This window comes from Chionomys nivalis, chromosome 6 (assembly GCF_950005125.1).
Source record: "Chionomys nivalis chromosome 6, mChiNiv1.1, whole genome shotgun sequence".
Taxonomy (NCBI): domain Eukaryota; kingdom Metazoa; phylum Chordata; class Mammalia; order Rodentia; family Cricetidae; genus Chionomys; species Chionomys nivalis.
In genome coordinates, this window is record NC_080091.1 from 37,249,050 (window position 1) to 37,305,262 (window position 56,213).

The 56,213-nt window shown below is 47.4% G+C and overlaps 3 protein-coding genes across 6 annotated transcripts; 1 reads left to right on the top strand and 2 right to left on the bottom strand.

Moving 5' to 3' along the window:
- Nucleotides 1-6,129: 6,129 nt before the first annotated feature.
- Nucleotides 6,130-32,317, bottom strand: Sf3a1 (splicing factor 3a subunit 1). The gene is made up of 16 exons (XM_057771193.1): nt 32,138-32,317; nt 28,977-29,098; nt 20,825-21,032; nt 19,625-19,882; nt 16,526-16,600; nt 14,875-15,025; nt 13,741-13,934; nt 12,750-12,867; nt 12,136-12,321; nt 11,325-11,446; nt 10,976-11,221; nt 10,252-10,459; nt 9,666-9,820; nt 8,245-8,346; nt 8,060-8,131; nt 6,130-7,419 (listed from the first exon to the last, which is right to left on the bottom strand). Exons 1-16 carry the CDS (start codon nt 32,198-32,200, stop codon nt 7,318-7,320), a joined length of 2,382 nt encoding a protein of 793 aa, XP_057627176.1. The 5' UTR covers nt 32,201-32,317; the 3' UTR covers nt 6,130-7,317.
- Ccdc157 (coiled-coil domain containing 157) lies at nt 32,199-49,869 on the top strand. Of its 2 annotated transcripts, none has more exons than XM_057771191.1 (12): nt 32,199-32,535; nt 37,743-37,896; nt 38,843-39,107; nt 41,297-41,468; nt 42,455-43,100; nt 43,739-43,816; nt 44,134-44,324; nt 45,038-45,214; nt 45,343-45,511; nt 46,634-46,773; nt 47,382-47,470; nt 47,554-49,869. In XM_057771191.1, the coding sequence occupies exons 1-12, from the start codon at nt 32,290-32,292 to the stop codon at nt 47,792-47,794; spliced, it is 2,568 nt and encodes an 855-aa protein (XP_057627174.1). In that variant the 5' UTR covers nt 32,199-32,289; the 3' UTR covers nt 47,795-49,869. The 2 variants fall into 2 exon arrangements, with proteins under 2 accessions (XP_057627174.1, XP_057627175.1); XM_057771192.1 differs by having other exon boundaries at nt 45,047-45,214.
- A 22-nt stretch (nt 49,870-49,891) lies between these two features.
- Rnf215 (ring finger protein 215) lies at nt 49,892-56,012 on the bottom strand. Of its 3 annotated transcripts, none has more exons than XM_057771196.1 (9): nt 55,641-56,012; nt 55,250-55,393; nt 54,492-54,563; nt 54,327-54,412; nt 53,782-53,938; nt 51,284-51,400; nt 51,064-51,207; nt 50,746-50,848; nt 49,892-50,658 (listed from the first exon to the last, which is right to left on the bottom strand). In XM_057771196.1, the coding sequence occupies exons 1-9, from the start codon at nt 55,929-55,931 to the stop codon at nt 50,636-50,638; spliced, it is 1,137 nt and encodes a 378-aa protein (XP_057627179.1). In that variant the 5' UTR covers nt 55,932-56,012; the 3' UTR covers nt 49,892-50,635. The 3 variants fall into 3 exon arrangements, with proteins under 3 accessions (XP_057627179.1, XP_057627178.1, XP_057627180.1); XM_057771195.1 differs by having other exon boundaries at nt 51,284-51,403; XM_057771197.1 differs by lacking the exon at nt 51,284-51,400.
- Between the last annotated feature and the right edge of the window lie 201 nt (nt 56,013-56,213).

The window sequence follows — 56,213 nt, forward strand, 5'->3', positions numbered from 1 at the left end:
ACAAACTCACCTGGACGAGCTCTTCTGGCTTTTCCGGGTTGGCCCGGCGCTGGCGTGTCACCTGCGGCGGCTCTCGGGACAAAGGCCCAGTGCTTCCCCGGAGGTCCCGCCCGCCTCTACCTCCTTGGGCCCGGGTCCGCGGGTGGGGCTGCTTCACCCGTTCATTTACAATGATCAGGTTTAGGTATCTGAATCACCTTGTTGCTGTTTAGGGGCGTTTAAATTAGCTCGTGGGAGACGCTCGCTATAAGTATAATACAGAGCAGGGCGTTGGTGGTACACGCCTTTAATCCCAGCGCTCAGGAGGCAGAAGCAGGTGGATCTCTGAGTTCGAGGCCAACCTGGTCTACAAAAGTTAATTTCAGGACAGGCTCCAAAGCTACAGAGAAACCCTGTCTCGAAAAAAGAAAAGAAAAAAATAATACCGAGCCGGGCATGGTGGCGCACACCTTTAATCCCAGTACTCGGGAAGAGGCAGAGGCAGGCAGATCTCTCTGAGTTCGAGGCTAGCCTGGTCTACAAAGTGAGTTCCATCCAGAACAGAGAACCCGTCTCGGGGGGGGGGGGGGGGGCAAGAAAAAGAAACAACAAAAACAAACCTGACCTAAACTCTACTTTCCCTTGTAATCTTTTTCCTTCCCAACACTTTTGGTGAAGGTTGATTTGTATTGTTTTGAGGCAGGGTCTTTAGACCCTATGTTGTAGCCCAGAGCCCTCCCCAGTCTCCCAAGCGCTGGGATTACAGGTGTGGGCCACCATGCCTGGCTCCCCTAGTGATTTTATTGAGATACAACTAACATACCCCAAATCTGTTTAATTTCTAGGTTTGAATTCCATCACCCTATCCACTCATCCACACATGCACCAATAAATATAAATTAATACATGCCTATAATCTTAGCACTCAGTAAACTAAAACATGATGAGTTTCTGAGCCGACTTGGCTACCAAGGCCTTAATGCAAATAAATAGCACAATACCATGGTTCTTTAGCATCCTTAGAGTTATGTAAACACTGCAATCCAATTTTCCAACATTTTTATTGTCCAAAGAAACCACTAGTCAATAATGGTCACTCTCAGTCTTCCTCACCATCTCTGGCAACCACTACTCTACTTTGTGCCTACAGATTTGCTTTCTAGACATCACAGTTATCAGTGGTTAGCAATCATTTTGTGTGTCCAGTTTTCTAAGAGAGGGTTTTGTCTGATACAGGCTAGCCTTAAGCTTTCTTTTTGTTGCTTCTAAGATACATCTATATTTGAGTGCTTCTTAGTGCTTTATTCTTTTCATGGCTGAAATTATACTCATTGTATGGACATACCATATTTATACAGTATTCATCAGTGAAAGTCATTTGATGCATTTTTTCTTTTTCTATTAGGAATAATGTTGTTTGATCAGGGAACATATTTCATGTTTCCTAGGACGTCCTAGGAGTGGAATTTCTGGGTTTTAATGGTAACTCTGGCTAAACTTTAAAAAAAATAATCTCAGTACTCAAGAGGCAGAATTCTGCAAGTTTGATCCCAGTCTGGTCAACAGTGTGGGTTCCAGGGCTGCCAGGGCTACATGGAGAAACCCTGTCTTGGGAAAACCAAAAACAATAAGTAGTGTGTATGCATGTGCTCATGCATGGCATATGTACAAAAGTCAGAGACAATTATGAAGAGTCATTTTCCTTCTTCTACCTCATGGATTCTGGGTATCAAACGTAGGTCATCAGGCATGGGCCTTTACCTGCTGAACCATCATGACAGCCTGTTTAACCTTTTTGAATAACTGATAAGTTGCTTTCCAAATTGGTTATGCCATCTCTTGTAATCTTTTGGTAATTTTATTATGCATGTCCTACTCTACAGGTAGGTAAATTGAGGCTCTATGAAGTAGTCAGTTGTGTAGGGTCCCAGACTAGTTTGACAGTCTCAGACATGACCTGTTCTCACAATATGCTTGTATTTGAAGAATTGGGCCAATTAAACTTCTATGGACTTAACCCCAGCATCCAACTTCCAGCCATAGAGATCATCAACTCTTAGATTGGTTCCTCATCCATCTAGTATTCTATGGTTTACCACAGTGGCATTTGACACTCTAACAACTAAGGAGGGAGAGTCTGAGCTACCAGGGTCTGAAACAAGCTCCAAGAAAGGGGTTTAGCCTAGAGTGAGTGACTCACCAGCCATTTTCTTGATGCCACATGGCCAGAAATTCTTAGAGACCTGTAGTCTGCATTCCATTTGCTTTCGGTTTTCCACAAAAAGAGCAACAGCAGACATGGGAGCAGGCACAGGCCATTTTGCTCTTAAACCCTGTCTGGGAAGGCATTCCTCCTTTCCAATGGCTGAACACAGCTCCCAGGAGGCAGAGTGGGTCTATTCCAGGGAAGGAGGAACCAGATATATCCACTTTGACCTAACAATGCTGGTCCTAGGATTCTTTCCAAAACATGCTACCATTCTGTCCTGTAATGTACCCGACAAGCAGCCAGGGAGAGATGTTCATTCATTTGGGACACACAGCTTAAGAGTCCAGTCCATTATCATGGTAAGGTAGCTCTACTTGTTTGAGACAAGTCTCACCATGTAACCCTTGGGATACAAGGTATGTGCCACCAGCTCCTGTCTTTCTCCGTTTTATTTAGTACTGGACATCAGCCCATGGAATGGTGCCCTTCACGTTCACAATTGGTCTTCCTCCCTCTTCAGTTCAACCTTTCTGGAAACCTCACAGACATGACCACAGGTGTCTCCTAACTCCAAATCCAGTCAAGTTGACAGTGACACAGATACCCAGAGATCTCAGAGCAAGGGTACCTGTCTTTTAGAAACATGACAGACTGTAGTTGATGACTTAATTCTGAGGCTTTTTCTTCTTTTGAGCCAGGGTCTATGTTACCTAGGCTGGCCTCCAACTCCAGGGCTCAAGCAATTGCCCTGCCTATCCAAGTTCAAGTAGTTGGGACCAGGTAGGCACTACCATGCCTGGCTTCTTTTAGACCATTTCTTCATTAGTAAAATGGAATACTGGAAAGAAGCAAAAACAAATGCTTAATTATTTTGAGATTTTAGTGTGACATGTTCTTAAGCACTTGCTTAAGGAGAATTCCCAGTAACAATGGGCAGAGGTGACAGAATTCATCAATTTCATGAGTCCATTATAGCCTACAGCTGTAGCACTGAAGTTAAGAGCTTAATCCAAAACATGTGGATTGCTTCATGCCTGTCCTAAATTACCACGTGTCCTTGTGTAAATTTAAGAACACCATTTTTCCTCTTCTGAAAAAATTGGAATGTTACTAATTACTTGGTGAGCCAGTGTGCTTTGATTCTGAAGTCTTCAGAACAAAGCAGGCTCATTGTTAGCTTGTGTGTGTCTCGGTGCATATGCACACAAATTCATGTGGGTGCAAGTGAAAAGCCAGATGTTCTTGTAAAATGTCTTCCTCAGTTATACCCCACCTTATTTTCTGAAATAGTCTCTCAACAAACTCACCAGTTCACTTAGATTGGCTGGCCAGTCAGCTCCAGGAACTGTCCTGTTTCTGCCTTCCTAGTGTAGACATAACATGGTGGAGATTGTTTTATGTGGTGTAGGGACCTTAACTAACTCAGGTTCTCAAGCTTATTTGGTAAGTGCTCTCCCAACTGAACTATCGCTCTACCTCCCAATGTTAATTTCTTTAACGCCAGAGCATTGTCAAAATTTTTGCTTTCGTTTTTTGGAGATAGGATTTCTCCTGAAACAGTCCTGGCTGTCCTGGAACTCGCTTTGTAGACCAGGGTGACCTCAAACTCACACGGATCCACATGCCTTTACCTCCCAAGTACTGGGATTAAAGGCATGTACCACCTCCACCCGGTTAAGTTTTTTTTTTTTTTTTAATGTCTTTAAAATTTATGTCTGTGTATACAGGTGCCCCTCAGGTCAGCTGGAGTAATCGGCAGTTGTGACCAACGTGGGAATAATGATGGGAGCTAATCTAGGATCCTCTGAAAGAGCAGCATCTTCGAGCACTGTATGACTGTAGTGAATGGGGCTGGCTGTTCCATGGCTGTTGTACCCATGAACTCACAGCACAAGGCCTGCTGGAAACTGGGGCCTACCAATATTCCATCATGGATGGGGAAGGACGGTTATAAGGTCCCACCCTCCCTGAGGATCTAGAGGCAGTTAACAGTTGTTTGGGTAGAGAGGAATAGTCTTTAGTGGTATAGCCACTGTTATGTTGTTGCCCTTGATCAAATACACAACATTAAATGCAGTGACATACACACATACACACACAAACATGAGAGGAAACTTGTTGGGAAGAGTGTTTGCTGGGAGGAGGAGGGAATGATGATAATGGAGGGCATATGACCAAAACATACATATATATATTAGCTTTCTTTTTGGTTTTCGAGATAGGATTTCTCTGTGTAAAAGTGCTGGCTATTCTGGAGACAGGTTCGTTGGCCTCAAACTCATAGATCCGCCTGCCTCTGCCTCCTGAGTGCTGAGATTAAAGGAGTGTGTCACCACACCTATTTTACATTTTTTAAAATGAAATTAAAAAGCAAAACTTTTAAAACTCAAAAAAAATTAAGTAAGCACTTTTTAAACTTGCAATGTTGTAGGATGTCCAGTGCCAGCAAACAACATTCGTCTACGGCCAGCCAAGGTCACAAGGCTCTGTAGTCAATGAGCCTCCAATGAATGTGAGCCCGGACAGGCTTTCATTCAGGAGTTCTGGGAACTGTGAACTCCATGGCGTATGGATCAAAGGGCCCATTCACTTGCATTCTGCCCGGCCCCATTCCTGGCCCCTTGTCATAGCCTCAGCTACAGAGAGGCACTGTGGGGTCTGCCAGTCTGCAGAGGCATATGTCTTGACACCATGCCATGTCCCTAATACCAAAAGGGAGCTCTTGGGGATGGAATTCTCTAAGGTTTCCTGGTGCCCTCCCCTCCTGGAAATCCCTCCAGAGGATTTCTAGTGCTGCCCAATTAGTGTCTAGCAGCAAGTCTGCTTTCAGGTCCCTAAATCAGAAAAGCCTACCAGCAAGTCAAATTTTGTACTAGTCCTGAGGGACAACCTTGGGGCAACCAGGAGAAAGGCAAATGTCACACAGGGTACAGAATGGCATGGCATCAACAAGGTTGAATGTGAGGAATTTGTGCTGGAGCCAAGTTTCTGGCCTTGCCAAGGAGCTGCCTAAGCTTAGGTTGAGAGAGGAAAGGTAGAGCTATGGTGAGAATACTGCTTCCATGATCATGAAAGCACTTTCCTCTCTGACACCTGAATCACAGCAAATGAAAAGGTACTAAGAACTCTTAGTTCTGAGCATGTATAATCCTCAAAATGAAATCAGCTTTGTTTACATCATCAACAGGCTCTCATCTTCCTCCCTCTGAATACTTACAGCAGCGCCTATGCCTCTGCACAATTCCAAAATTAATAACCTATACCAGCACCTCACTCAGTGACCAAGATGAGGCAAATGTTTCGCCCATACTCTTCATCTAAAACGTGATTATGGGCATGTGACTTGCCTTTGGTACCTCAAACAAGAAAATCACATAAGGACTACCACACAAGTGCTTGAACAGAATGCAGTGTCAGGTCTGACAGCTTCCGTCTTTAATCCCAGCACTTGAGAGGAAGCGGCAGGCTGATTTCTGTACATTCAAAATCAACCCGGTCTATATAGCAAGTTCCAGGACAGTTGTCTCAAAACAAAACAAAAACAAACAAACAAAAAACCCAACAACAACAAAAACAATAAAGCAGCAAACTAAATAAAAGGCCCTTAGATATGCCCACAGACTTGGCATAATTAACAACACACATCCTAAAGAACAACCTGTGTTCACACTAGATGAAACACTACCTAAAAATCACTGTGCCAATCAGTGGATGGGTGATTCCAGGTCTGAAGGAAACTATTATACCAGGTACTGTGGTCCTTGTACTGCGGGATTCTGCATGCTGGAGGGTCCCAATGCTTTACAAATATAAAAGTGTCTATGTAAAAGTGAGCCATTGTACACACGTGGAGACAACTACAGGCATCAGGCCTTGCCTTCCATCTGGCTTTAGAGAGGGTCTCTCTTGTTCACTGGCCTGCTTCAGATGGGTCTGGCTCAGTCTTCCACCTCCCAGTGCACAGAGGTTACAGCGGCTTACATGGATTCTTGAGCCATAAGCACTTTACTCACCTGATGTGGGATTTCCCTCTGAATGCTGTGATTACCACTGATAAATAAAGGAACTGCTTTGGGCTATAGCAGAGCTATAGGAAAACAGAGCTAGGTGGGGAAAACAGAACTAAGTTGAATGCTGAGAGAGAGGAGGAGGAGTCAGGGAGAAGCCACGTAACCCCACCAGAGACAGATGCCAGAATTTTAACCAGTAAGCCTCAGCCACGTGGCAATACACAGATTAATAAAAATGGATTAAATTAATATGTAAGAGTCATCCATCCAATAAGAAGCTAGAGCTAACGGGCCAAGCAGTGATTTAATTAATACAGTTTCTGTGTGATTATTTCGGTTCTGGGTGGCTGGGACGAACAAGTAGAGAGCGGCCGGGAACCAACAAGCAGCCTCCCTCTAACACTCACCAAGCCACTTCCCCAGGCCATAGTTTTTTAGAAGAAAGACTAATGACGGCAGCAAAAATTTACACCCAAACACCACGACTGCTGAGACCCTAAGAGCTCCACAGCACTAGGTAGTGGACACAATTGGTTAAGAGACAGATCTTATTAAACTGATTCCACGAGGGTCCAAGAGGTGTTTTGTTTTTAATTTTAAAAATACTTTTTGTTTAACACAATATCTCACACAGCCCAGGCTGACCTCAAGCTCTACAGGTGAGGGTAACTTTGAACATCTAATTATCCTGTCGGCACCTCCCAAGTCCCAGGATTACAGGCATGCAAGTCATGCCTGGCTTCAAGAGGTTTATTAGAAAGACCAAAGCATGATACAAAATGATCAATGACAGTAACCATATTCTATCAGCCAACCATCACTTGGCATTATGGAACTGTCCAGTAGGAAAGCCCTGGGTTTTCCATTCCTAATGGCTTCCTGAAGAACCTCCAATCCAGAACCTAACATGAAGTCATTCCACAGACCGGCTTAGAAAGCTCTGCTATTCTTACCCATGTCAGGTTAGATAGTGGGCAACAACTCTAAGAACAAGGTGAATTTCCAAACTGACTTAAGAGGGAAACAAATGCACAGGCTGTGCTTGAGGTTCCAGAGAAGCTCCTGGAAGAAGGTAAAAGAAGAGGTCCAAGGCAGGAACTCAACTGCAGAAATCTCTCGTTACTTCTTCCTGCCACCTCTCTCCTTGAGGGCTAAGTGGATGACAGCACCACTGGCCATGTTGTAGTAAGCCAGGGAGTTGGAATCCTTGATGAAAATGCCCTGGAAAACAGACAAACGTCTTAGCTGTGGCACCTGTCTTTGACCACATCAATGCAGCCTCACACAGCTGAGCTTAGCTGTTAATACTTAGACTTCAACAATATGGAGACTTAAGGGAAGGCCAGTTCTGGATTATAGAACTTCGGTTTCTTCTAGAACACTTTTTCCTTCCTTCCTTTTCTTCCAGCTGATATTGACAAACATAAGGGACCTTTATCAACATCTGGTTCATTTTCAACTCCCCAAGATGTCAGCCATGACCAAGTCCAACGAACAGCCAACTTCTCAGGTCATATGACCTTTAGTGATTACCTAATTCAACACCCTCATTTTACAGAGGAGGAGATGAAGTCCCAGAAGACATGGAATACCCCCTCTGCAGAGAGAACCAGGCTAAGATCACATCACTGGCCTGGTCCCCATCTAGTTCTAACAGGTTTTTAGACCCCGTATTAGGCTGTGCTGTCAGGTCCAGCACTGTCAGGTTCACCTGGCCCAGCAGTCCAGCTGTATCATTTCTGGGATGGGCTCAGATGGCCACATCCAGGTCTCTCCCCATCTACTTTGTAACAGGAGACTGTTTCTAGGATGAGACAGATGCTGGAACCTAAGGGGCAAGACCGGGGTTACCCTGGCTTACTTCATATTGTAGTTTTTGTTTCCCTGCAGGCATGCCTGTGGCTTCATGAATCTTCACTTTGATGACAGAAACCTGTGGGACCAAAGAAAAGCCACACTCATTCTGTTGCTAAAACCAGCTGGAAACATCTGACCTAATCCACTGGCTCTCAAGCACGTATACCAATTAGGGGTGGCAATACACACCTGGTCTGTGAGTGGGAGAGTGAAGACCAATCCCTGTCCATTCAGCTTCCATTCTGTCTTATCCTGCATGTTGGGTACCTGCACTTTGATGGACACCGGACCCTGAAAAACAGAGTGCTCATTATGCCTCGAGAGCTCCAAGCCAACCAGGAACTATGCTCTGCTAACAGTGGCCCATCCAAATAGTGATTCCTGTCCCTCTAGCCCCATTTACTACTGCTGCTACTTGTGACACATTACACAAGGCTTCATTTCTTTATTTTTGGATTTTAGACAGGGAGGGTTTCATATCTAGCCCAGGCTGTCCTCAATCCTCCTGTTCTGAGTTTTTTTGGTTTTTCGAGACAGGGTTTCTCTGTAGCTACGGAGCCTGTCCTGGAACTAGCTCTTGTAGACCAGGCTGGCCTCGAATTCACAAAGATCCGCCTGTCTCTGCCTCCCGAGTGCTGGGATTAAAGGCGTGCACCACCACCGCCCGGCCTGTTCTGAGATTTTAAGGGTATACTACCATGCTCAGTTTCCTTTCCCTTCCTTAAATAGACCCATCTTGTTTTCTAGTTAATTTGGAACTAAGGTGAAAATATTCTGCAACCCCAAGGACCAGTAGGATAAAGAATGTGGTCTGAAGTACTGGGCTCACAACTCAGCTCCAGAGTGGACAAGATGCCTGAGCTCAATGCAGCTCAGAATGCTAGAGAGAGGACAGTCTGAATCTTTAGTAGGTGCTCAAGAAATAGACCTTAGTCTTGGAAAAACAATTATGTCAATGGGAGCCAGGACTCTGTTTCCTCACTGACGCCTAACAACTTTCCTAGGGACTGGCAGGCCAAGGTAGGATCCTTGGTCCAGAATGTCAAGCAGAATCCTACCATAACAGGCAGCTTTCCCAGGGCTGGGGGTAGAACTACATTTTTTTTAATTATTTATTTTTATTTTATGTGCATTGGTATTTTGCCTGCATGTATGTCTGTATGTGAGTGTCAGATCTTGGAATTATAGACAGTTATAAGCTCCTATTGTGGGTGTTGGGAATTGAACCAGGTCCCCTAGAGGAAGAGCAGTCAGTAATCTCAACCACTGAGTCATCTCTCCAGCCCATGGGTAGAACTGAATTTAAGAGCCATGCCTAGGACTTCCTCCAGCTAGTTTAGTGCTCCTTCACTAAACTTCACTCAGGTGATATTGTCTTGGCATCTCCACACTGGCCTCTACAAGACTCCACACTATCAGAACCACCACCACCACTAGAACTTTCTGTTCCCCCAGCTGTTGACCTCACGTTAAACACATACACAGAAGCTTCCTCTGGCTGACCTACATCCCAGAAGCTAAGAGAAAGGGAGTGGAACATAGCTGAAGCCTGGGCAACCCACGATGCTGCCACATACTCCAGAGAAGAGGCAGCATTCTAGATCACAGACCTTGTTCCTGCGCAGGAACTCTTCCTCAGGCATGAGGCTGTCCTCAGTCTTTAGTTTCTTGGATGGAGGCTCATCTTCCATAGGAGGTGGGGGGTGTACAGGAGGCATTGGGGCTGGGGCTGGGACTGGAGCCACAGGTGGGGCAGGCACAAAGGCTGCAAAGACATGGTACAGTGCCCAGTGAACATAGAAGGGGTGCAGAGGCCCAGGAGGCAGGACCGGGGAGATTTTTAAAGGCTTTACTCCTTAGAGGTATGAAATGCCCTGTCTTGGTAAATCTGGCACTCAGCAGGTTCTCTGGCAGGCAGCCTTGGGAGGCTGCCCAAATTAGGCAGCAAAGGACTAGAGGCAGGGCAAGATCAGCCAGAAATAGTCAACTGTCAGGCTTCTGAGTCTGTCAAGGACCTGCCCACCAGATACAAACACACTAGCTATGCCATCTTGTCTCCCTCAATAACTATGGCTCCTAGATCCCAGTTTGGATTTCCTCTGGATGGATACCCAGTAGGAATAGTTAGTTGCCATTAACACCAGCCATGGTTCTGTGAACTGATCTAACAGATAGGAAAGCAACACTCAGACTGACCTGTTGGCACAATCATGGGAGGTGGGCGGGGTGCCATGATGGGAGGTGCAGCAGGAGGCATAGGTACCACATTGATCCTGGGTGCATGGATGATGGGTGGCATGGGGGCAATCACTGAGCCTGGAGGCAGCCGGACCACAGATGCCATGGGTGGCCGGGGCATGACAGGTACTGCAGATACAACAGTGGTACGAACTGGAGGCGGCATCTGAGGGTGGGAGGAGACCCATACGTCAGTCACAAAAAACCAAGGCTCAGGTTCAAGAGCACAACAACTGGCCACACAAGACGGGGATTAGACAACTTGGACTCTGCTTATCACTGAGACTGAAGTCTCACATCAGACCCATGTTAACAGCTCACTGCTGAGAGTTCCAGGATATTCTGTCCACCTGGGGCTTGGGGGTTCCGATTCAACCAGCTCCTCATAGCAAACAGTACCACTAAAGAGGTTGACCTTGACTTAATCTCCTGGATACAGGCCACCAGTTCTCAAAGACCCATGAAGCCCACAGCCCTTCTTTGCCTCAAATCTGCTTCGCCACTCAGCTCACTCCCTATTGCAATGTTCCTTTGCAGTGGAAGACAAAGCTACAAGTTTCTACTTTCAAGTGAACAAACTAGCATTCAGGCCATACTCTAAAACAATTGCCCTTCCTAGACATCATCCCACCCTAAGGACCAAAGTTTAAAACACTTGATCACAGGGTGGCTTCTGACTCACTGCAGGTGGCCGGGGCACTGATGTGATCGGGGGTGCTGAGCTGGGGATGTTGGTGGCTGAAGATGGAGGTGGTGGTTGCTGGGGAATTTCATTGGGCTTGCTAGGGCCAATTTTCTCCTTAGTGTCGTCTTCTGGCACCAGGCCCTTAGCCTTATGGATGGCCTCAATCTGCTCCTGGAGGGTGATGTTGGCCTGGGCAGCCTGCTGGGTCCGGGCCATGCTACCTGAATGGCCATCCCAAGTCACCTGCATGGGAAAGCAAAGATACAGTTTGTCAGGACTCTTGGAACTGAGCCCACATGTGGGAGACAGAGGGCAGGGAAGGTACTAAGACTCTTTGGAATTGTACCTTTTCCTCTGGCTTCTGGATCTCCTCTTCACCAATCTTCTTACCAATAGCTGTTTCTTCTACCCCAAAGATGTCAGTACGGCGCTCAGCCAGCTGCTTTAAGCTGCTCTCAATATCCAGACCTGTACACAATAGAATGGAGAGAAAGAGAAGCTAAAACTGGCGCCCTTTGGCAAGTCAGCAGTTTTCTGGGAATGTAGTGGGGAGGTTGGATCCACAGCACTGGCTGGCTGTCAGCTCCAATAAGACACTCTCATCCTTTTGGACGAGAGTCTTGGGAGGGTTGCCAGAGGAGTAATCCTAAAGACCCGGTGTTTGTCCAGTCCTTACTAACAGGATTAAAGACCCAGTCCCTAACCCTCGGCAGCCCCCTTCTTATCCTGTTGTCTTTTTAAAGGTTCTATGTAGTGCTGGCCGTCCTAGAATTCTCCATGTAGACCACGTTGACCTCAAACTCACAAAGATCCACCTGCCTCTGTCTACAGAATGCTGAGTTTAAAGATGTGCACCTCCACATGAAGCCCTATCCTGCTGCTTTGGCAATAAGACTTGTGAATGTCACTCAAGAAGAAGAGAATTTCAATTACAAGTCTGTCCAAGATAGCAAAAGACTAAGTATCCCTCCCAGCTATTGCCAGTATTTTGTTACAGGGTATCAGCAGGCAGTACCAGCCTTTGGAGAATTCAGTATGCTGGAAAATAAAGATTTCTTTTGCATTAACATTGGTTGTACCTATCTCCCAAACTCTCACTGACCTCTAGCTTTCTGTGTTTACATAAGCAAGCTATGGGATGGGACCCTCCACCTCACCTGGTGCATAAACCTCATCATCACTCTGTTTCTCTCGGATGGAGCGATCTCGCTGCTCCAGCCAACGGGGATCAAGAAGCCCAATACGCATGTGTTCTTGCATTTTGCTGGCAGGAATCTTCTCCCCAGTGATGGGGGATACAAGATACTCATCAGGAGCAGGAGCTGGAGGAAGAGGCTTGGAAGCTAAGAGAAAACAGAGGTGTCTAAGTAAGAATTCTGAACAGTAGCTCAAGTTAAGAATGTGGTGTGTTCAAACATCATTCACTGAAAACATTCATCTAGTTCCACCTTCACATCAGAAACCCAAAACTGGAGAGGACTACTTGTGTTTCCCATCACGAGGCTTGTAACATGGGGTCACCACAAGTCCTTCTAGAAAAAGCCCATCTGGCTAAATTGCAGCTATGCCTATGTTGAAATAATTTGTTAAGTCTCTATACATTAATATGGTGAATAAATCATATAATATTCTGTGAATAAGGAACATGCCAGAATGTAACAAATTGTTTTTAACTTCGGGGGAAAAAAAAAAAGAAATAGCCCATCTGAAGAACACACAAGACCATACAGGACTTTCTTCAGCAGCACAAGGTCTGGGAGGCAGGCCCTACCTTTGGGATCATAGTCCTTTCGCACAATGACTTGGTCTGGAGTTGGGGGCAGAGGTGGAGGCATGGGTGTCTCTGGGGGTGGAGGCACTTTCTGTCCTTCTTCTTCATCATCTGAACCCTGAAAAGCAAGGCAGTGGCACAACCTAGGAGATGAAAGGCCGCTTTCCCAAAGCTCAAGACTCTGGCAACTCTCAGGGTGCCAATGAGCCCTGGCCCCTGCCAGCCAGCATCCATGTGCTAAGCCTTCTCAGGCAGCTGAGGTCAACTGGCAGCAAGCCAAGTGGTTTCCTCACAACATGAATGGAAGCATCAGGGACCATGGTGCTAACACTCCTCCCAAGCATTTCCAGTGGCTGGCACCAGGCGATCCCAAGAGGCCAAAGGCACTTAACACACAGAAGAGGAATACAGGGGCCAAGTTAGTACTCAATGGTAGCTGCTTCCAGAGCAATGCTGGGAGGGAGAAAAAAAGTCAATTCCCACAGACACTGGGGCCCTTTCTTCTCAAGCAGTACACAGATTCTTTCAGAGTGGGAAAAGCAGCTTGGCTCAGGACTGTGCCTACTTGGAGGGCCATGCTGGAAGAGGATAGAAATCTCTGAAAGGACATGTAGGCTACATTTAGACAAGTTAGGGAACTAGTGATCTTTTAGACCTAAGTGCTAGAAAGGCATAAAAGCATAGGGTAATATGGCTCCCTAACAGTGTTGGTGGAGGGTGTAGGTTGGGAGCAGGAATGCTGAGCCAAAGGGAAAGCAACAGACTATACAAGGCCGACACAGCTTTCAGATCTTTCCTATGAACTGATCTTTGTTGCTGGAGCTGGAAAGATGTGTTGGGCTGCCTCGGTTTATACAGCAGCAGTCAGTCTGGCCTTCTCCGGAGTTCACCATCTTTTGAGCCTCAAAGAATGGAACCTTGGACTAGGAGAGCATCACCCAACCTCTTGAACTCCAGGAGAAAGGTACGCTAAAACCACCGGGGAATTTACCTCATCCATGTCCTGTACTTGAGTATCCTGGTCCAGCTGGGAAGGAGGCTCTTCAGCCTTTTCCTGCTTCTCATCCTCCTCATCAGACTCAACTTCCATCTCCACCTCCTCGCTTTCCCCAAATTTCTCATAGCGCTCTTGAATGAGGATTCGGGCTCCCAGTTCCTCTGGTGTTGTTGGGGGAGGGAAGTTTCCTAAAAGGGATAAGCCAGGGTCAATGGCATTCTGAGTTGGGCATGGTGGCAAACACCTTTGATCCCAACACTTGGCTGAGGCAAGCAGACTTTCTGTGAGTTTATAGTCAGCCTGATTTACAAAGTGAGTTCTAGAACAACCAGGACTACATTGAGACTCTGCGTGATGACATTTTTGGTTGTCAACTTGACTACATCTAAAATTAACTAAAATCCTATGAAGGATTTTTCCGATTGATCATTTTAGGTGGGAAGACACAACCTAAATCTGGGCTGCACCTGGTGATAACCTGTATAAAAGGACATGAAAGAAAGAAGATTTTGCTTTTTGCCTGCTTGTCCTCATTCTTATAGAAGGTTTGCCTATCCTGCTGCTGAGGCATTCTTTCCCTAGTCAGGATTCCAGTGAGACTGAAGACCAGCTGAGACATCCAGCATCCTGGACTTTCTATCGGAGACAGCCATTGTTGGACTAGCTAGACCACAGGCTGTAAGTCACTCTAAAAATCTAGATAGATAGATAGATAGATAGATAGATAGATAGATAGATAGATAGATAGATAGACAGACAGACAGACAGACAGACAGACAGACAAAACGATTCATTATATCGGTTCCTCTGGAAAACTCTGATTAATATGTCATCTCCTAAGAAAAACAAAACAAAACAAACAAACAAAAAAACAAGAAAAGGCATTCCTTGTCCTGTGAATGCCCCAAAGGCTAGGGAATTGTCTGATTTTATTATCTGCAGAGGACATCAGAGTCTAACATAGTAACCAGCTGTTGAATTGCATTTAACTTGGGCAAATGAACAATGTTTCCCCTTCTGGAACACAGGAAAACAACACACTAATAAAGTCTGTGCCTGGTTCTGTTGCTCCCCGGGAGCACCAGACTTCCTGGCTTCCACACGAAGGCACTCTCCTCCTAGACCTACCTTGCTCATTGGGTTGGAAATCCACTGTCTCCACCACTACAAAATCATGCCAGTCAATCTGAGCATAGGCCACTCGTTCCTTCTCTTTCTCTTCTTCTTCCTTCTTCCTCTCACGTTCCTGGAATTTGGCCCATTCCACTCGGTAACACACCTACAGGATTAGGAAATAGCAAGATGCCTCTTATGAGGCTTCAGGGCTTCACCTTCAGACCAAAAGGCAACTATATTCACAAGGAGAAAACTTCCAGTGTTCCACCAGAGCTGGCAAAGGCCTCTGCACTCACAGCAGCAAACTCTTGCAGCAAAAGTGCATGAAAACCTGGTTAAGTGGTACTTTAAGCCTTGTCAAGAGCTAGTGGCTGCATACGCCCTAGGGGGATCCTATTACCTTTTCTTTATTCTTTTGCAAGATGGTCATGTTGTTAAGTGTTCATGATTAGTTCTCAGCAGAGAAACCTCTTATTAAACTTTGTGGTAGTTAATGCAGGCACTGGTCAAAGTGAAAGTGGTATACAGCCCTAAAGAGGACATTCATATTACTCCTTCCAAGGCTCAGTGGACATTTGTAGAAGAGGAAGTAGAAAGAAGAGCCAGAAGATGGGGAAATGTACAGCAAAAAGACATCTTCTGGACATAACAAAGCCATTGGACTCATGAACTCACGGTAGCTGTGGTTACCTGCAAAATACTGGACCTATCACTGGTCCAGTACAAATGGAGGAAGGCATTCCTCCCTGAAGAACTACTGGCAATTAAGGGTGCCTTAAGTAAGGCTATCATTTTCTGCAGTGGTGCAGTTGCTGGTGAACTGGCCATGTTCCAGTAAATAATCTCTTATCCCATGTCCATGTAAGCAACTCCAATGAACGCATCAGGGTCACACAAAAAGATGACATGAAAGGAGGGGACCTTATTGAAAAAGGGTTTCAGTGGAAGAGGCAGGTTGGATGAAGACATCTAAAAATTATAGAAATGTATATGAAACTATCAAAGATTTTTTTGGGGGGAGGAAGCTTTGTTTTTTGAGACTCTGTAGCCCCTGAGTGGCCTTGAACTTGTTCTGGGATTAGAGGTGCGACACTATATCTGTCGAAACATTTTTAAAAATTAAAGAGGAAAGAAACCCTGTTATCTTCAAAAGCAGTGACAATCTAAGTGTCTGAGAAGCAGTCACCTCACAGTTAAAACCAAACAGCACCATCCAATATGCCTGCTCAACTGTGAGAACCTGGTGACTTCAGAAGGCACCTACCATCTCTCACCCGGTGATCCGCTTGGGAGGAAGTTTCTGCCTAAAGTAGGGAAGAGAAACTTGCTAAACTTCTAACTGGACTTCGTAGTCATCACAAGGCTTTTCTTTTCAGCACTCTACAACTAGGTTCAAGCTGACTATCCCTTACCTGGGATGCTTTGGGAACTGAAGTGTGTCTAATTTTGGAATATTTGTATTCACATGTTGAATGAGATGTACCAGGGATAGAACCTATGCCTAACCTGAAGGTCATTACATTCCATACGCACCTCATACACATGGCCTGAAGGTTAGAGAAGGTCAACCTGTACTGCCTCAAAGACAGTTTCTAAACAAAAACAAAACCCACACAAAGAACCTGATACGATGGTACCTGGTAGTGGGAAATCCTGTGTTTACCTGGTCCAAAACTTCTCGGGGATTTTCAGCTTCTTTCTTGAGCTTTGCAAATAAGCCTTTGGGTGGAATCAAGATCTGAAAGAGAATTACAGCAACTGTCAGTAAATCACAATATAAACAAAGAAGCAGCCTTCCCAGGCCCATCACAGAACGTAAGAGATGGATTCTTAGCCTCAATCCCAACTCTACTTGTCAAGAGTGTGCAAATTATTCAACAGCTAGAACTTATATTTCCTTCTCCAAATGTTGACACCACTACTTTAGAGAAGGCCATTTCCATGATTCCCAGTAAAGCATGCAAGCCACTGGCAGGTTATCCAGAACATGCTACATTATGGCTGCTGACACAACACTGATGCGCTATCATTTTGAAAATATCATTTAGTCCTCTCTACTGTCCTGTTCATGACTGCAACCACTTCCTCCCTACTTCCCAGAATTTCCAACCCCTGCCCTCTGATCTAGAATATCTATCTCCATCTGAAACACATAGGACACTTCACTTGCATTCTCCTCCCAACTAAAAAACTCCATGAAGACAGATTTCTGTCTTCTCACTACTCATTACCCAATGTCTAACGTGCATTTACCAAGGACACCGACTGCCTTTATTCTAACAACCATTCCAATTGTCCCAGCAGTATCTACTTCCACTCATAAAGCAGCACAATTTTACCTTGCTCCCCTTATACCTTTATCCCTAGAATCTACCTGCTATAACAGCTTTCCATGAGTAGACACCAGTGCCTTCAATTTTGAGTCAATACCAATATCCAAATTTAGAGGAGAGAAAAAAGTAACAAAATAGAGACTAAGGATTTCTAACTATGGAAGCAGCTCAAATTGAACCCAGGCCTTACTTAGAACTGATATTATGGGGCTAAAGAGATGGCATGCAACTAAGAGCAGCGTCTGTTCTTTAGAGGACTTGGTTCAATTCTCAGCACCCATATGGTAGCTCACAACCATCTATAACTCTAGTTCCAGGAAATCTGATGGCACCAGGCACATGATATACATGCAGGCAAAACACTCACACATGCAAAGTAAAAATAAATAAAACAAATATAAAAATCCACAAAAACCTGATACTGTGTACTTACAGTAACCTTTGGCTTTGAATTTCAGTTATTGTTCTACTAGCTTCTAGAGTCTAAAGATACCCCCCTCCCCCAAGACAGGGTTTCTCTATGTAACAGCCATAGCTGTCCTGGAACTAACTCTTGTAGACCAGGCTGGCTCTGAACTCACAAAGATCCACCTGCCTCTGCCTCCTGAGTACTGGGATTAAAGGCGTGAACCATCACCATCTGGCTACATTTTTCTATTTTTAATTTTATATAGAGCTAGTCCTTAAGAATTCTTTTAACTTAGCTCTTTAACACCATTTCTAAATATTAAGAACAGATGTATAGACCATCCTACTAAAAAGGAAAACAAGAAAAATGTGCCATTGGTAATCATATACCAGTGAATGTCCTTTGTAACCCATTAAAAATTTATTTCTAGGGGTGGAGAGATGGCTCAGCAATTAAGAGCACTGGCTGTTCTTCCAGAGGTCCTGAATTCAATTCCCAGAAACCATATGGGGGCTCACAACCATCCATAATGAGATCTGGTGCCCTCTTCTGCCCTGCAGGTATACATGCAGACAGAACACTATATACATAATAAATAAATAAATCTTAAAATAAAAAAAAAGAAAGAAAAGAAAGAAATTGATTTCTAAAGCAGAAAGTCTAAAGTCTCTTAAAGAGCTCAGGCTGGCCTAGAACTCCTGGTAATCCTCATGCCCCAGTCTTCCTAGAGCTAGCATTAGAAGTGTTAGTTACTATACCCAGCTAACTGATTAATTAATTTTAAATACCAGATTTCCATGTCAGATTCTGTTCTAAACACAATTTCAAAGTGGGAGAGTGATAGTGCATGCCTTTAATGTCAGCACATGGGAGGAGGAAGAGGCAGGCAGATCTCTGTGAGTTCAAGACTAGTCTGGTCTACAAAGAAAGTTCCAGGACAGCCAGGACTGTTACAGAGAAACTCTGTCTCAGAAAACAAAACAAAACACACGCGCGCGCACACACACACACACACACACACACACACACACAAACGGTTTCAGTTTGTAACACAGGCTACACATCACCAGGGCCAAATGGGAATATGTTGTACATTTTTTCAATGTTAGTAAACTCATACTGAACTTTCCTAGTAAAAATTACTTCACTGGGTAAAAATAACAAAGGTTTGAATCTCAACAACACTGCTTACTAGCCTGAGACTGTAGACATTCTGATGACTTTGCATTTCATTCCTTTTTTGATCTTTATCCAGCACTTAATCCAGAGCAAAATTAATTAATTAATAGAATCCATGCTAGAACAGTACTCAACCACTGAGGTGTAACTGTAGCCCCATAAAATCATCTTTCTTAATCCATTTCTGCTTGTGAAAACTGGGGAAACACCACTAAGGTTTTCGACAATTAAGTAATAGGAAGCGACTATATAAAGAAAGAGCTTGCTTCTCAGGTCATACAGTAGACAAGTGAAAATGTAATACACCTAAAAGCAGCTAGTGCTACCTAGTCCTGTCACAGAGCAGATGGCCACCTAATAATGCTTCATAAACATGTCTCCTTAATAACAAGATTTAAAGAGATAATGACTGAAGCTGCTGTCAGGGGAGGGAGGTGTGCCTTTAACCCCAGGAATCTCTGAGCTTGAGGCCAGATTGACCTACATAGTGAGTTCAAGGTTAACTAGGTTAGAGTTACACAGTGAGATTCTGTCTTTAAAAGAACAAACAAAAAGCATAATAGAAATCAAGATTTAGAGTCTATGAGATGGTTCAGCAGGTAAAAGCACATGCTATGCAAACCCAATGTACTGAGTTTGATCCTCAGTGGAAGGAGAGAGCTGAACGCTGTTCTCTGACCCAAAGTGTGCTCCATGGAAAGACACAAAAGCACCTACAGTCTTACACATACACACACTTTATATTAAGCTGGGATTCACATTTGCCCAGAGACCCACAAAGCAACGTCCTTGTTGACAGAAAGTGAATGCTGTACTCTCAGTCTGGAGACACTACCCTCACCTTTGTATACTGCTCCACCAGCTTTGTGAAGTAGTTGAAGAGGCTGTGCTGTGGACGGAGAAAGTCAAACTGATAGTTGCGCTGCTCTTTCTGCATCAGCTGAGTCAGAAACTGGCGCCCATTCCTGGCCACAAACTGAGCTGTCAGCTTCACTACATCCAGGTCGAAGGCTGAGATGGAGGGGGGATCAGCGATGAATTCAAACTCAGGAGGGGGTTCCTTCGGTACTATGGTCTCTTGGATCACCTGGGCTTGGACCTAAGACAGCGTTGAATAAGAACAGAACAGAAGTAAACTAACTCTGCAGAATGGCCAAAGACTCCAATGTTTTATTAACTGAGCATCACTGGGACTTGCTATGAGAAGACTGGCACCCAAGGGCATTGGAATCTCACCCAACTACTGCTTCAAGTATCTACATCTCTGCTCCCATCCTGAAATTAAAGGCCTAAAGAGGTGGCAAAAATACAAAGGAAATAGGCTGTAAAAATCTAACTTAAGAGGCTATACAATAAGACCCATGTGTTCTGTAGTAAATCTCACTGCATAAAGTACATCAATGACCTCCAAGAGAACCACGAAGCAGACAGAATAGATACTGTGGCTGTTTTTCACAATGAGAAATTTAGGCCCTACAAGCAGCAATCAAAATGCAAGGTCTTCAAACATGACTTCAATTTTTCTCATGGCTAAACAAAAGGCTGCTTTTCCCACAAAAGTCTGGGAGTTGTGTAAAATGAAGAGACCAGGGCAGTTCTACACAGTAAACAAACCACATTGGCACTTTCTATCTTTACTGACTAGTGCTGGCTTCAACACTCCTGGGCCCCAGCACAAACTGGGTACTGGAACCGCCCAAACAAAAGGGAAGGAATGGTACAAGGCTAAATCACCTCATCCAGGCCAAAACGTTATTCTCACACTACAACTAACTCACACCTTGAATTGATAAAACATATTTGGACAAGTCTCAGCTTCATCATCTGTTAAACTGTTGTTCCACTGGGCTCTTCATGATCTGGGCCCAGAGCACAGAGAGCTTGACCAACAAGTGCTCAAAAAGTGCTATGTACTTACTATCGGTGATTCTGAAAGACAAGGGTAACTTTATTCTGTCCCTGGTGATTGTGGACAGCAGAGCTAATTAGCCCACCAAGCTTGCTTCCTCCCTAACCCACAAAGAGGGGCTGCGCTACAAACCTTCTGGGGCAGCTGTTGTTGGGTGGCTTGCTGCTGCTGCTGCATAACCTTGGGGATGGCAGCTGAGGGTTCCTGAGCCTTCCCCTCCTTAAACTCGCTGACCTTGTGGCGGTAGTAGGCATGGTAAGGGTCATTGGGATTTAAGAAGTTGAACTTGGGGTTGTTGATCTCATTTTGTCGGATCCTGGCTTCAAATTCAGGCCCATTTCTGCGGGGAAAAGTTAACACATCAAATGATGAATACCACCTTTGTGATGACTCAGATCCAAACCTCCATCCATATCAATATCTGTGCCACCACCCACTCACAAAACCAGTCTATCCCTCATTTAGTAACTAGGAATCAGCAGTCAGTGCTATCTGCCAGAGTGGGCCTGGCCACTCCCACCAGTCATCCCTTTAGCTCCTCTGCCACAACCAGCTGAAAAATTGTTTTTTCTTAGGATAAAATATTTTTGACTAAGGATGTGGCAGAAATGTAGAATGTTTGTCTAATACATACAAGGCCCTGGATTTGGTTCCCGGCTCCACAAAAAAAAACCAAAAAACTCAAACAGCTAATAAATGTTAATAGCTTGTCCAAACACTGCTTAAAGTAACTTCATTTATTATTGGGAGGCCCACAAAGGAAATATTTCTCTGTAAGGTTCATGAGGCTCTGCAAGATTTATATATTTTGTATATATACAGGATAAGGCCATGGTGCAATGGCTGAGTAGGTAAAGGTGCTTGCTGACAAGATGAACAACCTGAGTTTGATCTCCTGGTTCCACATGGTAAAAGGAAAAGAACTAACTCTCACAACTTGTGCTCTGATCCGTGTGTGTGTGCTTGTGCACATACGCACATACAGATATATACCCACACAAAAGAAATGCAATCAATCCGCTAGAACAATGACAAAATGGGGAATCCAAATTTTTAAGAGTCCCAGTAGGTATAACTCAAGCGGTCATAACTTTTTGGTTTGGATTTTTTGAGATACAGTCTCACATTGACCAGGCTAAGAACTGGCCTTGAACCCCTGATCTGACTGCCTTTACCTTCCAGGTGCCACTAAGTGTGCCACCAAACCTAGTTCCAGGTGTCATACTTACATATAACATCTGTGTCAGCTTAAAAAGACACAGGATAGGGCTGGAGAGATGGCTCAGCCGTTAAAGGCTAGGCTCACAACCAAAAATATAAAAAGACACAGGATATAGACACCTTCAATTTTCTGCTTCACTACTTAGTCTCATGTAGGTCAAGGCTCCAAAGTATTCCTTGCTTTGATTTTCGCTAGTATCACTTTCTCTATATACCTCCAGGTATTATTGAGATTTGTGTAAGTAGTGAATACATGCAGATAAAACACTGTATACATAATAAATAAATCTTTAAAACAAAACAAACAAAAAACAAAATATTAGCCACCAAAACAATCTGTGACATCCATGGCAGACTGTGGAAAGCCTAGATTCTAGCAAGTTCTGGTCACACCCTGCAGCTTGACTAATACCATGAAGTCTCAATTGTGCTTTACTCCAACCAGAACCTCATGCTTGGGAAAGAAGCATTTTCCTACCTCCCTATGTAATGTAAACCACACACAGATTTGATTTGGATCCCACTAAATCAGGTCACCACATCTGGAAAATGCCCAGGGAGACTAATGGCTTCTAGAAAAGGGGGTCTGGGTTGTCTCTTGCAGTGCTGCCTAAGCCATAGTCTCTACACATCAGGAAACAATTAGAAAGATATAATGAGAAGGCAGATGTATTTATTCCAGGAAATTCCAGTGCTCTAAGCTGGCTTACTGCTAATTTTAGAATTAGATCTTCCAATATAAGGAATGGATTTCAGCAGAAAAGCCTGACTCTGACTTAGCCCAGCTGGCGGGGCTTTTTAAAGGTAATTTCCAATTTAACTTTTTGACAAAAAATGCAGGTCTGGGAAGACCTACCTACAGAGAAAAGATTCCTTTTAGCCAGATTTGGTTGCAGATACTCACTGCCTGCTCCTGAGTATCAGGTTTAGCAGAGCAGACCTAAATATAGCTCTCCCAGAGCAAGATCCTGACCTGTCCCTTCATTTCAAAGCGTGATGTTATTTACAATTTCTGAGAGAGAGAGAGAGAGAGAGAGAGAGAGAGAGAGAGAGAGAGAGAGAGAGAGAGAATGCATATGCTCACTAGTGCTCACAGGGAGACCAGAGGTTGACACTGAGTAACCTTCTCTATCATTTTCTGCTGTGGGATGGGATGGTCTTTCTGCATGCTGTATGTGTGGTTCTCATTGGTTGGTAAATAAAGCTGCTTTGGCCTATGGCAAATCCAAGCAGAGATACAGGAGAAGAGATACAGTCAGCCGCTGAGGAAACAAGACACGTAAAAAATAAGGTAACAAGTCATGAACCCTGTGGCAAAGCATAGATAAGAAATATGGGTTAATTTAAATATAAGAGCTAGCTAGTAATAAGCCTGAGCCTCGGCCAAGCATTGATAAGTAAAATTAGGCCTCTGAGTGCTTATTTGGGAACTGGCAGGCAGGAGAGAAACCTCCAATTACAATTTTCCATCTTATTTTTTTGTAACAGGGTCTTGTACTGAGCCTGGAGCTCACCATTATGGTTAAGCAGGCTGGCCAGTTAGTGGGCCCCAAGAATTTGCCCTTCTTTACCCACCAGGGGTGGGGTTACAATCACCCACACACACAGACACACATACCACCTTTTATGTGGTGCTAGAGAGTCAAACTCAAGTCCTATACTGTACAGCAAGCATTCTACCCATTGAGCCATCCCAAGTTCACATTTATAATGTCTACAAAAGTGACTGCCATGGTTAAAAACCCATCTTATAAACACGGTGGTGTTTTTACACTAGAGATAGAATTCATATCTTTTACATAAAAATATACACTCACTCCATCACTAAGCTATACAATCAACCTTTTTCTTTCTTTCTTCCTTTCTTTCTTTATCTGTCTGTCTGTCTATCTTCCTTCCCCCCCCCCTCTCTCCCTCCCTCCCTCCCTCCCTCCCTACCTATTCTGGGGTTTGAGACAAGGTTTCACTGTAGCTTTGGAGCCTGTCCTGGAACTACCTCTGTAGACCAGACTGGCCTCGAACTCACAGAGATCCGCCTGCCTCTGCCTCCCGAGTGCTGGGATTAAAGGCATGAGCCACCACCACCCGGCTAACCTTTTTATTTTTTATATCTTTTTTTTTTTTTTAAAGACAAGATCTTGGCCTTGGTTGACCTAAAGCTCACATTGTAAACCAGGCTGGCCTTGAACTCACAGAGACCCACTTGCCTCTGCCTCACCTAATTAGGGGACTTGAAGGAATATCCAATCCATTTTGTCTTCCTTTTCCAAAAATATAGTTTGTGTCTGTGTGTGCTTACTCAGATTGTGAGCTGCCTGACATGGGTGTGGGGAAACAAACTCAGGTCCTCTGTAGGAGCAGAAAGTGGTCCCAATGTCTGAGCCACTCTTTCAGCTCCTATTTCCTTTCTTTGAAATAGAGCTCACCACATAGCCAGGCTAGTCTCCAAATCCTCACTACCACCGGGATTACAAGTGTGCATCACTATACAGTGATGGGTTTTTCTTTTTAAGAGAACTAAGATAGTCGTGCTTTTCTGTCTATGGCAGCAGAGCATGACACAATTATTGGAAAGTCACTTGCATACATGTGTGCACACAAGCCTGTGGATACCAGAGGTTGACATGCTATCAGGTGTCTATCATTTCCCACCTTATTTAAATTTATATATTTATTTTAGATAGTGTCCAATAGTGTCTAGCTGGCCTAAAATGCTACTAGGGTGGCCTGAAACTCATAGTGATTGACCTGCCTCTGCCTTCAGAGTGCATCAACACACAGGCCCCACTTTAGTTTTTGAGGCAAGGGACAAGGTCTCTCACTGAATCTGAAGCACAATAATTTGACAGACTTCCTGGCCAGCAAGCTCCAGGAATCTGCCAGTCTCCATTCCCCAGTACTGAGGTTACCAGAAATACGTATCACTAAATCTTGCTTTTACATGGGAGCCAGAAAAACAAACGCAAGATCTTGTACTTTCATGACAGGCACTTTACTGAACTGAGCCATCTCCCCAGCCCTTAGCATTTTTCTTTTAATGCTCTCTTAGCCACTAATGTTTCACATGGGAGTTTCCTCTACAGAAAGCATCTAAGAAGAAAAGACAATATTCAAACTCTTCTTACAGCTTCACTGACCAAGTGGAAACACTGGAAACAATCTCAAGAAAACATAGTCTCAACACCCTGCATCCCTCTTTATAGAAAGCATCCAGCATGAGGGAAATCATAGAGTAGTGTAGGAAATGTTTACAATTTAGCATGCAAGAAAAATCAAGACATGATAGTATTTGTGCTGGTATTACCATATCCAAAAGAGGACGCTAAGAGCAGAAGGAAACAGGAAAAGGTGACAACAGCTGGCAGGAATTGTCCTAACAGTAAGATTGCACCTATTCCTTATGCAACACCCTTTTCCCAGTTATTAACATCACAGGAGAAATGACAAAGGCATTAACGTTGCTATAAAACATTAGCCAACTAAACATAATAATACCCAATGTCCTAATCTTAGGGCAGTTTTTAGGTGAAAGTCTAAGTTCAAGTGACATAAACTCTCATGGAGTGGTCACATGATGTCAAACAATCTCTTTACTTGAGTAGGAAGTTGGGAAAGAAACATCTATTAAATGATACAAGGTGGTAGAGACGTTTGATGGAGGAAGGTCATTGGTTAAATAATAAAGAAACTGCTTGGTCCTCATAGGTTAGAACATAGGTGGGTGGAGTAAACAGAACAGAATGCTGGGAGGAAGAGGAAGTGAGCTCAGACGCCATGCTCTCCTCTCCAGAGCAGATGCGATGAAGCAAGCCACCAGGTCAGACATGCTGAATCTTTTCTGCTGTAGCAGGAAAAAAGTTGTGTTGTTTTAAAATGCTGGCTTTCTGGGCCGTCCTGCCAGGGCAAACTCTGACTCTTTCAAGCAGGCGGTCCTGACTAAGGAGCTCTTGAGTGTTAAACAACACTCAACTTGTTTGCTGGCAAGGACCTTGAAACGCCACAGAGTTGTGGCAATAAAAATGGTTAAAGCCGATATCTCTGCCATGAGGCTGGAAAGCTAAGGAATGGACTGGATCCAGCTGCCAAAGCCACGACTTTAGTCCTACTGAGATTGCTTGGTAAAGACTCATATGGTCAGAAAAAGAGAGAGATACAGTAAAGAGAGATTCAAAGACAAAGAAAACCTTTAAATGATTTACAGTGTGTTTAAAAATATAAGCAGGCTGAAAGTTAAAGTTCTTAAAAGTAAGAAAACAAAAATAAGGAAGTAGTTGGGTGTGGTAGTACACACCTTTAATCCCAACACTTGGGTGGCAGAGGGAGATTGACTTCTGTGACTTCAAGGTGTGGCAGTATACACCTTTAATCCCAATGCCTGGGAGGCAGAGACAGATGGATCTCTGAGAGTTCAAGGACAGCCTGGTCTACAGAGTTATTCCAGACAAAGATACACAGAGAATATAAAAGTAAAAATAAACAAAATAGAGGTTAAAATAAAGCCGCACAAAGATGGAAAACACAATGAGAATCTTGATACTATATGCTATTATGCTCTGTTTGAATTGTTTGAATGCTGAGGAAGGAGCAACAGTTGCTAAAAGATATTTGTTTATAAATGCTACTGAACTAATCCAACATAGATATTTTCAAAATACCTTGACTTCAGAATTTGGATCTAAGGATATGATACTTTGGAAAAGAGATTCTTCTTTTGTTTTCACAGAGAATGAGACTCTATGGATTGCTTCTTCGATCCCAATATGGTATGATAGACCTCCTGAAGGGTTGCTGTGAACACCCTTAAAAAATTGCTTCGCTCAACTGCCAACTGAGATGAATCTAGCACACAGGTTATCCCATAAAAGACCCGAATAACAGCGCCCCCATTCAGCAGGAAGCAGTTTGGAGAGAAAAAACTGCGTCCATGTTCCCATATATTGTTTATAAATGTTCTTTTACATTTAAAGGGGAGATGATATAGATGTGAATAATTTGCATTGATATGAATCTTGGTTTACTGATATTAATTTAAGATCAATTTTATTATATGTATATGTATTTCTGATATTAAGATATTGTGATTGTGTAGTTCACTTAAAAATGTAATGTATAAAAAAAAATGTAATGTATATAGGTTGTTAATGGATAATTATCAATAATAGGTCAAGCTTGTAGTCATGTTAGTTAGATTTTCTAGATGTACACAGATATATTTAGATAGGCATTCTTCATATCTTTCAAAGATTATAGAATATGGCATTTTAAATGTTTTAATAACTTAGGGTTTTTCATGACAATGAGACACTCTGCTCCTGGCAGCACCAATCTACTTCAAGCAGAAGATGGGCATCGAAGAGGCACCTTATGGAGTTTGATAGCTATTTGGACAAGAAACTGCTCTTGCCTGGACTACTGTATAAACTGGACACAGAGAACCCGCAGAGAGAGGACTACTGAACTTGCCTAAAGGTGAGATGATCTTTTGGGGTTCCTGATTCATGAAAGAGTCTGCGAGACATTCTGCAGGATACAGCAGATAGTGACTGAACTGCCTTTGAAATTTCCTGCTTCACTGAAATGTCTGCTGGAAACTATGGACCTGTAGGCCGAAGAAGGATGCCCCAATGGTACAGAGGAACTTTGGGTGACTGTCCAGGCAGCGAGATGTCTCTGTCATTTCTAGAGTTTTGTAAGTTGCTTACTTCTCATTTATTTAGGTAATATTGTATCTTTCTGGAGTCTTTGATGGAGTTGAAGAATAGATAGATAGTTATAGTTTTCCTTAGTTATGATAAAGATAAATAGATGTAAATATTGTAACTGTAATTCTTACTTGATAACTGTTTTGCTATATGTAATTTTGCTATGTTAAAGTTAAAGCCTTCCTTTTTTGTTTAAACAGAAAAAGGGGAAATGATGGAGGAAGGTCTTGGTTAAATAATAAAGAAACTGCTTGGTCCTCATAGGTTAGAACATAGGTGGGTGGAGTAAACAGAACAGAATGCTGGGAGGAAGAGGAAGTGAGCTCAGACGCCATGCTCTCCTCTCCAGAGCAGAAGCGATGAAGCAAGCCGCCAGGTCAGACATGCTGAATCTTTCCTGGTAAGACTGATGCTACACAGATTATTAGAGATGGGTTGATCGGGATATGAGAATTAGCCAGTAAGGACTAGAGCTAATGGGCCAAGCAGTGTTTAAAAGAATACAGTTTGTGTGTCGTTATTTTGGGGCATAAGCTAGCCAGGCAGCCATGAGCCGGGCTGTGGGAAGAGGCCCGCAGCTCCCCACTACAGACGTTGCCGCAGGGGAGTGACTATGAATGTGGGCCTAACACAGCATATGTTCCTGGACACTGTTCAGGGCCAAGTACTACTCATATAAGAAGCAGTCTAGTTCAAGAAAGCCAGAAATCCAGACAGATTGTGAAATCACTTCATTTTTAAGTGTGGTAATAGGAATTTTTAAGATTCTAAAGACAAATAAAACATCTGCAGACTGGATATATCTGTGGGATGTGTTGGCCTTTGGAGTCAAGTGGGCCTAAAGATTACATCTAAGGATATAGGATGAAGAGGTTGGGGAAAAGCCTGACCAATGTCCACCCTGCCCAGAAAGATTAACAAAGTGTTTAGAACATAACTGAGCTTTACTCAGACCTATCAGCTTACTTCTGACTCACCTGTAAGTGATCATATACGGCTCCTTACACAAGGAGAACTTCAACTCTGCCTTCTATCTCCTCTGGTCAGCAGCCCAAACACAGCATACACATCATCAGGGAAAAGAAGCCACCAGGAATTCCCTCAGGCTTGTTTTGGAAGCTGAAACTCCTGGTGACTATACAGCTGGGTATGGCTCTCACTGTGGTTACTGCTGTTACATGTCAAAGACAACAGGCCTGCTTATTGCCCACCTCCAGGCCCTACTGTGGTTTTGGAATAACTAACATGCCTAAGCCAGAGTCTTGAAAAAGAAAAACAAAAAATCATACTGCCTTTGTGCTGACTCAAAAGCCCTTTATGTTACAATTTTTCCCAACCCACTGTGCAGAAGCAGCTCTTACCTGGCCACAAAACTGGCAGTCTTGTCAACAATATTCCTGACCTCTGGAGGAGGGTAAATAATCCCTACCACTGGCTTGGAAGGAGTGGATTCTTCCTTTGATGTTGCTTCTTCTTCAACTGGCTGTGAAAACAAAAGAAAAGATCTTCAAATTCCTGGTTTGGGTGAGGCTATCATAAACCAGCTTCTAGCATTTCTCCAAGACACGGCTGACAAGAGTCTTTGTCCTGCAGACTTCTTATATATACTTATGGGGCCATTCCCAAGAGCTAGGGAAAAGAATGGCTTTCTTGGCTCCTCTTCAGACAGGCAGACTGGTGTGATCAGATACACAAATTTCTTTTTTTTTTTTGCTTATTTGCTGACATAGGGCTGAAACTTAGAGCCTTACACATGCTAAACAAGGAACTGATTATATCCTTAGCATCCAAAAGGCCATGTCTTTAGCCCTGAACCTAGTATTGTGTCTTGCATAGAATACTTAATGACTGTCTGCCAAAGAGCAGCTCAGTAGTTTAATGTGTTTACCCTGCATGAGGTTCTAGGTTCTATACTTAACACAAACAGAAATAAAGGAGAGAGAAAAAAAAAGAAGAAGAAAGTCTGGCTGATAGATCATTCTGTCTTAATTGTCCGTTTTTTTACCCACCAATTCCATAAACCTAGCCACTGTTGAATGCATAAATGGTTTGTGGAGCTTCAATGGAATTCGACACCAATGATTCTTTAATGCTTTATCCAGAAGCTTCTTCTTCCTCTCAGTTAAGAATTGGGTTCTCATCTTAAAAAACTGAGATTCCCTCCATCTTCATGTTCCTCTGGGCTTCTGCCTTCCCCTTGTTCTTCCTCTGGCAGCTGAACATTACAAGTTTCTATTTCATCTCCTATTTGGTTCTCATTTACTTCAAGTATTCTATCATCTATCTATCTATCTATCTATCTATCTATCTATCTATCTATCTATCTATCATCTATCTATCTATCTATCTATCTATCTATCATCTATCTATCTATCTATCATCCATCCATCCATCCATCCATCCATCCATCCATCTATCTATCTTGGGTATTTTGAGACAGGGTTTCCTCTGTGCAGCCCTGATTGTTCTGGAACTCACTTTGTAGACCAAGCTGGCCCCAAACTCAGAGATCCGCCTGTCTCCTGATTGCTCAATCAAATATTCTTGGCAGCTGTGGGAGCCTCGTCTTCTGTCTTGTACATTTTACCTCTTAACCTATACACTGGAAACCTCTAAAGCAGCAGTTCTCAAGCTGTGGGACTCGACTCTTTTGGGAGTGAACGTCCCTTCCTTTCACAGAGGTCGCCTAAGACCATCCTGCATATCAGATATTTACCATTAACAACAGTGGCAAAATGCAGTTATGAAGTAGCAACAAAAATGGCTTCATGGTTTGGGGTCACAGCACAGAGACCTGCATTAAAGGGCTGCAGCATTAGGAAGGCCAAGAATCACTGCTCTAAACATATCGTTTACAATTTCTTCTCAGTATTCTCACTGTCTTCAGCCAGACACTCTTGAAAACTATGTTCTACATTTCCTTTCCCTACTTTAGGCTGAAAAACCCTGCCTACATCAATCTCCCAGGCAAGTCTTGAATACCACCAAGCTTTAGAATGGTTTTCCAGGTCTCCTGAGCCTCCCTAATTCACCAAATACAAAGTACACCCCAGGCACTTGAAGCGTATTAACTCTTAGGATCCTGATGCCAACTCTGAAGTGTTCTTCCTCCCAAACGCCAGACAACAGGAATAACAAACTTGTGCCTGGCCCCCAGACAGAATCAGGATTCTAGCACATCACTTTGGCTGGAGAGCCTGTGCCAACATCATTCTGGGACAAACACTTGCCCATCCCTCAGACCCTCAGTGTCTTTGGGATACGGTTAACTGTCTCTTCCCCTCTTTGCAGCACTCTAAATCTACGTTTCTGAAACACAAATGTCACTATCCAGCCTAAACTATCTCCCACTGTCTTCACAGACACGTTCAGATTCTACCACCATTATCCCAGATTTGTACCTGAGCCACATTTGTTCACGTATCTTTGAGAAAAGAGGGAGCATCTGACTCTACCGTGGTGTAACTATTATTTGGTATCATCTATTATTCCCCAGTGTCGATGAAAATACACAAGCATACAAATACATAAACGTTTGGAGAAAGGACATGGGCTTCATCTGTCATATTTGGGATTGTATTCTGACCCAAAGCAACAATCAGCATATAGTATGCGCCTGATAAGTGTATGTTGACTAATTTCCTTCCCCCATCACTCTTCATTGTTATTCTTTCCTGCAAAACAGCCGCTCACCTCTCACTTTCCTCACACTGATTTCCCCTCTGCTCCAGCAAGCAGTGCTGGTTAAATCCATGGCTTATTTGTATTCAACCTAACTGCAATTATTTACCCACATACTTCCACCTCAGCAATCTGTTAGCTTTTGGGTCTCGTCCAATCTAGCCTTCAATTCATGAGCCTCCTGACTTAGACTCACAAATGCTGGGATTACTGACGTGTGTCATGGGCCCAGCCTTGAGAGCTTTTAAAGGCTGCCTGACATTTTATCACTTACACCGACACAGAAAATAAACATTGAGTGTTTATGCATGCATGTACTTTCACTAGTATGGACTCTCGCTTAAGGCAGGGGTTACGCCTCATCTGTTCTCCAATGATGAAGACTGAATCCTTGTCCGGTTTAGGAAAAGCACCTCGTAGGTGTTTGGGAAAAACGAAAAAAGACATAAGGCAATCTAGGAAATTAGCGATTACTGGACAAAGGCTGAGCGACCGGGAGGCCCAAAAGCCACAGTGAACAGACAGGCCCAATGCTTCCCACATCTGAACGAAACACCTTGGGATCGGGTTAAAATAAGGTGTAGAGAGGAGGCTTCGTGATTCTAATAAGCCCCCAGGTGAAGCCTAGGCTGCAAGTCCGCAAGCTTCTTTGAGAATTCCGGTTCCAGGGAGCTTTTGGGGACCAGAAGGCAACGCAGCGCGTTGACTCCTGGGACTTGCAGTCCCTCCACGTCCTTCAGGGCTGCCTGAGCTTCCAGCAGGCGTGCCGTAGCGCCCGCGCGGGAGGGGAGGGACGAGGCCTACACCGGGGCAGCGGGCTGAGGAGCACGGGGCGCGGTACCTGTTTGGGCTCAGTAGCTACTGGCGGCGGCGGAGGCACCGCCTGCACGGGTCCGGCCGGCATGACTGCGACGCTCAGAGCTGCCAGTCCGCCTCAGGGTGACCACCAGTACGGCGATAAGGTTAAGCTCCCCACACGAAGTCCACAACGCAATGGCAAGATGGCGGCGACCCAGCGGAAAGCCGCGGAAGTCAGTGAACACACTTCCGGCCCCGCCCCCCTGCCGTGGCGCACTTCCCACCCCGCCGCGCGGGCACGTCGGTGCGCTACGCTGTTGCCATGGCAGCGGTCTGGGCGCGCTGCTAAGGGTTTCGAGGGATCCCAGGAGCCGCAGACCCCCTGGGGGAAGTTCTGTGAGCCGGCCAGACACAGAGCTGAGGCTGCGACGCCGGAGACAGGTGAGCTGAACTCCCCTCGCGACCCTGGCCGCTTCTCGCTCCCTGTGACCACACCTTGCTTCCAAGTCCTCTCCACTCCAGTCTTCCTTCCTGCTTGGCCTGTCATTTTGAAGAATTTTCCTCCCATTAGACCTGTTGCCGTAGAGTCCCACCTAATTACACCTTTAGTCCCTTTTTTCTGTTCAGCACCACCTCCTCCGGATCCCTCCTTACAGAGCCCAAGCCCGCAATTTCCTGGGGTCTCTTCCCACTGGCCTCTTTTCTAAGGTGCACCCTTAACTTCCATAGCCCCGCCCTCAAGCCCGACCTCCTCCAATCACAGCTGTTCTTCAAACTCCCACCGGCGCCCGCCTGCAGACCACGCCTCTCACTTGCCGGAGAAGTAAATCACCGTCTCTTCTCTCTTGAGATCTTCTAGGTCCCCATTCCCTTTCCTCTCCCAAATCCCGAATACTGAAAGAGGGTTCTATGCTCATCCTGCCTCTCTTCACCTGGGAAATGGGGCAACAACAAAACGCCCAAGGTCCCTCTCCATCCACTCGGTAGCTGGTTATTTCACTGTTGTTAATGCAGAATAGGGACAATTAGGAACAGATGGACATTTATTTACTCCAAGCTAGATCCTGTGTCAAACACTACAGGTAATGCATCATTGCTCCTTAGAGCAAGCTATTTGCTGGTGAAGACCACGAAGTAAGAATCCATACTAACGCCGGGCGGTGGTGGCGCACGCCTTTAATCCCAGCACTTGGGAGGCAGAGGCAGGCGGATCTCTGTGAGTTCGAGACCAGCCTGGTCTACAAGAGCTAGTTCCAGGACAGGCTCCAAAGCCACAGAGAAACCCTGTCTCGAAAAACCAAAAAAAAAAAAAAAAAAAAGAATCCATACTAACGAGGGGAAAAAAATCTGTATGGGGGAGGGATCCATTCTCAGTTCAGTTTTCTCTACTAATCTGATGTTTGTTACTATGTCTTTACTGTGTCACTTTAATGTCCCAAGGCGTCCAGACAATAGCTAACTCGGGTCAGAGATTGGCAATTGTCATGTACGTGGTTTTAGAATTTCAAAAATACTTTCTTAGTAGTGACCGAACCTCAGGGGGCTTCAGTCTGACTGAGAAATAAGCATGGTCTTCAACCACAGTGTTAGTTGTTTGAGAGAGGGAGGACTGAAGGTTGAATGGAGAGAAAGGCTCCTGTCCTTCCTTGGGAGTCAGAAAACCTCAAATTACGTTATGAGCTGCTACCCCTGTAATACCAGTGTTGGTTCCCTTAGAGCCATAACCTCTGTGGTCACAGGTGCAGATCAGAGCTGGTAGCTTCATGTTTATCGTTCACTCAAGACCTAGGAATGGCAAAGCGCATGTCACATGTTCTTCACAAGCATACTATAAATCTGCATAAGCTCTATTTCTAAAAGAATCAATAGAGAGTAACCTTGGGTATTCCGTGTGCATACATGTTTGTGGTGCTGATGGTTTGCCCAGGGCTTCAGACATGTTAAGCAAGTGCTGTACTCCCAAGCTGTAGTGTCTGCTTAACTTTGAATATTCTTGCTGTTTTGACCCAGAATTTGTATCCAAGATGGTCCCAGTAAACAGATTGATTTTTTTTTTCACTCAGTGCTTTGTCTCCTGAATATGCTTCTCCCCAGACTGGAGCTTCTTGCTCGCTTTATTTCCTTCATGTTCTCCCGGGAAAGAGATCCAGGACACCTCCTGCCGTTGCTTTCCTCGTTGTCTCCACTTCACTTGGGGACATAAAAATCTCTTGGGCTGCACTGTCTCACCAGAGGCGGTTGCCAAGTCAACACATGGGAGATATGAGTCAAATGTATTTGTTTGTATGTGAGTATTATGGGCAACACTCCTTGCAGGGAGTTAGTGGTTTCTAAAGGCTCTCTCTCCCTTCCTCCCAATTTTCACTTTATAGCCATGGATGTCCTTGAACTTGCATTCCTCCTGCCTTAGCCTCCTAAGAGCTAGGGTTACAGGCCTGTGTTACCATACCCTGCCTGACCCTAGCAGGTAGATTTTCAGTCCCATTGTTGATAAACACATAGCATTTTACCCTCTACACCTATGCTGCACAACACGGTAACCACTAGCCCCATGTGGCTTTAAGTATTTGAAATAGGACCAAGTGTGGTGGAATCACCTTTAATCCCAGTACTGAGAGATTATCTGGTGGATCTCTGTGAGTTTGGGGCTAGCCTAGTCTATACAATGAGTTCCTGGACAGTTGGGGCTATGTAGACAGACATTGTCTCAAAAAACAAAAAAAAAAAATTAAAAAATGCTTTTGAAATACTACTCTCTGGAACAAATTGAGATTTGACCCATAAGGGTCAAATAAGCACTGGACTTTGTGGCTTAATAAATTTAAAAAAATGTTTAAGGGCCGGGCGGTGGTGGCGCACGCCTTTAATCCCAGCACTCAGGAGGCAGAGGCAGGCGGATCTCTGGGAGTTCGAGGCCAGCCTGGTCTACAAGAACTAGTTCTGGGACAGGCACCAAAGCTACAGAGAAACCCTGTCTCGAAAAAAACCAAAAAAAAAAAAAAATGTTTAAGGGTTTGGTATATAGCTTAATCAGTAGAATGCTTTCCTAGCATTCACAAAACCCTGAGTTCACTCTCCAACATCACTTGTAGGGGCTGGTGGTACACACCTGTCATGAGAGCACTTGGGAAGTAGAGGTATGGGGATCAGATCTTGAAAGTCACCCTGCTCAAAGCCAAGGCCAGTAGGGATATGTACAAGACTGCCTTTTTTACTTCTTTCTCTTTGTGTTTTTTGTTTTGTTTTTAGTTGTTGTTGTTGTTATTGTTGTTTAGGTTTTTCAGGACAGGGTTTCTCTGTGTAATAGTCCTGGCTGTCCCAGAACTCACTTTGTAGACCACATTGACCTTGAACTCACAGAGATCTGCCTGTTTCTGCCTCCCAGGGGCTGGGATTAAAGGCATGGACCACCATGCCCAGCACAAGCATGTCCTAAAAAATATGTTACCCAGGCTGTAGAAATGACTCAGAAATTGAGACCATGTATTGCTCTTGCAGGAGCCCTGAGTTCACTTCCCAGCACTCATGTTGGATGGCTGACCTGCGTGTACCATCAGCTCCATGGGATCCAACACCACCAGACTCCATGGGCATCCACAAACATCAGTCACACTTACATTTACAAATAAACAAATTAAAAATAAGTAAAAAGCCAAGTATGATGACATACACCTTTTGTCCCAGCCCTCGGGAGAGTATGGGGCAGGTGCAGGCAGAGTTCTGTGAGTTTGAGGTCAGCCTGGTCTGTGCAGTGAGTTTCAGGACAGCCATGGCTACATAGTGAAAGCCTGTCTCAAAAAATAGAAAATAATAAACAAAAATCCTAATTTCATATTGAGTTTATGTTGAAATAATGTCCTGAGTATATTAGGGTAAATAAAATTAAATTTTCTTTTTTCACTCCTTTTTTAAAAGATTTACTGATATTTATGTGTATGGGTGTTTTGCCTGCAGGCATGTCCAGGTACTACATGTGTGCATGCCTGAAGACACAAAAGAGGGCATCACACCCTCTAGAACTGGAGGTACCCATAGATGCTTGTGGGTGCTGAGAACTGAACCTGGGTCCTCTGCAAGAGGGCCATCTCTCTTGCTTCCTTTTTGCTTTCTTTTTAAATGTGGTCTAAGAGAGGGGAAGTAATATTTTAACTTACTCATCACAAGGTTCATGACTGAGATCTCTAATAAGACAGGTGTTAAAAAAAAAAGGAAGGAAGGAAAGAAAAGACTGAGATCCCTAGTAAGACAGATGTTTAAGAAAAGAAAGAAAGGAAGGAAGAAAAGAAAAGAAAAGCAGGGCTGCATATACACACCTTTAATCCTAGCACTTGGGAGGCAGAGGCAGGTGGATTTCTGAGCTGGAGGCCAGCCTAGTCTATATGGCAAGTTCCAGACACAGCTAAAGCTACATAGTGAGACCCTATCTCAAAAACAAAACAAAACAACAACAACAAAAAAAACCAATGTACTTGTTTACTATTATGTGTTGATGTATGTATACATACATGCATGTGTCACAATGCCTGTGTAGAGGTCAAAGGACAACTTTTGTGAATTGATGTTCTCCTTGTACGACATAGGTTCTGAGGATAAAACTCAGGTTGTCCACCTTGAGTGACAAGTGTTTCACCTGCTGGCCATCTCTCTGACTCCAGATTTTTCTTTGCAGTCTCCTGTTGTACTCCTCACCAAGCAGATTTCCCACAGAATGCCAGGCATACAAGGTCTTCAGTGAGAAGGGAGGGGAGCCAGTGTTCCTGCCTTTACCACCTTTTCAGGGAAGAGTGAGGGGACAGGCAAGATGGCCTCTGTGCTTCTGCCGTTTTCTGTCTCTAAGCCCCATTCCTTGCATTATACTTCTTTTGGACAGGGCTGTTCTAGAAGCAGCATGGCCTAAGGATGGAAGAAATAGGGTAGATGGAAAATTCCTGCTGCCTGAGTGGTTTCTCTAGGTTCCACTTTCCCCTTTTCTGTATAAAGGGGATAGATTTGGGGCAGTGGCACTTCTGTGGTCAGGCTGAAGGTCTGTATGCTCCCCAATCTTTTTTTCTCATTCCTGTTACAAAGAGGGGGTGCTTGTTAGTCCCAGCCACCCGGCTAGCTTAGCCCCAAAATAACTACACAGAAGCTGTATTATTAAATCACTGCTTGGCCCATTAGCTCTAGCCTCTTATTGGCTAACTCTCACATCTTGATTTTTTTTTTTTTTTTTTTTTTTTTTTTTTTTTTTTTTTTTTTTTTTTTTTTTTTTTTTTTTAATTAGTTCACATCTTGATTTAACCCATTTCTATTAATCGGTATATTGCCACATGGCAGTGGCTTACCAGGAAAGATTCAGCATGTCTGACTCTGGCGACTCCATGGCGGCTCTCTCTCTCTCTCTCTCTCTCTCTCTCTCTCTCTCTCTCTGCTTTCTTCCTCCCATCATTCAGTTCTGTCTTCTCCACCTACCTAAGTTCTCCCCTATCAGGCCAAGGCAGTTTCTTTATTCATTAACCAATACAAGCAACACATAGAAAGAAGGACCTCCTACACCACTTCCCCTTCCTCCAGCCTGGACTCTTCTTCTTGCAGGTAGCTCCCACCCAATCTCCCAGGAATCCCTCCTGACTGTGTGCTCACTCACTCTCTTGTGCATCCATTCCCAGGGATGGGAGGGCCGCTTGCGGCCAGCCCTGCACCTGAACCAGGAAGCCAGGAGCCAGAAAGCCAGGCATCTTCACAAGCCTCAGACCTCAGAGCCTAGTGCGAGAGATAGACATAGTCAGTCACTCCAGCTTCATGGGCAAACATCTGTGAGAGGTAAGAACTAGTCCTCTGGGAAATCCAGAGTCCACCTCAGACCCCACCACCTTGGGCCTCTGAGTTTCCCAGCATTTCGGGCCCAGGTCTCAGGCTTGGTGACCAGGTCATACAGTAATGAGCTCAAAGGGCACAGTCCACATGTTCACAGGGTGCATGATGGGAAGGTGGGGTGGATCCTAGCATTCCCTGTTGTGCTGAAGCTATGATGTGTTTGGGCTGTGTCACATCTAGCATGGCTCCAGACTTGGACCTGCCCAGGAGTAGAGACAGTGTGATGCCAGGGCAGACACAAAGCAAAGCTGGGGTTGGGATAGAAAGACCACAGCATCTCAGAAGCTCTGTGTTTCTATAGAGGGCTGGGCAGGGGGGCAAGGTCATTATAAATACACAGGGAGACTGGGTTTATGGTCTACCAGTGGACATAGGAGACAAGTTTAGCTAGGTAGGCACAGTCTCAGTAGGGGGCAATACTCAGGCTGTAAACATCCATGGGGAGAAAGCTATGGTGGGAATAGTCTGAATATACTGTCAACATCCGTGCTTAGTGCCGCAAGGGAGGCTTTGCCATTTCCCTCTGGGCCGAGACTCTGGAGTCCTTGATAGTCTGTGCCCATATCAATAGCATCCATTCATTCAGTACTCCACTTACTCGGGGCTTCCTCTGTTCCCTTCAGGTAGAAGACTCATTCCTATACAGCAAGGGGGCCTGGGGCACACAGATTCTCTGGAGGCAGGGTCGCCATGGGACTGGGTAGGTAGAAGTGAGGCTAGATGAGGCTGGCTAAGACATGCAAAGCCAGGGTCTAAAAGGCCTGTCACTCAGGATTTCTCCCTAAAATCAGAGGTGGATTTTGGATTTGGAACACCCAGACAGGCCAGGGGGTTTATAAGGTTCTCCTGGCAATAGCGACATCACTTTGGCTGACCCTGGTTCCTCTTTCAGCCCCAGGAGTTGTGGGGATGGCACACCTGCTAGGCAGCCAGACCTGCATGGACAGCCTGCGCAAGGACCTCACGGACCTACAGGGCACCATTGTGGATGTGTTCTCCCACGCTGGGCCTGTGCGCTTCCCGTCCTGGAAGTTCCCTGACCGTGTGGCCTGTGACCTTGACATGGTGGCCCTTCTGGAGCACTATGACCACGTGCCAGGTGACCCTGAGTTCACGCAGTTGTCCCATGCTGTGCTGCTGGAGCTGGTCATTGACAGGTGAGGCCTGGATCAAATCTGGACATCTAAAGATGCCAAAACCTGCCCCTTTTTTTTTTTTTTCTTTCTTTTTTTTTTTTTTTTTTGGTTTTTCGAGACAGGGTTTCTCTGTGGTTTTGGAGCCTGTCCTGGAACTAGCTCTTGTAGACCAGGCTGGTCTCGAACTCCCAGAGATCCGCCTGCCTCTGCCTCCCAAGTGCTGGGATTAAAGGCGTGCGCCACCACCGCCCAGCTAAACCTGCCCCTTTGTAGCAGCTGCAGGAGCCCTTTCTAGCTGGCAACATGGGTAACATCTGTCAACCATGAAGTGAATATACAGGTCGGGCCACAACTCAGGACCCTTTGTTTCTTTTTTCTGTTTTTTTTTTTGTTGTTGTTGTTGTTGTTGTTGTTATTGTTGTCGTTTTGTTTTGTTTTTCAAGACAGGGTTTCTCTGTGTAACAGCCCTACCTGCCTGGAACTAGCGCTGTAGACCAGACTAGTCTCCAACTCACAGAGATCTGCTTGCCTCTGCCTCCTGAGTGCTGAGATTAAAGGCGTATGCAACCACAGCCCCGACTTCTGCAACACCACCTTTTATTCTGTGCTGTACTCTGCTGCCCTATCCTGTCTACCTCAGGAAGTTCTGTCTTTATCCCCACTCTGCCCTCTGCTGTTGTTCCCCATAATACCAGGGCACTGCCTGCTATCTCCTCAGGTTTCTGTGTGGCAGGAACACTATAGCTGCTGCTTAGCATTTTCATCCCAGCTCCTGGTGTTTTGTGGGCTGTGTTCCCTCTGTGCTACTCAAGGCCAGAAACGGGGTGGGAATGTTTTTCCCACCCTTGGCCCTGCTAGGCGAAGGCCAGTTGCTCCTCTGTCACCCCACCACCTCTCCACTGTCATTAAAGTTTCCTCCTGTGAACCACTCAAAAACTGCCCATGCAGTAAAGCTGCGGGGACCAATGGGCATCAGAAACACTGAGGAGGGACCTGCCTGGATCCAGAAGGCAGGGGACTCCTGAGAGGCCTGGAGGAGGCCTGAGTGTGAAAGCGGTGCTTGCACCTCTGCAGGGCTGGACTGCTGTGAGTGCAGAGCACTTCCTTTCCCAGGGCAGGCAGTGAAGCCGGCCCTGCCAACCCCTTCCTGCTCTGACAGAACACCCCTTTACCCACCAGGGCCCGATCACTCACCCCTTTCCTGTAAAGCTGTTGCTGACATACCTCCCGACCCTCACACCCCAGCTGAGCATTGTTTACTTCTGAGTTAGTACTAGCTTCCTTTGTGTATAAGTGACTCCTGGGTATAAGTATGTTATAGTTATAACTATGCCAGAGACAACTGAATCTAAGCTTAGCTTGGGAACCCTAGAGTGAAGGCCATGGCCTCTAGCCAACAGTGTGACATTTTAAGAAGCTCAGGACATGTCAATGATGGGACCATGGCTAAGGCTCCATGTATCACAGCATCCCCCACCACAGGTGGCTGTCTGAGAACACAGACTGATCAGCTAAATTCCCCGCTGGGTCCTAGTTCCCCAGTGTTATTGTCCACATGGCCCAGAGGGTGGGCCTGGAGGCAGTAGGTACCTCCTCCTCAAGGCCTCGGGGCCTCCTGCTACCCCTACCTCCTGTAACAAGATGAGTTCACTTACCTTCCAGCTGTGTGTTGCAAGCATACAATTCTATCTTTAAGGTAAGTCTTGGCCATGCCTAGGCACACTTTCCAACACCCCCTTTCCCTAGCATTAGCTTGACTCTAAACTTGAACTTGGAGGTTAGCTGTCTGCACCCCATCTCAGTTGTCACAGAGGCTGCTCAGCCTGGAAGAGGCAACTCTGACTGGAACCATGAAAATGCGTACATGCCCTTGCCCTGCCCCGCTTACCCTGTGACTTTGGGATGTTCTTGCTATTTAGGGGTTTCATTTGTAAAAGTGAGGCACTACTTACCCAGGACTTTCTGAGCCAGGCTGCCTTTCTTCAGCTCCTCAGTCAAGTGGGGAACCATGAAGCAGAAGGTACTTCCATCCAGGAAGCCACAAGAGGGCACCAGCTTGGAGGTGGCCCCTGGTGTGAGCATGAAGCTCACATGGACTCTCTCTAGGTCCTTGATGTCCAAGTCAGTCCCCAGAGCTCAAAGCCCCCGGTTGTATGAAGACTCTATTAGACCAGCATTGGCCCCAGGCCACCCAGCAACTCTGCCCGCAGGCTCCTGCTGCTGCTTCAGAGCTGTGCCAGCTACCTGGAAAACCTCAGTCTGGATCAGATGATGCCTCCTGCCCGAGTTGCAGGGCCATGCATGTCTGTGGGGCTCACAGTGCGGCGCTTCTGGAACAACCTGCTGAGGCTGGGCATGCTGTACCAGCAGGCAGTGCCCCAGGTGGGTCATCTCAGCCCCTAACTGTGGTCTCCCTCACATACTGTTCCAATTCTAGCTTCTTACCACACCACTGCCCCTGCTGGTCCTTCGCTGGCTCTCCACTGCCCAGCTGGGGCACTCAAACTCTAGAGCCCCCCATTCAAGTCCCATGGCCTTGGCAGTGAAGAAAGCAGACCTTGGGGTCAAGTCTGGCTCCCTGGCTTTGCTGTTTACACACTGAACCTCAGTTTGTTCATCTACACAGCAGGTTTTCTAACAGGTTATCCTTTAATCCTCACGATCGCCCTGTGAGGAAGGGAGAGGAGTCTAAAACAGAGTGGTTACAGTGGCATGAGAGCAAGCAAGAACCCGGGCAGTCTGGAGAGGTGGCTCAGAGGTTAAGAGCACTGGCAGCTCTTCCAGAGGTCCTGAGATCAATGCCCAGCAACTACATGGTGGCTCACAATCATCTGTAATGAGATCTGATGCCTTCTTCTGGCCTGCAGGAATATATGCAGATAGAATACTGTAAACAGCCGGGCGGTGGTGGTGCACGCCTTTAATCCCAGCACTCGGGAGGCAGAGGCAGGCGGATCTCTGTGAGTTCGAGGCCAGCCTGGTCTACAAGAGCTAGTTCCAGGACAGGCACCAAAGCTACAGAGAAACCCTGTCTCGAAAAAAAAAAAAAAAAAAGAATACTGTAAACATAACAAATAAGTCATTTTTAAAAAAAGAATTGGCTGTAACTGCCACCATTACCCACCCTCCCAGTTCCATGCATATTTAACCATGCAAAGCCTGGGATTAGAGCAGGGAGAACAGAAAAGAGGCCAGGGCTGGGTTGAGTCAGAGAGAAAAGGGAGAAGGTTCTCTGTGATTTGTGTGGGTGTCACTTAACATCTGAAGGTCTGAGCACAGGGCAAGGCTGTCATGAACATCTCCAGGGAACTGGTTACCTCCCATGTCCATCTCTCTCACCTGACTTCCCTTTCTTTTCCTGACCCCAGAAAAGAGCAAACCAAGGGGAGATTCCCATCGGCAAGCCCACGGCTAAGGGTGAACCAGCCAGGAGCCCCGAATGCATGACTGCCAAGTTCATCAAGCCTCCTTCCCCAGTGCCAGGCTTGCCCTTGATCTGCCAAGGGCTGCAGAGCATCCCTGTCAGAGTCTCCTTGCGGGGCCCAGTTGGGACCACCGAGAAAACCAAGAGCGTCCACTCCCAGACCATCGAGACAGCCTTGGTGCCCTGTGATGCTTGCACCAGTGTCCAGGGCAGCTTGTGGGAGGTGGGCAAGGTGGTCATCAGCCTGTGTCAGAGTCAGAACTTGCCTTCGTCCTTGGGCCAGTTCCAGAAGCTGGTGCAGGACAGCATGGGGCTCAAACCACTGCCAGCTGCCACCATGGGCCACTGGGCAGCAGAACAGAGTAAAGACCTTACTCGTCTCAATAAGCACGTGGGAGCCCTCACCCAACTTATCGGGCCCCTCAGGGCCCAGCTGGAAGAGGCTGAGGGCCAGAAGGACGGGCTACAGAAGCAAGTGGGCAAACTGGAGCAGGCTCTGCGGCAGGAGAGAGGAGAATGGCAGCGGCAGACAGAGGAGGCTGAGCGGAGCCTGGCCGAGTGCGAGCGTGACAGGCAACAGCTAATCGCAGGTCTACTCCCCGGAGGCCAGATACTGCCATAACCTTAGGACAATCATCCCTCCTCCCGTCAGAGAGCAGGGCAAATCCCAGTAGAATGCATGGAAGAGACCCAGGAAAGGAAGGCGGCAAGAAGGGTGTAGATATCCATTGGCCACCCTGTGAGCAGGGGATACCTGGAGGCTTGCGTAGCACCTGAGCCTCAGGCTTGTCGCCTCAGAAGGGGAGAGGGCTGGGGTGTTCATCTAACATTCACTCAGTAATGGTCACTAAAAGTACCTGCAGGAAGCTCCCCCTATTCCCAGCACCTCTGCCTCAACAGAGCAGCCTCTTGGCTTTGGCAAAAGCTCTTGGACAGACGCAAGATACTGCTGTCCACTGTTACCAGCTGAGGGCTTAGGGCAAGAAGTCACTGTGCTTTCTGAGCCTCTCCACTGCCTCCACGCAGATCACTGGGTCCAGAGAGGCATAGGTAATCCAGCAGCCAATGGGGCATGCCAGGGCCCAAGGCCTCCTAGGATTACCCCAACCCCACCTTGGCAACTCAAGCAGCCCTTGCACACTGGATGGTTGCCTCTACAGGGTTCACTGGGCTTAAAGGCCACAGGCCCAAATGATCCACTGAAAGGCCTTTCTCTTGGCTGCCACAGAAACGTGTGACCTAAAGGCAAAGGTGACCAATCTGGAGGGAGACCTGAAGCAGCAGCAGAAGTCCATGCAGGCCATGGGTAAGAAGCCCCTTTGCATGACCCCATCCACATCTCCAACTCTTTGTATAGCTGGACATGTACCTCCGTTTCCATCCAAAGCTTCTAGGGCAGAGAGTGGGAACTACAGGAGAATGGTTCTGACTCTAGGCCGATGGTTATGGTCCAGGCTGGAGTCTCAATTTCAGTGGGCAGAAAGTGCCTTCTGTAGTCCAGACCTGCCTCATGTGGTCTAGAGCCCGGTGCTGTGATCTGTGACCTCTGCTTCGTCTCAGTCAGAGACTCACCCAGAGCTCCCTTCCTCTGCCCCCTGTGTACCTGCTCTCTCAATCCTGCAGTGGCAAAGACCCAGCAGCTGGAGGAGGAAGGTGAGCGGAGGGCAGCAGCCGAGAGGCAAGTGCAGCAGCTGGAGGAGCAAGTGCAGCTGCTGGCAGGGCGGCTGGATGGGGCTGGGCAGCAGATCCGCTGGGCCAGCACAGAGCTGGACAAAGAGAAAGCCCGAGTCGACAGCATGGTCCGTCACCAGGAGGTGAGGGCTTCAGGCTCTGCAGCCCTCTTATCCCTATTCCCTGCCACAATGTGGGAGGTGGATACTCTGTTGTTCTCTATTTTATGAATGGAGAAACTGAAGCATAGTGAGGTTAAACAAGTTTCCCCAGGGCACACAACTACCGAGAGGTAGAGCCAGGTCTCTCTCTTCATATTCAGTGTGTGCCAGGATATTTGGGTTTCTTTTGTTTTGGCAGAGGGGTTTAAGACAGGGTTTCTCTGGGTAGCCCTGGCTGTACTGGAACTCACTTTGTAGACCAGGCTGCCCTCAAACTCAGAGATCCGCCTGCCTCTGCCTCCCAAGTGCTGGAATTAAAGGTGTGCGCCATCACTGCCCAGCTGTTTTTTTCATTTGTTTGTTTGTTTGGTGGGGGGGGAGTGATATTCAGTGACACAGGAAAATATGACACTGGAGACTTGATGAAAAGAAACAAAACTTGTTTCCCAGAATCCTTTTTGAGTGAGTGGAAAGAAGGGGTCATCAACTGCTTTCTCAACAGTGGGTCTCGGTGTTCCAATCAAATGTGCATCTGCCCGCTGCCTTCCTTCTGCAGTTGAGCATCTGTGTGCTGACCTCTGCATCCAAACATAGCACAGAGGGTCACAGACACCGCACCGCAGCTTCCTTAGTCCCAGATGGCTAGCTGGGCCCCAGGGTCCTTTTATCTGCCCTGCCTATTCATTCCCATTCAGTCCCTGCAGGCCAAGCAGAGGACTCTGCTCCAGCAGCTGGACAGTCTGGACCAGGAGCGGGAAGAGCTGCGGGGAAGTCTGGATGAGGCTGAGGCCCAGCGGGCTGAGTTGGAGGAGCAGCTGCAGAGCCTCCAGAGCGACAGGGAACAGGGACAGTGCCAGCTACAGGCACAGCAGGTGCAGTGGGGTAGGGTGAGAGAGAGAGCACCCCTCTTATCCAAGGAGCCTCTAACCTGTTGTGTATCCCTGGACCTGTGTATCCCCAAGGGAGCTTAGAGCCAGGGCTAAGTTCTTCTTTGCCCCAGGAACTACTGCAGAGCCTGCAGCGGGAGAAACAGGAGCTGGAGCAGGTAACTACAGACCTGCAGCTGACAGTCTCAGAGCTGCAACGGGAGCTAGAGGAACTAAAGGAGCGGGAGCGACTGCTGGTGGCCTTCCCAGACCTGCACCAGCCCACGGAGGCCCAGATCCAAAGTAGGGGCCTAGGGTACTGCTGAGGGCAGGGTGGGGCCTGGTTGGGCATAGGCTTGTCTGGATGTGATCGGGTACTGTTCTCACCCTCAGCAAGAGGAGACCGGGGGCAGGAGGGTTGAGTTGTGATTCTAGAGACGCCATGACCCACGAGTGTCCCAGGTTGTTCACTCCTCTGTGGAGACAACGGCAAAGTGACTCTCGGCCTTCCTGATGCTGTGACCCTTTAATACAGTTCCTCATGTTGTGCTGACCCCCAGCCATATAATGCTACTTCATAACTGCAATCCTATTGTCATGGATTATAACGTGAATATCTGGTTTGAACGAGATCTCTATGCAGCTCCTGTGAAAGGGTCACTTGGCTTCCAGAGGAGTCACAACCCACAGGCTAAGAACAGCTGCCCTAGTGGAACTGAGGCATGTCTTCCCTTAGCACATGTCCTCCACAGCACATGCCAGTCCTGGCTCAGCTTCCCCGGGTTGCCTTTCCTGGTGTCATACAGCATAGGACCATCTTGCTAGGGCATATCCCCGGCTGTTCAGTGTCTAGGACCCTGAACATGGTTAGGAGCATCGGGCATCTACACTGGTACAGGATCCTGCCAAGCAATCTCTGCTCTCCCACCAGCTTTCCTAGACTTCTCAGGCCCTGGGATGGGTGGACCCACTATGGCTCAGCTGTCACAGTGAGTCATCACTCCTGAGCGCTACACGTCAAACCCTTGCTGCTCACAACTACCTCATGGGCTAACCTGGACTTTCTTGTTAAAAACTTTTTTTCAACTGCTCAGGTGTATACCACACACAGTTAAGGAAGAACATATGTGATGACCTCCTGGAACTCAAATCCCAGTGGACCTTTGCACAACCTATAGTACCTCTGACAGGTCAATGACAAGCGATCCTGAACAAGATCCAAACCTCCAAATTGTAGAACTCACCCTGCTCTCAAATTCTAAAATGTAACATCACCTTTCACAGGTGGCAACAGGAAGGGAACAAAAGCCTCTGAAGGACTGTGTGACAGGATGCCTGGGTGCTACCCCTCCCCACCCTCTGCCCTGTGCAACTAGACACAAGAGGCAGGCCCAGTGATGTAAAGCCCCAAATATGTCTTTGCAGACTCCGGCAATGTCACCCATGACATGGAGAGGCAAGTGCAAGCCAATGGTATCCGTATCCAGGTCCTACAGGAAGAGAACAGGCGGCTCCAGTCAATGCTGACCAAAATCCGAGAGGTGGCCCAACAGGGAAGCCTCAAAGTGAGCCTTTGAGGGGGTATTTGGAAGGTATAGCACGATTAATAAAAACCCAGGGACTCCAGATAATTGGAGTTCAACCTGAAAGTCAGAAGAGCCAGTCAGCTACTGGCTCTTACCTCTACCTCAAGCTGAAATGGCAATCCTGCCTCCAGGAATCTCAGGATGAGATTAAAGGTGTGTGTCAGGCTGACCAGTGGGGCTGTTTTACTCTCTAATCTTCAGGCAGTTTTATTTACTAAAATGCAAATGAAATATCACTACAGGAAGGGGTCCTTACCAGGCAGGACTCGAGACTGCCTGCCTCGTGGCACGTGGCTTTAGGCCACATTTGAAAAACTTCTCCCGTATGTCAAAAGGTAGAGGCTGTGAAAGACGGAGCCTTCCAGCTCACATCCCATTACAGCCCCTCCCTCCTTTACTTCAACAGTCAGTATGCATTGCCTGTCCGAGGGTTTGCAGCTGAGGAGGCCCTTGGATGGTTTTGCAAACCCCACCTCTTAGTGAAGGGAACTTGAGGGTTTAGTTGGGGATCCTGCCTCCCCATCCATCTTTGGACACTAGTGTAGGGCGGGACTCCTGGACCCTTCTAAGCTTGACCTTCTTTGCAGATGATCCCACAGGGCCAGCTCTGGTCCCCTCCCTACAAGGACACCCAGGGAGAGGTACCCCCCGCCCAAGCACAGAATACATCTCCAGGGTGAGTAGGCTTTCCTTGAGGTGGGGCAGGTAAGTGGTGGGGTCCCCTTGATCACAGAGAATTGTGTTTCGGTCCTCCCTCAGGCCCATGGGCAGACGGCAGTCTCCTGGCAGCAGGACGAGCAGCACAGGCAGGACCCACCCAGGAGGGTCCCGAGGATCCCCCTCTAGGCAGCCCTGCAACTGGCCCAGCAAGTCCTCTTTGGAGGACAGAACCCACTCAGCCACCTGCACCCAGAACCCCATCCGGGCCTTGGCCAGGCTCAGGAGGAAACTCTCACCGAACCGAGGTCAGACTGGCTCTACATACCAACCCCAGGAATGACCCACCTAACCTGAAGCAGGGGTAGGGCTGGAGGGCAGGCGGCTAGCAATCCCATGGAATAAAAGCCCCAGCCATCTGCCCAGTGATCTTGGCCTCAGCGTGGCTGAGCTGGGGGACCAGACCTTCCCTCCTTGTTGGACAAAGGCCTCTGTGATCCCAACAGGCAGGTCACTGGCCCATAGAGGCCTGCCATTGAGTGTGAACTTTTTGTCTCCATCCTGACAGGCACTGTGGGGAGAGTATGCAGAGGGGTAACCCTGGGTCACTGAGCAGTATTCAGGGTAGGGCTTGGGATGTGAGGGCACATCTGAAACAAGGAACTAGACACCAGGACTTTGCCTCTGGCCCATCAAGAGAGGCAGGGAACAGCAGTGCCTTCACCTTCCACCTTGGCTCTGCATCTGGTGCACCCGGCAGCTCACCAAGGAGCTCACTGCCTTTAGGGACAACTGAGAAGTCCTAGAGGTCAGAGCCTCACAAAGCCACCGAAGGGAAGACCAGGCCTTTGGACACCTTAGCCATGATTTGATGCGCTCAGGATGACACAAGCCTGAGCAAGGCTGGACCAACCACCCTATGACACAGTGGTCATTTCTCTAGAGCACATCAGCCTGCCTCAGTCCCAGGACTTCTCAGGTCACTCTCCGAGCCTTCTGGGTGGCATTATTTATTATGTGGTGGGGAGGCCGTCAGGTCGACTGCCTTAGTTTGCAGTGAAGGGTCAATGGGAGCCGCATGCGCAGTAAGATGGCATTGTCCGGTCCCTTGACTCTGTCTCTTAACAGCCCATGGTATCTGGAGGAGACTGGATGCTCTGAGCCACTGTACTGGGGAGAGGCCGTTACTGCTGGGCGTTCCAGGCCTCCACTAACTCAACATACATTTCTTAGCTCCCACTTCTACCAGTTGGTAAGCCAGACCCTTCCCAAACAGGACTGAGAGTTTGAGGCTAGTTAATGCTATATAGGGAGGACCTGACTCAGACAGACAGACAGACGGATAGACAGAGAACAACAAGAAACAAGCAAAAAGTCCAGAAGTCCAGGCTGTTTGTGTCTCCTTTAGATGGCTCTGCAGAAGAGTTCTTACAAGCTTCGGCTGGGGAAGAGCTTGATCCTTAGGCTTAGGCTGTGGAGCTGAGGTCCCCATAGCCATGCTGTTCTTGATCCTTAGGCTTAGGCTGTGGAGCTGAGGTCCCCATAGCCATGCTGTTCTTGCCTGGCCTCTTATTTGCACCACCCATCTTGAAGAAGGCAGCAGAGCCAAGTGGTGGTGCTCGCCTATAGTCCCAGCACTCAGGAGGCAGAGGCAGGCGGATCTCTAAGTTTGAGGTCAGCCTGGTCTACATAGCAAGCAAGCTTCAGGACAGCAAGGGATACATCGAGACCCTGTTGAGAGAGCGTGCACAGCAGAGAATGTGTCTCTCACACGGATTCCCCTCAGTCTCTGACTTGCTCCTGCTTTCCTTGGACTCATGCTGACCAGAAGTTTTTCTCATTTTCTTGTTCCTGTTGGGAACTGGATTCAGGACCTGTGCATTTCAGGCAAGTAAGTGCTCTACCAGTGCCCTCGCCTGAAGGTCTCACCTGAAGGTCATGTAACATAAACTTCTTAGAGTCAGGGTCCGAAAGATTACACAAGGCGTGTTCATGCAGCAGAAGGGTGCAAAGCTTTGAGGACTGTAAGAGTTCTCCCTGCTCCAAGCAAGAGAAGCCAAGGTGACTGGTGACTGCTATTTTGTTTGGTTGTTTTTGGTAGGAGCCCAGGCTGATATCAAACTCACTGTATAGCCGAGGTTGATTTTGAACTCATGATCCTCTTATTTTCTTAGTAGCCCAGTTCGGCCTTAAACTTTTTGTTTTGTTTTGTTTCTAATTTATTTACTTATTTTTGTTTTTATTTTATTTATTTAATTTTTTTAAGACAAGGTTTCTCTGTGTATCCTTTGTTGTCTTGGAACTCACTCTGTAGACCAGGCTGGCCTTGAACTCACAGAGATTCATCTGCCTGCTTCTGCCTCCCCAGTACTGGGACTAAAGGGGTACACCACTGAGAGGCCCACTGGCCTTGAACTCTTAATCCTCCTGCTTCTACCTTCAGGTTTCTGGGATTATTGGCATATGCCACCACATACCCATCTATTGCTTAACATCTTAAAACATCTGCACAGATTTTATGTCTTATGTTAAAATATATTCCATGTTTATTTTATTATTAAAACTTCCCTACCCAAATGTTTTTTTAAATGATGCCCTTGGCAGATGCACCACATATATTCTGTGGCTTCAAGTATCCTGGTCAGTGACATTTAGCTCAACCAAGAAATACAGCACTAGATGGTTTCTAAGGCCTCTGATCCCAGCCAGACTGGAGTCATCTGGCTGGACAGGCAGCAGGTAGTGGAGGAGGCTCATTTGAACGTTATACCTTTGATTTGACTAGGCAATAGCCTCAAAGATGGGGCCATGCCAGTGGGTCCTAGGGCCACAAATCTTTTCTCTCAATCTATCCCCCAATAAATAGCATAAAATTCAATCACAGAAGCCCCAGAAGCTGGAGACAGATGTAGTGGCCATGTTTTCTTTCCCCAGAGTCCTGGGAGCTGCCTATAAGGGCAGACACAAATATCCCAGGGTTGCAGAGAAGGGCTCTAATATTTCTCCTTGCCTGTTGGGTCCTGGCTTTGTGTCTTCAGCCCGGGGCTGTGAGTCCCTCCTACCCATCATGGGTACGGTGAGACCTTGACTTTGCCCATAGGGCTAGCTGGTCTGTCCAACCCACTATCCTGTAGTGGAGGCTGGGAAGAGTCCATCCCAAAATGCAGACTCTCCACTTGGGCAGTTAGTCATCTGAGTAGTGGTTCCCTGAAGGGGAGAAGGAAGAACAGAGAGAGAAGGATCAGATGGGGCTTGGGGATTAGCCCAGGAGTCCCCGCTGCCCCTGATGCTCACCGAGGACATTGAACTTGCACAGTGGGCAGGTCTGCTGTAGCATCAGCCAGGGGTCCACACAGTCTCGGTGGAATTCATGCTTGCAGGGCAGTACCCGGAGCCACTACAGGGTGGGGGAGGGGCACAGGCTCTAGATGGGGGCCAGACCTGTGCCCTTCACCTGGGCTATGCATTGAGCACTCCTGGGTCTTCCCCAGGTATTCTCTTAGTAGCCATGATGAGGACTGGAAGAAGGTCCTGGTTGGAGGGTTGAGGGTCTTGGGAGCAGGATCAGGGATGCCACAGGTCAACTGTTGCTGACTTTGCCTAGGCACTAACCTGCTTGTTACAGAAGTTGTCTAGACACACAGCACAAGTCTCAGTGCCAGGCTCTGGAAGGCTGTCTGCTGCTCTGTTCAGCCGGCAGCGCCGGGTCTTGAGGGATGCTAGTCTCCGAACCACACGGCGTTTGAACAAATCCCCCTGTGGGAAAAGGATGGCCACAGTCTTGCAGGCCCAAGGGCTGTGGGCATGAGGGCTTCCACAATTTGGCTCCCACCTGGCCTCCATGATCCTGCTGGTTTTGTCTTGATGCCTGCCGCTGGGCCTGAACCACAAGGCCTGTGCACAAGAGCATGGCCACAAGCAAGATGGCATTCCATAGCTGCTGCAGGGGCTTCTGGGAGGGAGAAGGATGTCAGGGCCTCTGGGCTGCTCTACACGTTCCCCCAGGAATAGCCACCCCCAGGAACACTGGTGACAAAGCAGGGGACATGCACTGAGGGCCTCTGTCTCTTCAGGCCCCATCTCACCTACCCATGCGCTCCTCAGGGTCTGCCCCAGATGCATGGAGAGCCACATCTGTCCTTAGTGCCTTGCTATTCTGTTGCCAGCGTAGATTTCCTCCTGGTCTGTCCCTACTGTCCCCACTTGCCTTCATCTAAGCTGATGTTCACCCCTGAAACTGCAGAAGCAGCAGGAACAGGTGCGCCTCTATGCTGCGATCATTTCTCTCTCAACTGCCAGCACACAGGCCCCACCCCCAGACCCAGGGACTTCAGCGGCAATCCAGCAACGCCATGCCTCCTTCACTGTCTTCTCCCTTGTCCCTTGCCTTGTTCATGCCCTGACACATTTCCCCTATCTTGAAAATTGTTTTTCCTTGCCCTTGTGCTTTTAACAACTTTGGCCTATTGCTCCAAGAGCTCCCCCACCCCTCAGGGTGACTGTTCGCCCCGCCCCGCCCCGCCCCGCCCTCCTAACACCCATTAACCATGGGCTTCCTTGCTGCTGCCCTGGGTAGTCCTCCAGGCCCTTTCACTGGTGGAGAAGGAAGTCCGACACGTCACACTGTAGCTAGCCTCAGTCTCTGTGCAAGCCACGTGAGCACCCGCACACAGGCGCACCATCTCACGCAGATTAAATGTGCTATGACCAATAAAGACACTTCAAAACTCCCGGCTTTCTCAGTAGCTCTTGGTCTTTGTCACGGATTACAGGGCGGGATGTCCTAACAGTGCTTCCCTGGGACTGCTCTTCCTAACACCCTCGGTTGGGCCCAGGTGCTCTGGCTATGACCCGGAAGGGTTCGATGTTGTCCTACACAATGACTGTATCTTTCTGCTCCTCAGCCAGAGCCGCTCTTTTTTTTGTTCTGTTTTTGTTTTTTGTTTTTTTTTTTTTTTGGTTTTTCGAGACAGGGTTTCTCTGTGGCTTTGGAGCCTGCCCTGGAACTAGTTCTGTAGACCAGGCTGGTCTCGAACTCACAGAGATCCGCCTGCCTCTGCCTCCCGAGTGCTGGGATTAAAGGCGTGCGCCACCATCGCCCGGCTAAATACTAAAGTTTCCTCTGAGCCTTTTCGATGCTTTTGTTTAAAGACATTTTCGAGACAGGGTTTCTCTGTGGCTTTGGAGCCTGTCCTGGAACTAGCTCTTGTAGACCAGGCTGGTCTCGAACTCACAGAGATTCACCTGCCTCTGCCTCCCAAGTGCTAGGATTAAAGGCATGCGCCACCACCGCCCGGCCAGAGCCACTCTGAAACTGCACTGAGGCAGCCAGGCTGGAAGCTCAAGGTAGGGAGAGCAGGGCAGGGCCCCTCCACTAGGATAGCAGGGTGCTGCTCTTCAGGACAGCTTTTCATTCCTGGCTCAGGGTGGCAGCTGGACCTGGGGCCGGGCTTGACATCCATGTCCATCAGGACAGCTACTTGAGATGCCTGCCCAGCTATCGTTTGGACATCTCATCTGCCACGTCCACCCCAACTTGGCTGGCAGTACCTTCGCAGCTGTTGAAATCTGTCTTCTGTCCCTGCCAATCTGTCCTAAACACTGTACATTCTCACCTCCAGGCCACCTGGGCCCTTTCCCAGAGGTCTGTGTAGTCCACCCCAGGGGGAGGGAGAGAGAGAATGTGAGGAACAGGAAAACACTGGCCTGTGGTTGCTCAGCTAAGGTTCAGGAGCCAGGGTTTTAACCTGTCTGACTTTAAACTGCTCAGTATGGCCCTTATCATACACTAAGAGAGAGTACATCTTCCTCCCCCCAACTTATACAGACTGGGGTTCAAGAAATGTTGTGGATTGAACCCCTGGAAGCTAAACACTGGGAAACGTGGACACTAAGCCTAGCCGCTCTCTCCAACATACTGGGTTGGATCTAGAAAGGCTGAGAAAGCCTGGCCACGCCCAGCTATGACTGAGCAGACGGAGTGGGACTACGAGCAGAGCAATGGGGGACAGACAGTCCAAAGCAGGGAGGTCCTAGGCAAGGACTCGTGTGGACAGAAAAACGGGGAATGAGCACCAAAGGCCAATCAGGGCCAAAGTCCTGAGGCAGAAAGTGAGGGTACGTATAGGAGCTGGTAAATAACATAAGGTAGCCAGAACGTAGAAAGAAGACGAGAAATAAAGAAGCAGCGGGGTGAACTCTGCAGCAGAACACTTGCTTAGCGTGCACGGGGCCTGGGTGCTTTCCCCAGTGGAAAAATAAACAGGACAAGTGAGAGATCTGTGAAGGCTGCTGGGGAGCGGGGGGGACACGACAGCAGCAGCTACCTACCTGCTCCTGGGCCTGACCACCTCCCAGGCACACCAGGTCCTGCCAGCCGCCATAGCTGTCCTTGGAGAGGCCACAGGTGGTCCACAATGTCAGCTTCCACTCGATGTTGGCGGACAGGGACTCTCTACTGGTGATCTCAGCAGTAGCCTGGGTCCTCCTGGGAGGAAGAATCATGGGATGGGGTGGGGTGGGAGGGCAGACAGAAGGAGATGAATCTACCTGGCTCTGCAGTGGATGCCCAGGATACTGTTGCTGTCGGCCTTCTGGTTTGGCTCTCAGGCCTTTCCTGGCTGTTTTCCCAGGTTCTCACCCAGCCAGGCCACGGAACAGCCTGACAACCAGACTTGCAGCTTCCTCATGCTGGGCTAGTCCCTCTCTGCCCATAGGGCAACTCCTTTCCCAGGCCGTGCCTCCTCCTCCCCATCTCCCCGGTTCTGAACCAGACAGTAGTTTACAGGCTAATGGGTCAGGTGAGGGCCCACTGGAGGAGAGTCAGAGACCCACGACACATGGGCAGCAAACCACCCCAAACAAACCCAACTCACCGCAGAAGTGCCTCCAGCAGCTTGGTGACATTGGAAGAGTAATGGAGGACAATTACTGGCCTGAGCAGAAGCTGGGAGATGTCCAACTGCAGGAGACAGGGGGGTCAGCAGGCTGCGGTCCCCTTTCCCCTCACCTGCTCACCCTCACAGTCCACTCTGGTTTACCTCTCGGACCACACTATGGTTTAGGATGAGGAGAAGCAGGGCCGAGGCTCCCAGGAAGAGGGCACGGCGCATCTGTAAAGGAAGAGAGAGGGTGAGAGGCCGCCACACCTGCCTTCCCAGTGACCCCAGTTCTCAGGAGCCTGACCACTGGAGAGACTAGGCTGAGCTCCCTCAAGGTCAGCAAAAGCTAAACCGGAAGAGCTATGACAGCCAAAGGTAACACGTGATGGTTGTGGATTGAGGCAATATTTAATTATGAGTCAGAGATTACAATATTTTAGCGATGTTAACTTTCCCAACTTCAGATACCATAGTTACATAAGAAATATCCTTGACTTTAAGAAATTTGCGCATTTTCAAGTGTGTGTGTGAGACTTCCACTCCTGTAGGATCCAGAAACCTCGCCATTTGCCCTCATCCTGTAGGATCCAGAAGCCTCGCCATTTGCCCTCATCCTGTAGGATCCAGAAGCCTCGCCATTTGCCCTCATCCTGTAGGATCGAGAAACCTCGCCATTTGCCCTCATCCCGGCAAAGCGGGTTCCCCACCCTCGCTGACTCCCGTCACATATTCTAAGAACAGGTGCTCTTTCCCAAGGAAATCTTCCACCTCCTCCCACCTCCCCATCACACTGGGGTCTACTGACCCAAGGCCAGGCCTTCTCTGGAAGGCTCCTCATAGGCCACCTGGTAGCCTGGCTCTAGAAGATGTTCTGAAAGCGTTCCCTTTCTCCACTTCCCTCCACAAACCCTTTGCACCTGCTGGACCAGGGCCTTGGGATATGCCTTCTGGCCACTGCCTTGATTGTCCTGGTGGAACTGGGCAGCCTGCTCTTTGCCCACATACGCCACTGCAATCCAGCTGTCTACAGGTATCTCTTGTTCAGCATCCACGACATCCATCTGTGTGAGGAGCCACGAGAAAAGGGAAGCAAAGGATGTAGAAGAAGCAGCTGGGGTCTCCCACAGAGGATGCAAGGTCGGGGTGTGGAAATGAATTTGGAAGGGGTATGTGGATCTCAGGTCTGTGAAACCCTGAATGCCGGAGAGCGGCTCTGGGCTGTTTAGGGCTTGCTTCAGAAGGAAGACGGATACTGGGGAGCAGGGTCTACGCGAGGGTCACGGCATGTTTTGGCAGGGTTGCGCTCACCAGCAGCAAGCGACCGCCCAGCAGCGGCTCGGGACCGGCTTCAGGACCTATCCTGACGCCCTCCAAAACCAGGGCGTCTTGCCTCGGCAGCTTCACGTCTACTCGCACGGCGCGGGCTCCTCCCCGTCCCGCCCGGGCCGCCGGCTCGCTGCCGTCCGCCGCGGCCCCGGGCCCCGCCAGGCCCAACCACAGAGGCAGCAGGGGCAGCAGCAGTAGCAGCGGTGACGGCGGCGATGGAGGAGGTGGCGGCGACGGTGGCGATCTCAGCGCGGGTCGATCGGCAGGGCCCATGGTCGAAGAGAAGAGCTAGCGAGTCCGTGGGCTGGGGGATCTTGGGCGCCAGGGAAACGGAGAAAGCGAGGCCGCGCCGGACGGGGCGGGGCGCCGGTAGGGGCGGAACCGCAGCCGGAGGGGGCGGGGCGCCGGGAGGTTGAGTGGAGTGGTTGGCAGCTCCGCGCGCTCCCTAGTGGTCCCTAGCGCCCCCTAGTGCAGGCGGCGGTGGATGCTGAGCTGCGGCCCGATCCCTGACAACAGAAGGCTCAAGAGAGCTTGCCAGGTTGTCAGTGGAGCCAG

What these genes read in the sequence shown, in the direction of transcription:
- Ccdc157 (XM_057771191.1), top strand. Translation starts at nt 32,290, where the DNA reads ATGGCAAGATGGCGGCGACCCAGCGGAAAGCCGCGGAAGTCAGTGAAC. An exon ending in GCATGGTCCGTCACCAGGAG is followed by an intron (nt 44,325 to 45,037) that starts GTGAGGGCTTCA and finishes ATTCCCATTCAG; the next exon opens with TCCCTGCAGGCCAAGCAGAG. An exon ending in CACGGAGGCCCAGATCCAAA is followed by an intron (nt 45,512 to 46,633) that starts GTAGGGGCCTAG and finishes ATGTCTTTGCAG; the next exon opens with ACTCCGGCAATGTCACCCAT.
- Rnf215 (XM_057771195.1), bottom strand. Translation starts at nt 55,931, where the DNA reads ATGGGCCCTGCCGATCGACCCGCGCTGAGATCGCCACCGTCGCCGCCA. An exon ending in TGGGCGGTCGCTTGCTGCTG is followed by an intron (nt 55,394 to 55,640) that starts GTGAGCGCAACC and finishes CTCCTCACACAG; the next exon opens with ATGGATGTCGTGGATGCTGA. An exon ending in GTGGTCAGGCCCAGGAGCAG is followed by an intron (nt 51,404 to 53,781) that starts GTAGGTAGCTGC and finishes TCTCCCTCCCAG; the next exon opens with AAGCCCCTGCAGCAGCTATG.
- Sf3a1 (XM_057771193.1), bottom strand. Translation starts at nt 32,200, where the DNA reads ATGCCGGCCGGACCCGTGCAGGCGGTGCCTCCGCCGCCGCCAGTAGCT. An exon ending in TAGCTACTGAGCCCAAACAG is followed by an intron (nt 29,099 to 32,137) that starts GTACCGCGCCCC and finishes TTGTTTTCACAG; the next exon opens with CCAGTTGAAGAAGAAGCAAC. An exon ending in TTTCCAACCCAATGAGCAAG is followed by an intron (nt 13,935 to 14,874) that starts GTAGGTCTAGGA and finishes TATCCCTTTTAG; the next exon opens with GAAACTTCCCTCCCCCAACA.